The following is a 72,089-nucleotide window of genomic DNA, read 5'->3' as shown; positions in this document are numbered from 1 at the left end:
TCTATCCTGGAGAATGTTTCGTGCACACTTGAGAAGAAAGTGTAATCTGCTGTTTTTGGATGGAATGTCCTATAAATATCAATTAAATCTACCTGGTCTACTGTGTCATTTAAAGCTTGTGTTTCCTTATTAATTTTCTGCTTGGATGATCTGTCCATTGGTGTAAGTGTTATAAAGTCCCCCACTATTATTGTGTTACTGCCGATTTCCTCTTTTATAGCTGTTAGCTGTTTCCTTATATATTGAGGTTCTCCTATGTTTGGTGCATATATATTTATAATTGTTATATCTTCTTCTTGGATTGATCCTTTGATCATTATGTACTGTCCTTCCTTGTCTCTTGTAACATTCTTTATTTTAAAGTCTATTTTATCTGATATGAGTATTGCTACTCCAGCTTTCTTTTGATTTCCATTTGCATGGAAAATCTTTTTCCATTCCCTCACTTTCAGTCTGTATGTGTCCCTACGTCTGAAGTGGGTCTCTTTTAGACAGCATATATATGGGTCTTGTTTTCATATCCATTCAGCGAGGCTGTGTCTTTTGGTTCGAGCATTTAATCCATTCCCATTTAAGGTAATTATTGCTATGTAAGTTCCTATGACCATTTTCTTAATTGTTATGGGTTTGTTTTTGTAGGTCCTTTTCTTCTCTCGTGTTTCCCACTTAGAGAAGTTCCTTTAGCATTTGTTGTAGAGCTGGTTTGGTGGTGCTGAATTCTCTTGGCTTTTGCTTGTCTGCAAAGCTTTTGATTTCTCCATCGAATCTGAACTTATTCATTTTCAGTGGAAGTGGTGTTGGTGTTGGTGCTTTCCCATTATCCGTTGCACATTTGTCTCATGATCAATGTGCCAACAAACTAAACTAGATATCAGAAAATTGTTTGGTGATCATGGAATAAAGGCAAAGGCTGTGAATAACCTCAAAAGGCATTTTTCTAGGGAGTGTGAAAGTTGCTCCAGTACCAAGTACCACTCTGTTGTGATGAGAATACCATCTCTGCCAGATGGCATCTGTTGCACAATATACTGTTGTGTGTTCCATGCCCCACCTATTTTCCACTTTCGCCAGGTGCTTCCATGTACATCCACCTGCAAGCCCTAAGCTAGTCTCTCTGCCTAGGCTGTGAATCCTCGAGGGGAGAAGAGGCTTACTCATATTTGTACCTGGATGACACTAAGTCTCGTAATTTCTAGTGACCAGAGGGGCAGATGGAAGGATAGATGGACTGGGTGGATGCATGAATGAAAAGAAATTCCAGTTGCTCAGGCTCTGCCTGGGTTTCCAGAGTCTAAGCTCCTGACCCCATTTGGGAGATGTTAAGGGTCTCACTCTGAATCATTACTAATTTGTTCTTTAGCTTTTATTTAATTTCTTTGCATTCAAAACTGTGTGTGTCTGTTACCACTGATACTACTTTCCTCCTCTCAAATAATGATTATAAAGAAATATATACATTTGAAAAAGTAGTATATTATCTATTCTGTTAATTTAAAGTCAGTATTTATCAAGGGGGAGATGGTTGGGGGAGGGATGGAGTGGGAGGTTGGGGTTAGCAGATGTAAGCTATTACATACAGAATAGATAAACAACAAGGTCCTACTGTATAGCACAGGGAACTATATTCAATATCCTATGATAAACCATAATGGAAAAGAATATTAAAAAAAAGAATGTATAACTGAATCACTTTGCTGTACAGCAGAAATTAACACAATGTTGTAAATCAAATATAATTCAATTAAAAAAATTGGGAAAAAAATAAAATCTGTATTTATAATGTGTAGTCTATAAATCTCTTTTTAACTATGTAGGGGATCACCCTACAAAGTTCAATGGCTTCCCATATTACACAGAGTAAAAGCCAGAGTCTTTGCAAGACAAAGCCGTCTGCACTGCATTGCCATTTACCTCTGACTTCCTTTCCTACCATTCTCCCTTCCGTCCTTCAGCACCAGCTCTGGGTCACCCGCTGCTCCACCCACTCTCACACCTCTGGACTTTTGCCCTTGGAAGGTCCCTCACCCCATTCAACTATCATTTCCAGGAAGCCAGTCTTAATTACTCTATACACAAATGCACCGTCCCCAACACCAACCCTAAATCCAGGCCCCTTCATTTGTCTCCATAGCATGGATCATCCTCTGATATGCTCTCTTCACCTCTGGCCCCCTCCTCTGAATTTAATTTCCATGAGGGCAGAAACTTAGGGTTTTTTTTTTCTGTTTTTTTTTGGGGGGGGGGGCGGTGCTTACTGCTGTATCCCCAGTGCCTACAACAAGGTCTGGCACACACTTAAAGTATTTATAAATATTGTGAATAAGTGAATGAATGAATGAGTGAGTGAGTGAATGAATGAATGAATGAGTAGAACATCAAATATCCTACAAGACTCATACTAAACAATAGCAGTCCCTGGTCTCCCCACTCCTGAATCTTCCTCTCCAAAATCATTTAACTGTTTCTGGCATTAACCTGTACATTTCTAAAGAAAATGCTTGTACTGCTATTTCTTGATTATGCAACTTAAGATATTAAAGACCCAAATTCCTATTGTGGAAGATGATATAGGATTCTTATACAACCCGAGACCCCCAGTCCCCACTTCTTCACCTTCCTAGTAGAATTATATCACATTATCTTATAATTTACGTATATGGCTCTTGTCTATATCCCTCTAGATGCACTGATACAACTGGATGTATCAATACAATTGATTGATATAATACAATCCCTCTAGATACAATTCTAGCTAGAATGAAGCTCCATAAACAGAAATTTGTGTCTGTTTTGCTCGCTGAGGTATCCTTATGACTTAGAACAATGTCACACTCATAGTAGGCACTGAATAAATATTTGTGGAATAAATGAATTAATTCTCAGCTTTATAGTATGTGACTTGCCCACAAGTCACTCATTACTGCATTCTCAGGATGCACTGGCTGTCCCCCACGTCCCTTCGGGTTGCCTGGCTGGTTGGGCACTGCACTGGCATGTGGCCACCACCAGATAACATCTAATAACTAACTCCCTTTCACCCAGTTGTACTTGGGAATCTCTCCTCTATATCCTGAACTTTTCATTAACACTTACACTGACTGATTTACAATTACTGACATTAATCAGCTTCTCCAACTAGGCTACAGCCTCCTTGGCATCATGGAGTGTCTTATTCATCTCTGAGCCCCATAGTCTTTCACAGCATCAGACCTATTGTAATAGATTCTCAAGAAGTTCTGAATGAAGGACACACAGCCCTGCTTGCCACTTTCAAGCAAGAGAGAAACAATTTCCTGTCCCAGGGGAGCCCTTATGACAAGACACTCTCATTATTTACAGAAATAAAGTGAGGATCAACTGATTTTCCTCTCACTATACACTTCCCAGGGCTAACTAATGCCAGGTCATTTCATTCACTTCATTTTTCAACCATTTCGCTTCTTTCTATTCCTTTTTCTTGCTCAAGTCTCCATCAAAAATAAAAATAAAATTTGGGCTTCCCTGGTGGTGCAGTGGTTAAGAATCCACCTGCCAATGCAGGGGACACGGGTTCAAGCCCTGGTCCGGGAAGATCCCACATGTCACAGAGCAACTAAGTCTGTGCGCCGCAACTACTGAGCCTACACTCTAGAACCCGCGAGCCACAACTACTGAAGCCCGCATGCCTAGAGCCCATGCTCCACAACAAGAGAAACCACCACAATGAAAAGCTGGCACACTGCGACAAAGGGTAGCCCCTGCTCGCCACAACTAGAGAAAGCCCACACGCAGCAACAAGGACCCACCGCAGCCATAAAAAAATAAATAAATAAAAGTTAAAAAATAAAAATAAATTTCAACTAAGAGTTAAATCAGTCAGAGCATCATGGCTTCCTTCAAAGTTAGAAATGTTGCCTTTATGAAATGTCTGATTCAACATTAAGCTCTGTAGGCATGGCGGCGTTTGCGGATTTGGACCTGTGGGAGGGTTCCGACCTGAAGGCGCTGCACCGGCTCGTGGAGAATGCCACTCACCTGGGCTATTCAGTTGTCACCATCAATCATGTTGTTGAATTTAAGGAAAAGAAACAGGAAATTGAAAAACCAGTAGCTGTTTCTGAACTCTTTACAACTTTGCCAATTGTACAGGGAAAATCAAAACCAATTAAGATTTTAACTAGACTGACAATTATCGTTTCAGATCCATCTCACTGCAATGTTTTGAGAGCAACTTCTTCAAGAGTCCGGCTGTATGATATCGTTGCAGCTTTTTGAAGACAGAAAAACTTTTTCATATTGTTTGTAAACATTTAGATGTGGATTTAGTCTGCATAAGTGTAACAGAGAAGCTACCATTTTACTTCAAAAGACCCCCTATGAAAGTGGCAATTGAGTGAGGTGTGGGCTTTGAACTTGTCTATAGCCTCCCTGTCAAAGACTCCACAATGAGAAGGTACACAGTTTCCAACGCCCTCAATTTGATGAAGGTCTGCAAAGGAAAGAATGTAATTCTATCTAGTGCTGCTGAAAGGCCTTTAGAAATAAGAGGCCCATACGATGTGGCAAACTTACAGTTGCAATTTGGGCTGTTGGAAAGTGACACCAAGGCTGCAGTGTCCACCAACTGCCAAGCGGTGCTTCTGCATGGAGGGAGAAACTAGAAAAACTGCTTTTGGAATTATTTTCACGGTGAAGAAATCTTGGACATCAGAAGTAGATGATGATTCTCTTCCAGGCTGCAAGAAAGCCAAGTGTGAGGGCTGAAACGAGTCCCCCTTCTCGGTCAACACTCTCTTCTGCCATTTGAGAATCCATCAGCCACAACAGAATTGGAACCTCCTTATGATTCACTATTTTCACTTGGAGCTACATATCAGTAGTCTGTAAAAGCAGCCTTATAGGGCTTCCCTGGTGGCGCAGTGGTTGAGAGTCCGCCTGCCAATGCAGGGGACATGGGTTCGTGCCCCAATCCGGGAAGATCCCACATGCTGCGAAGCGGCTGGGCCCGTGAGCCATGGCCGCTGAGCCTGCGTGTCCGGAGCCTGTGCTCCGCAACGGGAGAGGCCACAAGAGTGAGAGGCCCGCGTACCGCAAAAAAAAAAAAAAAAAAAAAGCAGTCTTATATTCAAGCCATTAAAATAACAAAACCTGAGAGATTAAGATGGCGAAGTAGAAGGATGTGCTCTCACTCCATCTTGCGAGAACACCGGAATCACAACTAACTGCTGAGTAGTCATCCACAGGAAGACACTGGAACTCACCAAGGAGGATACCCCACATCCAGAGACAAAGGAGAAGCCACAGTGAGATGGTAGGAGGGGCACAATCACAGTAAAATCAAATCCCATAACTGCTGGGTGGGTGACTCACAAACTGGAGAACGCTTATACCACAGAAGTCCACCCACTGGAGTGAAGGCTCTGAGCTCCACATCAGGCTTCCCAACCCAGGGGTACAGCAGTGGGAGGAGGAATTCCTAGAGAATCAGACTTTGAAGGCTAGTGGGATTTGACTGCAGGACTTCAACAGGACTGGGGGAAACAGAGACTCCACTCTTGGAGGGCACACACAAAGTAGTGTGTGCGTCGGGACCCAGCGGAAGGAGCAATGACCCCATAGGACTGAACCAGGGCTACCTGCTGGTGTTGGAGGGTCTCCCGCAGAGGCGGGGTGTGGCTGTGTCTCACCAAGAGGACAAGGACACTGGCAGCAGAAGTTCTGGGAAGTACTCCTTGGCGTGAGCCCTCCCAGAGTCTGCCATTATCCCCACCAAAGAGCCCGGGTAGGCTCCAGTGTTGAGTCACCTTAGGTCAAACAACCAACAGGGAGGGAACCCAGCCCCACCCATCCGCAGACAGGGGGATAAAGTTTTACTGAGCTCTGCTAACCAGAGCAAAAGCCAGCTCTACCTACGACCACTCCCTCCCATCAGGAAACTTGCACAAGACTCTTAGATAGCCTCATCCACCAGAGGGCAGACAGCAGAAGCAAGAAGAACTACAATCCTGCAGCCTGTGGAACAAAAACCACATTGACAGAAAGACAGACAAGATGAAAAGGCAGAGGGCTATGTACCAGATGAAGGAACAAGATAAAACCCCCCAAAAACAACTAAAGTGGAGATAGGTAACCTTCCAGAAAAAGAACTCAGAATAATGATAGTGACGATGATCCAGGACCTTGGAAAAAGAATGGAGGCAAAGATAGAGAAGATGCAAGAAATGTTTAACAAAGACCTAGAAGAATTAAAGAACAAACAGAGATGAACAAAACAATAACTGAAATGAAAACTACACTAGAAGAATCAATAGCAGAATAATTGAGGCAGAAGAACGGATAAGCGACCTGGAGGACAGAATGGTGGAATTCACTGCTGTGGAACAGAATAAAGAAAAAAGAATGAAAAGAAATGAAGACAGCCTAAGAGACCTCTGGGACAACATTAAACACTACAACATTTGCACTATAGGGGTCCCAGAAGGAGAAGAGAGAGAGAAAGGACCCGAGAAAATATTTGAAGAGATTACAGTTGAAAACATCCCTATCATGGGAAAGGAAATAGCCACCCAAGTCCAGGAAGCACAGAGAGTCCCATACAGGATAAACCCAAGGAGAAACACGCCGAGACACATAGTAATCAAATTGGCAAAAATTAAAGACAAAAATTATTGAAAGCAACAAGGGGAAAATGACAAATAATATACAAGGGAACTCCCATAAGGTTAACAGCTGATTTCTCAGCAGAAACTCTACGAGCCAGAAGGGGGTGGCACAGTATATTTAAAGAGATGAAAGGGAAGAACCTACAGCCAAGATTACTCCACCCGGGAAGAATCTCATTCAGATTCGATGGAGAAATCAAAAGCTTTACAGAGAAGCAAAAGCTAAGAAAATTCAGCACCATCAAACCAGCTCTACAACAAATGCTAAAGGAACTTCTCTAAGTGGGAAACACAGGAGAAGAAAAGGACATATAAAAAAAAAACCCATAACAATTAAGAAAATGGTAATAGGAACATACATATCAATAATTACCTTAAATGGGAATGGATTAAATGCTCCAAACAAAAGACACAGGCTCACTGAATGGATACAAAAACAAGACCCATATATATGCTGTCTAAAAGAGACCCACTTCAGGGCTTCCCTGGTGGTGCAGTGGTTGAGAGTCCGCCTGCCGATGCAGGGGACACGGGTTCATGCCCCAATCCGGGAAGATCCCACATGCCGCAGAGCGGCTGGGCCCGTGAGCCGTGGCCGCTGAGCCTGCGCGTCCAGAGCCTGTGCTCCGCAACGGGAGAGGCCACAACAGTGAGAAGCCCGCGTACAGCCAAAAAAAAAAAACAAACCACAGCATAAAAGTCAGTAACTCAATATTCTCTTATTCAGTCACAGGATCTTAAAATGTTATTCAAAGCAAAAAAGAAAGGTGTCATCTACCAAGCAATCAGTAAATTGCACAGAGTGGAAGGTTTTTTTGTTTTTTGTTTTTTTGCTGCACCTGGCAGCTTGCAGGATCTTAGTTCCCCAACCAGGGATCGAACCTGGCCCCAGCAGTGAAAGCGCCAAGTCCTAACCACTGGACTGCCAGGGAATTCCAATGAAAGGTCCGTGTTTAAGAGAAAGAACTCCGGAGGAAAATCCTACAAACAAAGACCAGGAAACTAACCAATCTGACATGAGAAGATGAGCACATGTTTTACTTAATAAAAATCTAGAGATTTACAAATGCCATATAAGTAATAATCCTCATTTTGAATGTTCTCTAAACTCTACAAAAATGGAAGATGTAATTCTTTTGAACAGTCACCCAAGTTGTAGTCATATTCCTCTGTGCCTCAACTTATGTAATCATTTTGCCAACAAGCCCATTTTATACATTCCCACCTTCCTGTATTTTTACAGCTGTCAAAGGAAGTTACTTTCACTTCTAAACACTCTAAAATAGAGGCTTAATTATTTAGCTTAGCCTTCCCTCCCCCCACAAAAAGAAGCCACTGAAGAAGAGATATTTCTCTTTTCAACTTCTGAAGTTGCTCCCCATTCATAATTGGATTCAGAATAAATCTTGGTCAGAGCATACCAGTAAATTAGAGCAAAGTCACTTTCAAATGAAATGAATTTTAAGTGACACATTCAAATACATTAAGGATTAAGTTCTTTCAAGTGAAATAACTCTAAGTGTGGAAGAATGAAGTTTAGCCAAATACTAGGCTAAGACTCAGGATAAAAAATGAAGTAGACATAGCCCTTGTCTGAGAAGCTTACAGTCTAGGATAATATATATGTATAGAAACACAAAGGTATAATGTGTAAACATCATGTGTAGATATTGAACAAGATTATTTAAAATTTACATATAAGCATTAGAGTTGGAAAGTATACAGTTCAGCACTAAATTGATTCCAAGTTCAAAAATTCAAGTTAATCATATTCCCATATTATGTGATATCACGAAGTTACAATCCTGAATTTGGCACACTCCTTCTGACTCTGTAAGCAAGTAATAGTCTGTTTTCATTTCTAGGGCAACAAAGTGGATTCACTCTGTCTCAGGGGGTTGCTACTTGTGAGTGACTAATAATTTACAGCCATAATGTCAAGTTGCTGGGTGGGAAGTGCAAGTTTAACTAGTACTTCGTAAGATCTCTGGAGATGTGGTTACATGTCAAAAGGTATAACTAAAAACACATTTGCCTATAGGTTCCCAAGATTTCATTTGTGATGCCATTTCTGAGAAACCATGAAGAGTACATCACTGGGTCTCAGGCTGTACACTGAGAAATGAAATTCAAAGAGAAAGCTTTTTTGAAAAGGGAAGAGCTAAAACTTCTGGTTGATGTGCAGGGCAGAGACCCAGTGTCATGATTTGGGGGTCAGAGCAACCCTCTGTCCTTTTTGTTTTCACAGTAAGCAGCAGGGTTGTGTTGTCAATAGAAGGCACTGCAGACCCAGATCCTATCTTGGCCATCTCCTGGCTGTGTGGCCTTGAATAAGTCACTTAACATCCTCACCCTCAGATTGCTCTTCTGTAAAATGGGATAAAAAGATCCACTTTAAGAGGTTGCCACAAAGGTTAAAAATAATGTCTGTAGTTCAATTGCCCAAGGTCTAGAACATATTAAGTACACAATAACTACTAATGATTCAAACAAGGAGAAGAGCAGAAAAAAATGCTTGTAACGCTGGTAATAGTTTAAAGGAATCCTTGGTAAAAATCTCCCTATAATGCTGGGGCCCCTGGCATTTCCACTTAACAAGTTTCCATCCTCTCAAGAAATGGGACAAATGGATGGATTATGGCCCCTCTCTTCAAGCTGAGTCTGCATTGGATTGCTGCTTCCTTTCTATATCTATTGTGAATGAGAATATGTAAATTCTGCAAATTTCTTCCTTAAAAACCCCTTTATTTAGACATCCCACTTGCTTGCTCTTTGTGAAGTGTGTAAGTTAGGAGAAAATATGTCCCTTGGCATATCTCCCTTCTATAAAAAGGTAAAAGGAAGTTGTAGTTGGATTTCACTCTGAGTTCATCATTCCTGTTCCTAGGAAAGCGATTTAAAAAAAAAAAAGGGTCACAAGATCCTTCCATTTGCCAGAACTGATACTCTAGAGGTCTGACATGGGCTTCAAGTGGAACCTCTCTGCATTTGCCCCCAAATCACCAGTGGGCACAGCTGGCTCTAGCTGTTCACAGGACTATGCACAGAATTGAAGAACCTCACCTTCAGGGAGGCTGGAGTCAGAGCAGATAATATCTGGATATTTGGGGGTTAAGGGGTTGAGGATACGAGCACTGATACAATTTCAATAAACAAAAAGATCAATTGTTTTCTGATACACTAGCAAAGTTGGCGGTAGAGTAATGAACTATCAGACAAGGCTCCTGATTTCATGGAGTTTACTAGGAAGGTCAAACTTCATGTAAAGGAAGACCTGCTGGAAATACTATCATATTCTACTCAAAAATAGCATTTTTCAATATTTAAGAGGTCTTCTTTCTGAATCAGAAAAAGAGAAACCATGCAACAACCTAATGACAAGACTTTCAAATCTCTTAAAATTTAAATTCCAGTATCAATCTGGAAAATGCGTTTGTTCCCCACCTTCCACCAGTGCATTTCACAACAGTTTCTGAAATGATGTTCTGCTAGAAGATACACTACATCATGATCAGATGGTTTATATTGAGTTTTCTAAAGGAAACAGGTAGGAAATATGAGTGAACTTTAAGAAGCTTAAGATTTAGGAAGAAATATTCATTAGTTTATTCATTATTTTATCCATTCAGGAGTCACTCTTTGCTTTCCTACTGTGCATAAGACACTGGGCAGTGCTGAGAATACAAGCAATAGAATAATTTGGAGATGAAAAATGCCTTATGACAACTTATCTGTACTCCACCCAGATTTCTTCTTTCTATCACAAATATGTAATGGGAACAATTATTCAATTAGTTCTATACCAATGAATTGTCAATGTGCATAAACCATTTTCTTGTTGAGCTGGCCAAAAAAGGTTGGGGTGAGGGGAGACCTATTTTGAATGGAGTGAGTGAACTCTTCAACAGCAACACCCATTCAGTGACCTATAAAAGGTTAGCCTTCCTGTCTTGCTGACACTGCACCATCCCTGGCTGTGGGTCTCTTGAACAGCACCATGTCACTCTCCGTGCGCACCTCTGGGCTGCCCCAGTGGCTGTCCTCCCAAAGTGGGAGAGCCAAGGGCATTTCTGCCTCAAGCATCGGAAGCAGCTACGGGGGAAGTGCCTTTGGCTTTGGAGGCAGCTGTGGGGGAGGCTTTTCAGCTGCTTCCATGTTTGCTTCTAGTTCTGGCTTTGGTGGTGGCTCTGGAAGTTTCTTTGCAGGAGGACTGGGCGCTGGTTATGGAGGAGCCAGGGGAGGTGGCTTTGGGAGCCTGGGGATTGGATTTGGGGGAAGCCCAGGAGGGGGCTCTCTAGGGATTCTCTCTGGCAATGATGGAGGCCTTCTTTCTGGATCAGAAAAGGAAACTATGCAAAATCTTAATGACAGACTGGCTTCCTACCTGGATAAGGTTCGAACTCTAGAAGAGGCTAACGCTGACCTAGAAAACAAAATTCGAGAATGGTACGAAACACAAGGATCTGGGACTGGAGACCCCGGGTCACAGAATGATTATAGTAAATATCATCTGTTGATTGAAGACCTCAGGAATAAGGTAACAAAATGGCTTTTTAGAGGGGCTTTGGGAATTATTTTTTACTTTTCTTTTCTGCTATTTCAATATTTTACAGTCATAAATCACCTAAAGCTTAGATATCTTTCCATTCAACTGTATTTGGAATAATTTCTCATCTTAAGATATTTAGTTTCATTTTATCATTGACCATAGAGTGACTGTTTTTTACACTACCTTTTCTGGGGGAAATGTATGTTTCTTAATTTTTAAATAATATTCTCTATACATATTTTCTTTTAAAAGTTAACTGCCTTAAACCCTTAATAAAATAGCATTATAACATCACTTAAAATTTTCCTGTCAAAGATATACTTGCAAAACACTCTCTTTTACGACCTCACTTTGTGTGTCTTCCCCTATTTGGCCAGATCATTTCTGACGGCACTGCAAATGCCCAGCTGCTCTTGCAGATCGACAATGCAAGACTGGCTGCCGAGGACTTCAGAATGAAGTGAGTAGAATAAAAGAAAGACTAATGATGATTGACATGCCCCCGTATCTCTTCTTTTTCTCTATTTTCCTGCCTTCATTGATGGCAAATATTTCCAACCTTCTGCAGTTCACATGCTCCATACATTTGTTCTGGTAAATTCACATTGGGCATTCTATTAGGAAGTAACTAGATTCAAACACAATTCACATCACATGTCCTTAGTTATAAAGTATTTAAACCCAGGGCTATGGATTGCCATATTCGACATCTGTTATTGACTCATGTTGCGACATGATAATTCCACCAGTGTCCTAAACCTCAATCTTCCATGCATCAAAATGAATTACTAATGTTTTTGCCTGGGCGTTAAATGAAGTGACCTTTTTCCCGATGACACATACAACTAAAATATTAACCAGGCATTAATTTTTATATTGCCTCCTCCTTTCCCATACACCACCCTCAGACATAAGGAGAAAATACTAACATCATTTTTGCTCTGCAAAATTTCCTCACAGGATGTTGCAGTGGTGATGATCCTGAGCCTTAGTACGAGTTACTAAAGAAGTATCACTGTTTTAAATTAAACCATGAATAAAGGTTAAGCAAGATGACTAATTATTATCTAATTTTCAACCGCTTTTAGGATTCCATCAGAAACTCCACCTGGAGAGGGGCTGCTACTTACTGTTCATAGCCAAGGCAGCCAGCCAGAGGGGAAGAGGTAGCCTGGGATGCGGTGCTATTGCGGTTCATCGCTGGTAGAAAAGTATCACTTCCTAATTTTTTCACTTCTCTCCCACTGAGTAGCAACCTATCATTTAAAAAAAGGAAAAGAAAAAGTTAGAAAAGCAAAAACAGTCTCATGCATTACAGTGCTGCTAAATTTATATGTAAAACAGCCCTGAAGATCGCAGGGGGCTTATTCAAATGGGTGTGTTGATTCCCTGGACTGTTTTGCACTTGGTTTTCAGATACGAAAATGAGCTGGCCCTGTGCCAGAACGTGGAGGCCGACATCAACGGCCTGCGCAAGGTGCTGGACGAGATGACCCTGGCCAGAGCCGACCTGGAGATGCAGATCGAGATCCTGAATGAGGAGCTGGCCTACCGGAAGAAGAATCACGAGGAGGTGAGCCAGAAAGCACAGTTCTCTAAGCTGCTTTTTTCTACCAGACTCAAAAATTACAATTTCAAATTTATAAATCTGGAGTTAGAAGAGATATGCATGATACACTATCCCCCTGTTAAGATGACCAGTTGTTTTGAAGTTGTGGTGGTGGTTTCTGTTTAAGTTTAACACGTTAGAGGCACTTTTTGATTTTGTCATTTTTATCATTTGGTAAGGACAATCAGAATTTTAATTGTCCTGATTTAGTGATTTCTTAAAATATAGTATTTTTATTTATTAGCTAGGAAAAAAATGTTAAAAGGCTGACCTTGCACTATCTAGTCAAAAAAATTCTGGAAGGATTGAAGAATTAATCCTTTTTGTCATAGAAAATAAAAGGAGATTCTTATCAAGAAAAAGATATAGTATTTTTAGAGTTCAAAAATAAAAGTCTACCAATAATACATACTGTTATACATGTTAGAGAAACGAATTATAGCCAGTGTAATACACACACGGAACTCTGATATTCCGCAATGTATATAAGCGATCACACATGACCCTGGCACTAGGCTCCTTAAGAGCTTTCCACTGTAAAGCAATGACTATGGTACAAACAGTGGGCAAGCCCAGGGACCGTCTGCAGCCCTCCATTTGGCAGCTGTAGTTGAAAACCCCGGGTACCTTTCCACCAGGCCTTCCCTTCTTGTAAAGGTTGTGGAGCCCCAAGAAGCGGGGCCAACTCATCCATCAGGCATGGTAGGCACAGCACCCAGGACCCGCGGTGAGTTTAGGGGCCCGTGAAAGTGTCTTAAGTTCTTTCAAAATCAGAATAAAAATACGAATTTAAGGTTAAAAATGTTTGAATATATTGTATTGATAGGTTTGTCTTTACACCAAATATGTTTTGTGGAGGAAGAGGCCCACGAAAGTCACAATGGGCCCCTGCGCCCCTCTCTCTCACTCGCTGTCCCCAGGAGCTCCAAAGCTTCCGGGCCGGCGGCCCAGGCCAGGTCAGCGTAGAAATGGACGCTGCCCCCGGAGTGGACCTCACGAGCCTCCTTAACGACGTGCGGGGGCAGTACGAAGCCATAGCCCAGCAGAATCGGGAGGACGTGGAAGCCTGGTTCATTGAAAAGGTACCACTCACAAAGACAAAAGGCGTTGATACGCTTGCATTAAAGACCGGGGAGAGGGGCAGGGCTGGCTCACGTGCCCTCCCCCCTCTTTGCTGTGGCAGAGCGCCGAGCTCAGGAAGGAGATCAGCAGCAACACCGAGGAGCTTCAGTCCAGCAAGAGCGTGGTCACCGACCTGCGGCGCGCGCTTCAAACCCTGGAGATCGAGCTCCAGTCCCAGCTCGCCACGGTACGGCGCGCGCCAAAAGACGCGGCTTCCTTTCGCCTTGCAAAGGAAATGTGGCATCCAAATTAGTAAGGCCATTGGCTGCCTTCCGCATTTCGGTCCCCTCCATTGTTACGTCTGTGCCATTTCCCTCCCCCGTGCAGAAGAAATCCCTGGAGGACTCGCTGGCCGAAACCGAGGGCGACTACTACGGCCAGCTGTCCCAGGTGCGGCAGCTCATCGGCAGCCTGGAGGAGCAGCTGCTGCAAGTGCGCGCCGACGCCGAGCGCCAGAGCGCCGACTACCAGTTGCTGCTGAACATCAAGGCCCATCTGGAGCTGGAGATCGAGACCTACCGCCGCCTGCTGGACGGAGAAGCCCAAGGGTGAATAGATAACTGAGGCTGAAAATAACCTCAATGGCTGACGGACCGTGGACACTGATGTAGTTTGGGGGCAATAGAAGTGGGAAGGGTTCTTTAGTTGACAGAAAATAACACATCTAGTAAAGACATGCCTTAGATTTGTTAAATGCTCTACATGTTGCAAAGTGTTGTCACCCGTTATCTTCCCTGATAAAAGTTAATAAAATGCTGGGATGAACAATGGTATGACAGACAGAGACATACTGCAGGTGAGTATTAGAAAAATCAACCGCCCGAGTTCTGATGTCAATGCCCAATGCTGAGAATGACACCAAATCACAGCCACGCAATCACCTCAGACCTACTGTAGCCAACTTTCCAAAAGTAATAACAGCCTGGACTAGTGGGAAGAATTCAGGACTGTAAATCAGGAAACCAGATCTTCCATTAATTGCCAGTTTGCTTCACTTTAAGAGCCCATTTTAGGCAGGGTTTGAAAGCAGAGGTGCACTGCACCAGCTGATTACTCTCAGGGTGCATCATTCAATCATTCTTAATCAAGAAATGTATAATACTTTCTCCAGCTGGCCATTTTTTAAGCTCAGATAGCAAATTCCTTATTCCCTCTCATTCCAGAAAGCATCATGTGATATCAACTCCCTTGTTTTCTTTACAGTGACTGTTTGGATGAAAGTTCCCATGTGACAGCCTCCAACTCTCAAGCACCGTCAACTGATTCCTCCAAAGGTATGCAGATTCCCTAAGAAGCACTTAGAATAAGTCAGAATCACATCTATTAATGACTAAAACTGTAAGATCTCATTGAATATTGCAGTGTTATTACTAATTTAAATTTAAAGTATATTTGTATTCAGAGCAAAAGAAAAATATTTATGCATTCCTGCAGAAAAATGAGTAGTCTGTTCTGTGTTAAAACTTTTGGCAAGCTCAGGAAGGAAAAAAAATCTACAAAGTATTATGAGAATCATAAACACTTTTTAAATTTTAAAAAGAAAAATATTTTAATTTGTGCACAACACTGAATACATTTTATTAAATAAAATGCATTTCATTTAGAATGCAAAAGTCACTTTTGAAAGTTTAAATTTGATGGACTATATCAGTCAATACCTAATTTAGAAACTTAAGTTAAACAACCAATTTTAGATGAATATTTGAAACACTAACTTTTGCCCTCTTTGTTCCATTTTCATCTTTAGACCCTACCAGAGCCCGAAAAATCAAGACAATTGTGCAGGAAGTGGTGAATGGTGAGGTGGTCTCCTCCCAAGTTCAGGAAATTGAAGAACTAATATAAAATTTCACAAGATCTGCCCCATGATTGGGTCCTTAGGAACAAGAAATTTACAAGTAGAAATTATTCCTTTTAGAGTAAGATGATACATTAGCTCAATCTCGATTTCTGTTTGTTTCATTTTCTTTGGATTCCCTATTCACTTTGAGCCTTTTTTGGCCTTCTGAAACAAAATTTAATTACAAATAATTGTGGAAATGTTGGTCTTTATAACAAATCAAAATTGCCTTACATCTTTCTGGACCTAGAGTAGTCTTTTAATAAACTTTCTTCTAGCGACCTGGAACATATTTTTAATCACCGGACTTTGATCAAGTAGCATTGTTTTTAAAAAGTTAATCTTAATAAAAGATGAATGGTAATAATGTGAAGTGTGTACCTCCTTGACTCCAACAATAGTGTCAAGGGCGTAGAGACACGTGTGTGAAATACTAATTATTAGTAGTAGATAAACACTGAGATAAAGATGTTGAAGTGGGAGATTAAGTTAAGAAGATCCTTTTAGAAGTTCTTTCCTTTTTACATCAGCCCATCAAGGTTACAAAAAAAATTGTATCGTTCACTACAGGGGATAACATTTGTCCTGTTCTTTTTCTAACACTTTCTTTCATTCAATCAAGAAACACTTATGAACTTCCATAGTGTGCCCAACTCAAGCCTCGAAGGTGAATAAAGATATAGTCCTTGCCTGGAGGAGTTCCCAATTGAGGGCAGAGATAGACATCTACTGGGAACAGTGATACAGTGAGATAGGGCGGATAGAAGTTCAAAGCATGCTTGGAGGAAGAAAAATTTGTGAGGAGGCAACCAAATGCTTCATACAGAAACCAACCAGGCAGAGAAGGGAGAAAGGGAACACAGGAAGCACATAAGAAAGGACACAGGGGCGTAAACAAACACTGCTTTGATGGCCTTTCTCCTATTGGGCACCAGCAAGGCCCAGGGTGGGTTTTCTCTGGGGTGGAGCAGACCCACAAGTCAATAACAGATGTCATGTTCTGGGTTGAGGCAGAAGGTGGCCAAAGTCTAAGCCTGCATAGACTGTGGTTCAAACTGGGTTGCCAAATTCAAAACCCTAGAAGGAAAACGAGAGCAAGATGTAACAATTAAGAGCCTGATCTCTGAAGCCAGACTGGGCTCAAATTCTGACCCTAATACTTAATAGCAAGTAACTCCACCTCTTGCCTGCTTGTTTCCTGATCTTTAAAGTGGGGTGAATTTGTGAAGATTAAATGAGGTAACATACATAAAACAGGAGGAACAGTCCCTGGCACTTAGAAGTGCTCAATATTTGTGTCCTACTATTATTTACTGTGTGTAACCAAAATGTTATGGAGAAATGAGGGGAACTGATGAGCAAGGATCGTCAAAGGAGCAGAAAGGAGAGGAGAGAGTCAGGCAAGCCTGGAGGCACTCCAGCACTGGGTGCAAAAGCCCACAGAAGATTATTATGTCATTTTCAGCTGACTTGCTTCTGTATGCAGCTTTCTGAAGTCACACTTCTTTTTAAATTTGCTAGTGACCTCAGATGCTCCATTCATCTTACTTTATTATGCATGGCAATTCAGCTCTCTGTCTAGACCTCACCTTCCAGAACGAATGCTAGGAGAACCTTACCTTTCAGACCTAAAGAGATTATCAAGGTCTTTTCCTGCACAAGCTCCATAGCCCCCAAGTAATAAATGATGCCACTTCCTGGTACTCAAAAGTGGCTGCAAATAGTTACTGCTTTAAACAGCATCTGTTTTCCTTACAACTACATCTGAATTGTGTGAAACTCCAAGGAGAAAGGGATTTTGCACATGTATAAATTCGGTGGTCATTTCTTAGCTAGTATCCTAGTTTCTCAGCCTTCCCTTCTTTTGGGAATATTTTCTCTCCTGGGCTCCCAAAGGCATCACCTCACTGGAAGCTTTTTCTCAGACTCTTCTTTGTGACTTCTGAATGTTGACTTAATCCTATTGTCTCCTCTCTCTACACTCACTCCCTAGGCGGCCTCAACTAATCCCATGGCTTTAAAGTAACCATCTATGGATGGATGTTACCTAGACTCATTGTGGTGACCACTTCCCAATGTATACAAATATTAAATCATGGGCTCCCCTGGTGGCACAGTGGTTGAGAGTCCGTCTGCTGATGCAGGGGACACGGGTTCGTGCCCTGGTCCGGGAAGATCCCACATGCCGCGGAGCGGCTGGGCCCGTGAGCCATGGCCGCTGAGCCTGCGCATCCGGGGCCTGTGCCCCGCAACGGGAGAGGCCACTGCAGTGAGAGGCCCGCGTACCGCAAAAAAAAAAAAAAAAAAAAAAAATTAAATCATTATGTTGTATACCCAACACTATTAATATAATGTTATATGTCAATTAGACCTCAATGAAATAAATAGATAAAGTAACCACTCCTTGTGGTAACCTCCAGATGGTCCCAATGAGCCTCACCTCCTGGTACTCATGCCCCTGAGCATTGTTCCCTCCAACAATGAGTAAAGCAGACTTATTGAAGGAGTGACAGTGTGTGAGTTCCAAGGTTAGGTCACAAAAGCATTTCTGTCTGGCTTGGTCTCTTGGATTGCTCATTCTGGGGGAAATTGGCTGCCCTTAAGTTATACTGTGGGAGAAAAATCTATTTTTAAAAAATCAGTGATTTCACAAAATTTCCCACGGAAGAACCAATAGCTAGCATCTCCTAGAATAGCCAGCAAGTTAAAAATCACAATCCTATTCTGATAAAATCTTAGAATATTCTACAGTCTTCAGTTGGCAAAGGAAGCATTAGATTTCTTATTATTTAAGTTATCTTTACCCTACTCTCACTGCCAAGAAATGCAGTTAGCATAGAATCCTTATCATGAAAGTCTAGGCCTCATTCACTACACCGCAAGCCCTAATTCAACACAGATGTGAAAGGTCCTTTCAGACTCAGCAATGAATGAATTGCAGAAATGAGAGGTCTGTCTTAAAGAAAAATAACTCATAAGAAAAAACCCAGGTACAGGATCAGAAAACAAAGACAAGTATATGATTATGATTATTTTAAAATCTAAAATTTTATTAATTTATATTTTACTTTTATATGCATTTATTGTACGGGTAGGCTAGAGAAAGTTCTAGAAAATATTGTATATACTAAATTGTTAGAGTGGTTATCTCTTGGAAATTAATCAAGGTGTTTGAAGAATTTTTTTTATTAGTTTCTGCTTTATAACAAAGTAAATCAGTTATACATATACATCTGTTCCCATATCCCTTCCCTCTTGCATCTCCCTCCCTCCCACCCTCCCTATCCCACCCCTCCAGTGGGTCACAAAGCACTGAGCTGATCTCTCTGTGCTATGCGGCTGCTTTCCACTAGCTATCTACCTTACGTTTGGTAGTGTATATATGTCCATGCCTCTCTCTCGCTTTGTCACAGCTTACCCTTCCCCCTCCCCATATCCTCAAGTCCATTCTCAAGTAGGTCTGTAGAAGGGTAACTGAGGACATGGGAAGAGACATGATCCAAGAATCGGCTCACCTAGCAAGCTGGGTGCGTGAGAATGTTTCAGGACTGCAAGCAGTACTGATTGCTCTGGGCACTGACCCACGCATGTCCTCGGTATAATCAGGAACATAAGGAAATAAGGAGGTGCACTGAATAGATGTTCAAGGCCGACACAGCCTGTGCTAAATAGAACCCTTTGTATTAGATAAAGTTATAAGTAAAGTACATCCAGCTCCTGAAATGTGCTTTTAATTACAAAAAGTATAATAGAGGTAAGATAAAGCCTAAATAAATACGCCATAGTGGACTGAGGGCTTTGCTGTTTTGCCTGAGCGAGCAACAGCCCTCTACCACTGTGCTTTAACGCATACATCTCGTGTGTTGGACTCATTTTCGTCTCTGACTGAACTGCAACAAGGTCTGTGTCTTTATTTCTGTTTTACCCCTAGGTTCTTCATGACATTTTTTTTCTTAAGTTCCATATATATGTGTTAGCATACAGTATTTGTCTTTCTCTTTCTGACTTACTTCACTCTGTATGACAGACCCTAGGTCTATCCACCTCATTACAAAGAGCTCAATTTAGTTTCTTTTTATGGCTGAGTAATATTCCATTGTATATATGTGCCACATCTTCTTTATCCATTCATCCGATGATGGACACTTAGGTTGTTTCCATCTCCGGGCTATTGTAAATAGAGCTGCAATGAACATTTTGGTACATGACTCTTTTTGAATTATGGTTTTCTCAGGGTATATGCCCAGCAGTGGGATTGCTGGGTCATATGGTAGTTCTATTTGTAGTTTTTTAAGGAACCTCCATACTGTTCTCCATAGTGGCTGTACCAATTCACATTCCCACCAGCAGTGCAAGAGTGTTCCCTTTTCTCCACAGCCTCTCCAGCATTTATTGTTTCTAGATTTTTGATGATGGTCATTCTGACTGGTGTGAGATGATATCTCACTGTAGTTTTGATTTGCATTTCTCTAATGATTAATGGTGTTGAGCATTCTTTCATGTGTTTGTTGGCAGTCTGTATATCTTCTTTGGAGAAATGTCTATTTAGGTCTTCTGCCCATTTTTGGATTGGGTTGTTTGTTTTTTTGTTATTGAGCTGCATGAGCTGCTTATAAATTTTGGAGATTAATCCTTTGTCAGTTGCTTCATTTGAAAATATTTTCTCCCATTCTGAAGGTTGTCTTTTGGTCTTGTTTATGGTTTCCTTTGCTGTGCAAAAGCTTTGAAGTTTCATTAGCTCCCATTTGTTTATTTTTGTTTTTATTTCCATTTCTCTAGGAGGTGGGTCAAAAAGGATCTTGCTGTGATTTATGTCATAGAGTGTTCTCCCTATGTTTTCCTCTAAGAGTTTGATAGTTTCTGGCCTTACATTTAGGTATTTAATCCATTTTGAGCTTATTTTTGTGTATGGTGTTAGGGAGTGATCTAATCTCATACTTTTACATGTACCTGTCCAGTTTTCCCAGCCCCACTTATTTTTTCTTTTGTACATTTTTTAAATGCTTAACAAACAGTATATGCAACTCTGACAATTAGAGGGAAAATGAATTTTAGTTATCCAGAACAAATGGGTTTGCAAGTATACTGGTCACAGTAAAAAGGGAACCATCTAGAAAACAATCACGCATTGCCAAAGCAGTCAAATCTTCAGGCTTTGTAAGAGTGCCACCTACTGGAATCTCAGGATATGAACCTTAAAAAAAATTAATCCTGCTTTTTAAGCCACTTGAGATATGCTGGATACTACAAAATGGGTTTGGGATTTGTTTGTTTGTTTGTTTGTTTGTTTGTTTTAAGAAAGAGAGAAAGAAAAGAGAAGAAAAAAGCAAACCTGTTTAAAAGTATCAACTTAATAACTTAACACTTTCTTATTTAAATAAGTGGTATTAGTTTCCAGAAAGTCCACCAGTAAAGAGGCAAGTTCTATAAGGCATAAAGTAAAAAAGAAAGCTAGTAGTTATTTACAGTGTAGAGAACCAGACAGCCAGTCTGAACTACCTAGTCTTTTAAAAATATACTCAAACATCAAATGAAAAAAATGTATTCATATACCTAAGTAAATGGCTTTTTAATGGGGTAGTAAATGTTTCTTAAATCTTGGTACTGGATCTAAGATTAAAATGTCATTGTTTAATATTAGTATCATAAACTCAATATCAAACTAAAAACCATTAGTATCCTAATTAAATGTATCCTCTCCATCACTACAACTTTTTAATAAAAGCTATGGCTGCAACATTCAGCAACATATTTATAAAAGGACTTTTTATGACCAGAATTCACAGTTGAAAAATAATCACCTGGTGAATGGATAAATTATGGTACATCCATACGATAGAATACAACCTACCCATAAATAAGGATGTACACAAAAACAACATGGATGAATTTCAAGACCATTATGCTGAACAAAAGAAGCTAGACACAAAAGAATATATACTGTATGATTCCATTTATAGGAAACTCTGGGGGGGGGGAAATCTAATCCACAGTGACATAAAACAGATCAGTGGGGACTTCCCTGGTGGTCCAGTGGTTAAGAATCCGCCTTCTAATGAAGGGGACTGGGGTTCGATCCCTGGTGGGGGAGCTAAGAGCCCACATGCCAGGGGGCAACTAAGCCTGCGAGCTCTGGAGCCCCTGCGCCATAACTAGAGAGAAGCCCGCCCACGCACTCTGAAGCCAGTGCACCACAGCTAGAGAGGAGCCTGCAGGTCGCAATGAAAGATTCCGCATGCCACAGCGAAGTTCCGCGTGCCACAACTAAGACCTGACCAGCCAAATTAAAAAATAAATTAAAAAAATAAAAAACAGATCAGTGGTGGTGGTCCAGTGGTAAAGGCTCCACACTTCCAATGCAGGGGGGAAGGTTTTGATCCCTGGTCCGGGAACTAAGATCCTGCATGTCGCGTGGCCAAAAAAAAAAAAAAAAAACGAAAAAACAGATCAGTGGTTGCCTAGTCTGAAATGGTTGGTGAAGTGGGAGTTAACTGGTTAACTAGGAAGGGTCACAAGAAAATATTTAAGATGAATGGAAATGTTCTGTATCTTGATTATGGTGATGGTATATCCATTAGTCAAAATTCTTCAAACTGTACAATTAAAATGTGTACCTTTTATTGTATGTAAATCATAGTTCAAAGTTGATTTTTAAATAATAATAGTAATTTAATAGTCTGTCTTCATGACGATGCTGTGTTGAAAGCATGAAGAGGCCATGTAGGATAATCAATCATGTGCTAGGGCAGGCTTGCACCTGCTCTTAAGTGCTGATTGATAAATATTCAGGAATTTCCCAAGCTGGCTATTAAATCATTGGTAACTTGAAACTGGCCATGATGGGAATATCTACACTATGGGACTTGGGCTCTACTTACGTATTCCCCTAGAGAGCTGGTTTAAACCAGCACACGACGGAGCACAGTAGTTAAAAACACAGATGCAGAGGCTGATGCCTGGGTTTGGGTTCCAGCTCTGTCATTTTCCACTGGTTTTATTTACCCCTCTGTTCTTCAGTTCTTTGGTCTGTAAAAACCAAGGCAATAATAGTACCGTGATTTTTACGAGGATTCAGTGAGTTAATTCACATTTCACAGAATAAGCACTAACTAAATGGTAGCTGTTATTATTATAGAGAGAAAAAACAAAGTTTCTCTACAGCTAAAGAAATTAATTTGCAGATTTCCTCTCAGACCCCTAGACTTATTTATTCTTTTCCTTCTCTTCATGCAAACTCCCAAACAATTTCAATTTCAAAAAATAAATGTGCAATTTTCTTTTTCCCCTGAAATATATCTCCTTAGCTGACTGCTAAGAGGTCAAATTTTCTCACAGGACGTGTTGGTGTCATAATATTTATCCTCCCTACATCACAAGCTGTTGCGAGCTTCAAAAAGACCAGTTTCTGTGAAAGAGCTTTGTAAGCTGCAAATCATGTCAGAATTGTAAGATGCTAATGTTAACGTCACTGCTCAGATTGAAGGGGAGGGTTCTACAAGTAAACAGATGGCATAGAAAACAGGTTGAGGAAAATCTTAGGACTTCTGGGGATTATCATTCACAATTTTCAGGGTTTTTTTTTTTTTTTGCTTTAACATGCATGGTATAACTGTTAGCAAAATCCTGAGTAAGTGCAATGCTTTACACACATGCATTAGATTGCAAAATTCAGAGTAAATATTTAAACTCTATAGAATGCAAACACAGGGCCACCAGGCCTTTTAGAAACCACTCTTACACTCTGGTCTTCCTTCAGATTAAACTAACTGTGGATTTTTAGTTGCTAAAACATGCCATTGTTTATGTTTTACTATGCATATATTCTTAAAGAAATGCATTTTTTTTCAAAATCATAAAAGCAGACTTGTAAATAAAACAGTCCATGCAGAGGCAATGGGGTCTAACAGATAGAAACCAGATGGTATTTCAGGCTTCATTCAGTGAGTTATTATTTTACTCAAAACAAGTTACTCAACTTGAGATGATTTACCTTCACAAAAAGACAATAACAATATCACATATAATCACATTAGCCCAGCATTTTGTAATTCTCATGAAAAACACCATAAACACAGGGTATTATGAACTTGGCTGGTCAGAATATATTCATTTTAGTTATCAGCTTGGAACCCATTTCCTAAAATTATATATACATGAAGTTTCTGCTGAGGAAAGTGTATCCATTTTGAAATATTTATTTGAAAATATCCTGGGATTTTTAAAAATCACTTAAGCCTGCAGTTTCACACTTCAAATGAACATAGCTGCAAATACAACTTTTTTTAACCAGTTGAAGTATAATTTTAATTTTTTTAAACAACGCCCAGTTTGTATACTTATGGATACATGTGGGGCATCCCATATTCATTTATTTGTGTATTCATTAATTCAACAAATATTTACTTAGCACCATTTATAGATAAGTCTTTACATAGTCCAGTGAAAATGACCACAGTTTCTATGAATTAAGGTAATGCATAATAAGGTTTCATACATTATTTTTCTTTGTTGCATTGGTGCAAATGGAATAAAGTCATCATCATTTTTAATTGGCAAAAGTGATATTGCTCCACACATGGTATATGCTGATTATTTAACAGGTGCGAGAGGCTTAGTCAATTCCTTCTAGAAGATAGGACACTTCCTCATTCATTTTTATGGGTTTGATAAGGGTCTTTTTAAAGATTTTTTGATGTGGACCATTTTTTATTGAATTTGTTACAGTACTGCTTCTGTTTTATGCTTTGGTTTTTTGGCCCCAAGGCATGTGGGATCTTAGCTCCTCAACCAGAGATCAAACCCGCACCCCCTGCGTTGGAAGGCGAAGTCTTAACCACTGGACCTCCAGGGATGTCCCTGGGTTTGATAAGTTTTAAAAGGAGCAATCCATACTCTTAAACAAATACTTTGAGGGCATATTTTTAAAGTATGATCATCTTAAATATTTAATTACCTTTTATATTACATGTTTCATTAAGTAAAAGTAACTCCAAGGTACTTGAAGATGTTTTCACTAAACACTCATTTTAAACAGGCTTATGTGCTGGTTCTGGATGACAGAGCAATTTTGATGTCAAACTTCCCTCTCTTACCTTTTTTTTTTTTTTTTTTTTTTTTTGCGGTACGCGAACCTCTCACCGCTGTGGCCTCTCCCGTTGCGGAGCACAGGCTCCGGACGCGCAGGCTCAGCGGCCATGGCTCATGGGCCCAGCCGCTCCGCGGCGTGTGGGATCTTCCCGGCCCGGGGCACGAACCCGTGTCCCTTGCATCGGCAGGCGGACTCTCAACCATTGGGCCACCAGGGAAGCCCCCTCTCTTACCTAATAAGTGACTGAGTAGGCTGATAAAAAATAAGATAAATTTTCATCATTATTTAAAAAAAAACAAACACATACAATCAGCATCTAATCAAAAGATAATCCTGGAGCAAACACTGCAGAATTAGATCCAGAATTTTATGTAATACAGAATTCATTGGACAGTGGTGTTAGAGATCAAGCAAAACAATGACATTTAGTTTTCCTGTCTCAGGAGGCAGAGGCTGAGGGTAAGGAAAAGTCCTCCAAGGGGTGATGTGAAGGTGGGAGAGTTTGACTCAATTCCCCACTGAAGCCTTCAGTGGAATCTCTCCCTCTCCTACATGACTCTGGCAGATGTTTTTACAGCTTGTAGAGACGGAAAGTGCAAGGAGACCCGCATGTTAACCAGTGGGAAGATGAGAATCGCTCTAGGGGAAGGTAGGTCTCAGCAGGGAGGAGAACCCAGTGAACATTTCGTCATTATTGGCATTATCTATCATCTCCAGGATACACAGCAAACAGAAGAGGTGATTTCTGAGGAGTTAAAGGACAATATAATATTGTAATTCCCATGATACAAAGCTAAAGCAGCAGGTTACACAATGGTTTGTTGATTAGCTGCATTTTCCAACATATTGGCACCCTGAAAACTTAATCATATAAAACTACATCCCAGGGGGCTTCCCTGGTGGCACAGTGGTTGAGAGTCCGCCTGCTGATGCAGGGGACACGGGTTCGTGCCCTGGTCTAGGAAGATCCCACATGCCCCAGAGCGGCTGGGCCCGTGAGCCATGGCTGCTGAGCCTGCGCGTCCGGAGCCTGTGCTCTGCAGCGGGAGAGGCCACAGCAGTGAGAGGCCCGCGTACCGCAAAAAAAAAAAAAAAAAAAAAAAAAAAAAAAAAAACAAATAACTACATCCCAAAAATGTGTAATGTGCATTATAAAACACTTGCTATATACATATATATCCAGACATCTTATATCATCATGATAACTTATCTCCGTTTAGGATGTTTTGGGTCATTTAAGTTATCTTTGATTTGGTGAGAAAAATCATGAAATAAGAAAGCACTATTTCAACAAACCTATGTATCTCAAACTGAACTTTAGCTAAACAATCCAAGTAAAGTTATTCCACCATCAGTGTTGGTCTAAAAATCCTTCAATTGTAGCTTTTCAACTAGGTCAAGCTCCATGTCTCCTAAATCCATCCATTTATTTATTCATTCATTCAACAAGTAAATATAGGGCATAGAAAACAGGTTGAGGAAAGCCTCAGGGCTCTAGGGGATTATCATTCATAATCTTAGGGGTTTTTTTCCTTTGACAAGCATAGTATAACTTATAGCAAAATCCTGAGTAAATGCAATGCTTTACACACATGCAATAGATTGCAAAATTCAGAGTAAATATATAAAACTTACAAAATGCAAACACACGGCCATCAATGCACAGAGGCTAAGCAGTTGCCATCACATAGGAGACATTAAGAGGATGCTCTGACTATATTTAATTTGAATCTATTCATTTTGGTTATTTTTTCAAATGTATGAGTCACATGGAAATGAATCTCACTTACTGAATTCTCCTTAAATATTAATAAAGGAATTATGCTGTCAGGGACTAAAACACCATTAAGAAGTTGTTTGCATTTTACTGAGAAATTCATTGGATTCTATTAATATTTTCAGAAAACTTTTAAGATACTTGACACTCAACGGAGACAAGAATTTTTTCTCTAAAATATATAACTCCTTTTTTAAAATAAAATAAACCAGCCCACACAACTCTGTGAATGTACTAAAAACTATTGAATTGTACACTTTAAATGGGTGAGTTTTATGGTATGTGAATTATATCTCAATAAAGTTATTAAAGTTTAAAAAATATATATACAACTCCTGACTTGGCAATTTCACAAGACATACTGATACAAATCGTATTGCTCAGTACACTATTGCTGATGACTCAGTAGAAAGTGATCTTCAGTTTCAATAAGCAGTCATTTAATACATGACTTTTTCTTAAGCAAATTAAACTGAGGACTTTTTCCCATCCATCTAAAGAGTACTAGGAGCTGTTTTCACAAAATAGAGTAACTTGATTTCTGTCAAGTCTTTATAAGGAAAAAGATGTGTCCGTTAATGTTTATTTGTAGAAGCAACCTCAGAATCCTTGTATTCATCATTAGAGTGTGGTTTGTGCACAGGCAATCAACTAACTATGGATACAAAGCAGTTCTCTTGAACGAACTGATAGAAGATTAGCTTTCCATGAAAAAAAAAATTAAGTCTAAAATCTTAATACTCCTGGCAATCTAGACCAAAATAGAACTTGTTCCCCCTTATTTAACCAAGGTGTTCTATCTAAAATAGACTTTTCTTTCAATCAAACTAATATTTATTGGGCATTACGGAAGCAACAGTGAGCAAACATACACATATATGCAAATAAACTCACCTTGAGGTATAAAGAGACGTGCCTATGAGAGAAAGTGCAGATGAGGGACCAGAGAAGGTTGGAAAAGGGAGAGAATACACAGGGCTGGGGCATGAGGACAAGGGCCACTCTTTTGGTGGAAGAAGCATTTGAGCAGAGCCTAGATGAGTACATAAAATCTCCATGTGTGGTGCTAAGTGGAAGTGGGTAGGCAGAAACAGGAGCAAAGGGCAACTCCCCTGGGATGCTTTCCCACAAGACTAAGAGGTCTTCTTCTGAGAACCCTATGCTCTTTGACCATGGTGGTCTGAACTTTATTTTTAGATGAGTTGATGTGCCTGATTCCTCTTCAAAGTCTGGACCATGTATTTTTGGCCAACCAGGAATAAATTCCCAGCACTAATGCAGGGCCTGGCAGAATGTAGGTATGCCAAATACATGTTGGTTGAAGTGCTGCTTAGAAACATCACACTCAGTTTACACATTGTCAAAATGATTGAAGATAAAGGAGGCAGGAATGTACAGTGGAGAAAGGACAGTCTCTTCAATAAGTGGTGCTGGGAAAACTGGACAGGGACATGTAAAAGTATGAGATTAGATCACTCCCTAACACCATACACAAAAATTAGCTCAAAATGGATTAAAGACCTAAATGTAAGGCCAGACACTATCAAACTCCTAGAGGAAAACATAGGCAGAACACTCTATGACATAAATCACAGCAAGATCCTTTTTGACCCATCTCCTAGAGAAATGGAAATAAAGACAAAAATAAACACATGGGACCTAATGAAACTTCAAAGCTTTTGCACAGCAAAGGAAACCATAAACAAGACCAAAAGACAACCCTCAGAATGGGAGAAAATATTTGCAAATGAAGCAACTGACAAAGGATTAATCTCCAAAATTTATAAGCAGCTCATGCAGCTCAATAGCAAAAAAACAAACAACCCAATCCAAAAATGGGCAGAAGACCTAAATAGACATTTCTCCACAGAAGATATACAGACAGCCAACAAACACATGAAAGGATGCTCAACATCTTTACTCATTAGAGAAATGCAAATCAAAACTACAATGAGATATCATCTCACACCAGTCAGAATGGCCATCATCAAAAAATCTAGAAACAATAAATGCTGGAGAGGGTGTGGAAAAAAGGGAACACTCTTGCACTGCTGGTGGGAATGTGAATTGGTACAGCCACTATGGAGAACGGTATGGAGGTTCCTTAAAAAACTACAAATAGAACTACCATATGACCCAGCAATCCCACTGCTGGGCATATACCCTGAGAAAACCATAATTCAGAGAGAGACATGTACCAAAATGTTCATAGCAGCCCTATTTACAATAGCCCGGAGATGGAAACAACCTAAGTGTCCATCATCGGATGAATGGATAAAGAAGATGTGGCACATATATACAATGGAATATTACTCAGCCATAAAAAGAAATGAAATTGAGCTATTTGTAATGAGGTGGATGGACCTAGAGTCTGTCATACAGAGTGAAGTAAGTCAGAAAGAGAAAGACAAATACTGTATGCTGACACATATATATGGAATTTAAGAAAAAAATGTCATCAAGAACCTAGGGGTAAGACAGGAATAAAGACACAGACCTACTAGAGCATGGACTTGAGGATATGGGGAGGGGGAAGGGTAAGCTGTGACAAAGTGAAAGAGCGGCATGGACATATATACATTACCAAACGTAAGGTAGATAGCTAGTGGGAAGCAGCCGCATAGCACAGGGAGATCAGCTCGGTTCTTTGTGACCGCCTGGAGGGGTGGGAGACGCAAAAGGGAGGGGATATGGGAACATATGTATATGTATAACTGATTAAATTTGTAAAATAAAAAAAATAAAAAAATATAGTGAAAAAAAAAAAAAAGATTGAAAATTTCGTGGGAAAGTATTAGATAAAATCCAGTTAAAACAATTAATCAAGCCCATCATTTGGCACAGTTTAAAATAAAAGCATATGTTGATTCAATATTTCATTGGCACCAGTTATGCTGTCATATCAGTATGGTTCTAGTTCATGAGTCTCTTGAAATTCTCTAAGCTGGAAATAACAATATAGTGTATTTTAATCTCTATATAATAGCAAGTGAGGACACAGGAAAACAGAAAAGAGCAATACTGCCAAGTGCCCACTGATCGACCTTTATCAGGAGGAATGTTCTCCTCAGCACCTAACAATCCAGAAGAAAAAAGTATCTATTGTCAGGGAAAGTTGCTTAGAGGGAAATAAAGATCCAATGTGTATTATTCGATTTTGCAATAGCTCATGTTGTAATATAAAAATGTAATTTTAATTGAAGGAGGAAGATAATTATAGCTTAGGAACCAACCAGTTAAGCAACACCGCAATCAAAAATATCTGAGGGACAAGCCTTTGGTCCCACACCCAAGAAAAGAGGGTGAACCCAAAAAGTGAGTAAAACAAGTTTCTATTAAAATATGTTCAAGGCACCTGAGCCATTCTGAAAGCAAGCCCTGAAACCAAGAGGAGAATTGTGTTACTAATGATTAGTTATTAAGTTTAAATAATTTCTATAGATTTAATAGGAAAACAAGAAATTCTGTACTGCATTATATCTCCAGAAGTAATATTATGCTGGAGAGTGATGCAGTGGAATAAAACACAGTTAGCATGCATTGCTTAAATGAGTGTGTATATATATATATATATATATATATATATATATATATATATATATATATATATATATTCCTTGAACTAATACTAGAGACAGAAAAAAAAAAAGAGGCCAGATAAATCCTGCAAATTTGGAAGTGATCCAAGTTATGGCAACCTAGGTGATAACAGAAGTGTCATCTAAGGAACAACTGAATAAACTGGTGACCCTTTTGCTTAGAAAATAAAAGATTTAGAAGGACAAAGTATCCCTCTTCAAATATCTAAAAGACTCCAAAGCTAAGTTCCATGTGGCAAAATGCAAGCTATATTGTGTGTTGTAGTTGTTCAGTCAGGGACGAAAATGAGTCCAACACATGAGATGTATGCGTTAAAGCACAGTGGTAGAGGGCTGTTGCTCGCTCAGGCAAAACAGCAAAACCCTCAGTCCACTATGGCGTACTTATTTAGGCTTTATCTTACATCTATTACACTTTTTGTAATTAAAAGCACATTTCAGGAGCTGGATGTACTTTACTTATAACTTTATCTAATACCAAGGGTCCTATTTAGCGCAGGCTGTGTCGGCCTTGAACATCTAATCAATGCACCTCCTTATTTCCTTATGTTCCCGATTATACCAAGGACATGCGTGGGTCAGTGCCCAGAGCAATCAGTACTGCTTGCAGTCCTGAAACATTCTCACGCACCCAGCTCGTTAGGTGAGCCGATTCTTGGGTCACGTCTTTTCCCATGTCCTCAGTTACCCTGCTACACTGTGTGGCAGATTTCAGTTCAATATAAAGACAAACTTTTTAGTAATTAGAGCAGCTCAAAAACTCAAAAGATAAACCATCCTTTAGGTCCTTTCCAGCTGACTTCTGTAATTTTGATGGCCAGAATCCCTAACAACCCATCTAAACAAGACAGGGCAGAGTTTTACCTCACAAGGATCCAATCTCGGCCACCAGTTGTGACTTCCTGCATTAATGTCATTAGGAAAAGTCCTAGAGTCAGTCTAGGTTCAGCAGCACAGAGTGTCACTACCAGTTAGTAATGTCTGCCACGAACACAGGACAGTAGAGTGGTAGCAAGCATGCTTTGTGCTTGTCATCTCTAATCTACACATTTCCTAAAACTAGTTTTCATCATCAGTTCTTGAGCCTATACAAGCTCTATATTCTTTACCAACTAACTGTTGAAAGTAATGCTTACTGATAGTATTCCTAATGGAGGATATGGGAATACATGAGGCAGACAGAAGGCTGCCCACAAGACTGATTATCAAGAGGGTTTTTTAAAAACACAGGTTAGAATGACTTTGAAAAACTTTCTACAGCCTAGCATCGGTTCCTCTCAGCCTTTCATGTCCAGAAACTTGACTTTACCAGTATACCCAAAGGTGACTTGGCAGTTGATGACAGACTGACAATGATTGTATTCATACAATACTAATGTATAGATTAGAATTCCAGTTTATTAATTGACAATAAGGGACATTTCTTTCCAGATGTTCCAGATAAACATCAGAAAGATGTTCTTTCCTGATCACTCACTTTCCTGCTAAAGGCTTACTTTGTAGGATGAATTAGGGTTCATAAAGTTGCTGCATAAATACAGATTCAAGCAGAGGTTTGAGGAACACTTCCTCCAGATCTTACTGAGGCCAGGCGAAACATCTTTGCCCCACACTAGGCAATTCCTCTCTAGTGGCTGGATTGTCCATGTGCCCAAATTTAGCATCTCTCTGCCTAAGATGAAGCCAAAGCCACCTTCTCTGAATTCCCCTTTTGATATTCCCTGATGACCACACTCCTTACCCAGGCGTTGACTCCGGGAGATAGATTATATTTTGGTTTTATTAGTTCAGTTAGAAAGGCAACTATATTTTCCTTTTCTCCCAAGTTCATGGGGATACCTCAATGTCACTTCCATATTTATAGCTGTAACCACCTCTTTCAAGTAACAGAGGGCAGCCCCTGAGTTCATGGTACATGGAAATGAAGTCTATCATTCTAAAAGTACAAGGGAGAATGATACACACCTTCCAAGCTCAATGCCCATTCACCACAATGACTCTTCTAAAAAATACAGATTTTTTTTCAGTCATTTTTAAATGATACCACATATCTGTCCTTTATGAAAAGTCCCCTATGATAAAGGTTAAATTAGTCATCCAACAGGTGGTTTCCTACATCACTGAGGCTTCACTCTCTCTTGGATCACTATTATTTCTGATTACTCTTTCTTTCCAGGTATCTAACAGCTATCTCACTTCTTGGCTCCCTAAGTGTTCTCCTTTTGTTTGTTTGTTTGTTTGTTTGTTTGTTTCCCAGAAGCTCTAAGGAGCTCCAAAATTCTACTTGCTTCTGTTTCCAAGTGCATTCTACATCCAGCAATCTTGTATTCACTCCACCCTTGCTTCCCTCTTCACCATCCTTTTGTTTTTTACGCCCACGCAGGATGCTGTAGCAATACAAGACACAGATGGCGTCATTCTGTCACCATCCTCTCCTTCCCTAGTGACAGATGGTTTGGTTTCTGGGCCTAAACTGTCCAGAAAATTCTTGCTTTCAGATCTTCAAGGATCTTGTGGCCAATATCATGGACATTTTTCTAGACCTCATTCTCCTTGATCTCTCCACAGAATTTGAAACTCAAGACCTGGAAGAACTTCTAGGAGGTTCTGTAGACTCCACCAGGTGAGTCACCCATGCTTCAATCCGTGCTGTGATCCCCTAAGGCTTTTCCAGCCTTCCAGATGACTCCTATTCACTCCCTTTACCAAGTACTTGCTTTTCCTCTGTGCTAAGCCTAATTCTGAGGGTTTCCTCAACTTCCACTCTTAAACTTCTGCTCTTCTCTACATTAAAAATGCAGTTGTTTTCAAGACTTTGACTATCACCTCAATATTGATGATCCCTAAGCCTTAAGCTCTCTCCTAAATTCTTATATCCATTTCCTTTAAAGGAAATTAAAATTTTCCTTTAATCTGTGCAAGTTCATGTCATGTTATATAATTCACAAACTATAAACAATGAGAATCTGTGTGTATTTTAGTTGGTAGCTTTGAGATCACTCACTCTCCAGTACTTATAATGGTCTTTCCAGAAGCCGTAACAGCCATATGGAAAGCCCTCGTCCTACTTGACATCTCTGAACCATCGATATCTTTGACATGTTGACCACTCCATCTTCTTGAAATTCTCCTCTTCCTCTCCTTGGCTTTCTTGAAACTTCTGTCTCTTGGTTTTCTCTGTTTTTCTTTGTTACCTTTCAATCTCTTTTGTTTCTCCTTAAGTGTTACAGTTCCTCAAGGTTTTATTCTTGGTCCTCATCTCTATTCTCCCTGGGAAATCTCATCCCATTCCTCGGTTGCTCTTTGTCACTAAAACTTCCAAATCTAGCCACAGTTTCTGAATCCCAGAACTCACATTGCAAATACCTATGGAATATCTATACCTGGGTGTTGACAGGTGCTTCATCCCTAATCTTTGTTATCCTGGACACATTATCTTTCCTACAAAACCTGCTCCTCCTTTGCTTTCCCATATTAGTTAATGGCACTCCCCACAGTCCAAAACTGGAGACCTCTTGTCATTTAATGTTTCCTCCCTCTCCTTCATCAACCTGTAACTAGTCAATAGTCAAATGCCCCCATTTCTATCTTCTAACTTCCCCTTCTTACCACCCCACTGCAACTTTCTTGAAGTTGTCATTGTTTCTTACACTCCCCACAGACCCTTGCAAATTCTCCTTTCTCATATCCCTGCCTCCAGTTTTCCTCACGTCCATATAGTACACTGCCAATAATGTTATCTTTCTAAAAATTAAGAGCATGTTCATCCGCTGCTTCGCAACCTTCAATGGTCCACCCCCTGACTATGGGACCAAGTCCAAATTCCTTAGAATGACATTAAAGATCCTTCCCCATCTGCCTCCAACTTATTTTTCCAGGCTTATCTCTTGGCACTCACGCATACAAATTTTATGCCCTAGCCAAAGCAAACTTTTCACAGTTGTTCAAACATGTCATTCATGTTTACACCTCCTTTATATGTGCTGGTCCCTCTGCCTAGAAAAATTTTTTCCCCACTCATTTTTTTAAGACACCATTCAAATGAATTTCCCTAAGTCCTCCAGAGGCTGGTTTCTCTTTTTTGGGTGCTTCATATGTTTTATATAAATCTGTATTATTAAACTTTTCATCCTATTTTGCAATTATTTTTGTATTACCCCCTACCCTCTGCCCCCAAGATATGGCTTCCTTTAGAGCAAAGACCACATCTTACCTATCTTTGCATCTTCAGGAGCCATGTAAAATTTCTGGTATATAAAACATGGTCAATGCACAAAAGTGGGGAAATCGGAGCCAGGGCACTTCTTTCCAGGTGATGAAAAAAGACCTACAGACCAAAACAAACAAAAAACCTTGTTACCCTCTTTCCTAATTCAGCTGATCTAAGAGTCAAATTGTATTTATTGAAAGAATACAGAAAAGTCTTTTCTCCAAAATTTTCATCATCACACTGCCTGAACTTTCACTTAGATCAAAGGTACATTTTTAATGTAAATAGCTTTGGTGACTACTTCTCCACCCCTACCCACCTTTGTTGGTAAGTAACACCTTAGACTGAATTAGACTAACCAGGTAGTTATCTTCTTAACACCTGTTCCCACACAAGCTGAAAAGTTTCAGAAGGGAAGAAGTTAGGAAAATGGAACCTATCAAGGGAGGACTAACTCAACTGGGATGCAGCTCTAGGGTACTGGGGAGCAACTTCAGAGCACAGGGTTACTAAGGGCGGTGGGAGAGGAAGAGGGCAGCAAAACGAAGGTCCAGATTCAATGATGGAAACTTCAGTAGGTTCTGCTCCTTCTATTCCTCCCCAGAGATGGGGAAACATCCTCTCTCACACTCAGCAAAAGCAGCCCCACCGCTGCACGCATGCTTGGCTCTTCAGGGGAAGAACTCATCTGCCATTGTTACTTAACTCATCTGCCATTGTTCCTTAACTCCTGTTGACCCTTGTAACCTAACTATGGTTCTCACCTACTGCCTTCATTACCCTGCCTTTCATTTAGTGAAGAGGCCAGGAAGAGAGAGGTGAGCTGGTTTCTGTAGTCCCAAGACATAGGGTGTCATGGAGGATTAGATCTCCTCTTATTCTATTGCCTGATCACACCTGAGATCTTCTTTCTTCTTACCTTAACTGCAGCAGTGAGCAGGCTTTCTGAGAGGAAGATTGGAAGAAAGAAGCCCAGAAAGTTTCCATAGAGTGAATACAACATGTATCCAGAAACCTGTGTCAATACACCTTAAAGAAACCAAAGCCAAGGGCTGTTCATGAGGATGCCCCACTCATATGAAATGCGTGACTTTTGTTGTGGTTTCGGAAAACTAGCCATACAGAGCACCCAAGTTCTTCCAGACCCGTCCTCCTGGCTTCCTTTGATTCTAGAAGCCATTGATATTCTTCTAGTAAATTCCTTTGTTTAAGGCAAACAGTCTGTTATGACTGCCATGAGTAGCTACACTGTGAAGGCTACCTGGAGCATCCTGGAACAGTTGCTCAATTCCATCTCCACTCTCCCACCCATTATACATACGTCCACTTTTACCTCCACACTGGTAAGCACCTGCTTACACCTAGCACGATGCTAAGTATCAAGAAAGAAACATGAATAATATGGGGTCTCTACCTTCAAAGAGCTTACACCTTGATAAGTATTTATTAACCATGGCATTGCAATTATTCATTTTCCTATTAACTTCCTGGAGGACAAAAACTTTATACAAGTCCTACCATACTGCAGAGTCTGAGCAGGGAACAGCTTACACACTAGAATTAGGGGAAATCTAAAAGAGTTTAATAAAAGGACTATTTGCAAAAGTGTGGGCATGATGTAGGGAAAGCACTGGGAGGAGCTTATGACCCCTAAGTGCAGAGGGATGAAGGGAGGTGAGTTAGAAAGAGAAAGTTATATAAAGAGGGCCACCTTGAGAGGAGCTGTGCATTTTATGAAAGGCCACAGACAACATGTAGGAGATGCCAGGGGAATAAACACCCAAAACTCATCCTCTTACCTCCCTCCAGTTTCCTGATTAGGTCCCCTCTGGGCAAAGATAATGAAGGACAGAGAGCAGCTATCCTCCTGGAGCGGAGAGCAGGATGGAGAAAGTTGGAAAGTGGATCTGGAGGTCAAATGGCTTTGTAGGGTCAGCACTCAATACCCACTTGCTGAGATTGGTTCAAGATGGCAGAGTAGAAGGACGTGTACTCACTCCCTCTTGCAAGAGCGCCAGAATCACAACTAACTGCTGAATAACCCTTGACAGAAAGACACTGGAACTCACCAAAAAAGATATCCCACAACCAAAGACAAAGGAGAATCCAAAATGAGACGGTAGGAGGGGCACAATCACAATAAAATCAAATCCCATAACTGCTGGGTGGGTGACTCACAAACTGGAGAACAGATACCACAGAAGTTCACCCAGTAGAGTGAAGGTTCTGAGCCCCATGTCAGGTTTCCCAACCTGAGGGTTTAGCAACGGGAGGAAGAATTCCTAGAGAATCAGACATTGAAGGCTAGTGGGATTTGATTGCAGGACTTCGACAGGACTGGAGGAAACAGAGACTCCACTCTTGGAGGGCACACACAAGGCAGTGTGTGCATTGGGACCCAGGGGAAGGAGCAGTGACCCCATAGGATACTGAACCAGACCTACCTGCTGGTGTTGGAGGGTCTCCTGCAGAGGCGGCGGGGGCTGTGGCTCACCGTGGGGATGGAGACACTGGCAGTGGAAGTTCTAGGAAGTTCTCCTTGGAGTGAGCCCTGCTGAAGTCTGCCATTGGCCCCACCAAACAGCCAGGTAAGCTGCAGTGCTGGGTCGCCTCAGGCCAAACAACCAACAGGGAGGGAACCCAGTTCCACCCATCAGTAGACAAGCAGATTAGAGTTTTACTGAGCTCTACCTACTAGAGCAACACCCAGCTCTACCTACCACCAGTCCCTCCCATCAGGAAACTTGCACAAGCCTCTTAGATAGCCTCATCCACCAGAAGGCAGACAGCAGAAGCAAAAAGAACTATAATCCTGCAGCCTGTGGAAGGAAAACCACATTCACAGAAAGAGAGACAAAATGAACAGGCAGAGGACTATGTACCAGATGAAGGAACAAGATAAAACCCCAGAAAAACAACTAAATGAAGTGGAGATAGGCAAACTTCCTGAAAAAGAATTCAGAATAATGATAGTGAAGATGATCCAGGACCTCAGAAAAAGAATGGAGGCAAAGATCGAGATGGAAGAAATGTTTAACAAAGACCTAGAAGAATTAAACATCAAACACCTAGAAGGATTAAAGAACAAACAAACAGAGATGAACAAAACAATAACTGAAAAGAAAAATACACTAGAAGAATCAATAGCAGAATGACTGAGGCAGAAAAACGGATAAGTGACCTGGAAGACAGAATGGTGGAATTCACTGCTGTGGAGCAGAATAAGGAAAAAAGAATGAAAAGAAATGAAGACAGCCTAAGAGACCTCTGGGACAACATTAAATGCAACAACATTTGCATTAAAGGGGTTCCAGAGGGAGAAGAGAGAGAGAAAGGACCCGAGAAAATATTTGAAGAGATTATAGTCGAAAACTTCCCTAATATGGGAAAGGAAATAGCCACCCAAGTCCAGGAAGCACAGAGAGTCCCAGGCAGGATAAACCCAAGGAGAAACATGCCAAGACACATAGTCATCAAACTGACAAAAATTAAAGGCAAAGAAAAATTATTGAAAGCAAAAAGGGAAAAATGACAAATAACATACAAGGGAACTCCCATAAGGTTAACAGCTGATTTCTCAGCAGAAACTCTACAAGCCAGAAGGGAGTGGCATGACATATTTAAAGTGATGAAAGGGAAGAAATTACAACCAAGATTACTCTACCCGGCAAGGATCTTATTCAGATTTGATGGAGAAATCAAAAGCTTTACAGACAAGCAAAAGCTAAAAGAATTCAGCACCACCAAACCAGCTCTACAACAAATGCTAAAGGAACTTCTCTAAGTGGGAAACACAAGAGAAGAAAAGGGTGTACAAAAAAAACCCCTGTAACAATTAAGAAAATGGTAATAGGAACACACATATCGATAATTACCTTAAATGGGAATGGATTAAATGCTCCAAACAAAAGACATAGACTGGCTGAATGGATACAATAACAAGACCCATATATATGCTGTCTACAAGAGACCCACTTCAGATGTAGGGACACATACAGACTGAAAGTGAGGGGATGGAAAAAGATTTTCCATGCAAATGGAAATCAAAAGAAAGCTGGAGTAGCAATACTCATATCAGATAAAATAGACTTTAAAATAAAGATTGTTACAAGAGACAAGGAAGGACACTACATAATGATCAAGGGATCAATCCAAGAAGAAGATATAACAATTATAAATATATAGGCACCCAACATAGGAGCACCTCAATACATAAGGCAACTGCTAACAGCTATAAAAGAGGAAATCGACAGTAACACAACAATAGTGGGGGACTTTAACACCTCACTTACACCAATGGACAGATCATCCAGACAGAAAATTAATAAGGAAACACAAGCTTTAAATGACAGAATAGACCAGATAGATTTAATTGATATTTAAAGGACATTCCATCCAAAAACAGCAGATTACACTTTCTTCTCAAGTACACACAGAGCATTCTCCAGGATAGATCATATCTTGGGTCACAAACCAAGCCTCAGTAAATTTAAGAAAATTGAAATCATATTAAGCATGTTTTCCGACGACAACGCTATGAGATTAGAAATCAATTACAGGGAAAAAAGCGTAAAACACACAAACACATGGAGGCTAAACAATACGTTACTAAATAACCAAGAGAACACTGAAGAAATCAAAGAAGAAGTCAAAAAAACACCTAGGCCTCCTCCAGCCGCGCAGGTCCTGAGGGAGTGGGAGGGAGGGAAGGGGGAGCAAAAGTAAAGGCTGGACCTACAGAACCGGCACTCCTGAGGGGTGGCTGGGGGAGGTGGGGAGTTCCTACACCCAGCGGAACCCACCCACAGTTAGGGGTCCTGCGGGGACAGGGGAGACCCTGGGGGAGACCCTTGGCGGGGCGGGCACAGAGGAAAGGAACACAGCCAGTGCTTTCCCTGTCCACTTAGGCACTGTTGGGCTCCCAGGCCTAATTCTCTGCCCTCAGAGCCTCCCTCCTACCGTGCAGAGCCCAAGCCCCGCCCCTACATTCGGGGACCCCCTCGGAGACCCCCTCCAACCGCACTGGGCCTAAACCCCACCCACACCCCCCTCACCCAGGGCCTTACCTCCAAACTCCTATAAGAAATACATTTGTGGGCTTCCCTGGTGGCACAGTGGTTGAGAGTCCTCCTGCTGATGCAGGGGACAGAGGCTCATGCCCCGGTCTGGGAGTGATCTAATCTCATACTTTTACATGTACCTGTCCAGTTTTCCCAGCACCACTTATTGAAGAGGCTGTCCTTTCTCCACTGTACATTCCTGCCTCCTTTATCAAAGATAAGGTGACCATATGTGCGTGGGTTTATCTCTGGGCTTTCTATCCTATACCATTGATCTAGATTTCTGTTTTTGTGCCAGTACCATACTGTCTTGATTACTGTAGCTTTGCAGTATAGTTTGAAGTCACAGAGCTTGATTCCTCCAGCTCCGTTTTTCTTCCTTAAGATTGCTTTGGCTATTCGGGGTCTTTTGTATTTCCATACAAATTGTAAAATTTCTTGTTCTAGTTCTGTGAAAAATGTCACTGGTAATTTGATAGGGATTGCACTGAACCTGTAGATTGCTTTGGGTAGTATAGTCATTTTCACAATATTGATTCTTCCAATCCAGGAACATGGTATATCTCTCCATCTGTTTATGTTATCTTTGATTTCTTTCATCAGTGTTTTATAGTTTTCTGAGTACAGGTCTTTTGCCTCCTTAGATAGGTTTATTCCTAGTTTTTTTATTCTTTTTGTTGTGATGGTAAATGGGATTGTTTCCTTAATTTCTCTTTCTGATTTTTCATTGTTAGTGTATAGGAATAAAAGAGATTTCTGTGTATAAATTTTCTATCCTGCGACTTTACTGAATTCGTTGATTAGCTCTAGTAGTTTTCTGGTGGTAATCTTAGGATTTTCTGTGTATAGTATCATGTCATCTACAAACAGTGCCAGTTTTACTTCTTCTTTTCCAATTTGGATTGATTTTATTTCTTTTTCTTCTCTGACTGCCATGGCTGAAACTTCCAAAACTATGCTGAATGACAGTGGTGAGAGTGGGCACCCTTGTCTTGCTCCTGACCTTAGAGGAAATGCTTTCAGTTTTTCACCATTGAGCATGATGTTTGCTGTGGGTTTGTCATTTTTGGCTTTATTATGTTGAGGTAGGTTCCTCTTGCCCACTTTCTGGAGACTTTTTATCATAAATGGGTGTTGAATTTTGTTGAAAGCTTTTTCTGTATCTATTGAGATGACCATATGGTTTTTATTCTTCAATTTGTTAATATGGTGTATCACATTGATTGATTTGCATATGTTGAAGAATCTTCGCATTCCTGGGGTAAACCCCACTTGATCATGGTGTGTGATCCTTATAATGTGTTGTTGGATTCTGTTTGCTAGTATTTTGCTGAGGATTTTTGCATCTATGTTCATCAGTGATATGGCCTGTAATTTTCTTTTTTTGTGATATCTTTGTCTGGTTTTTGGTATCAGGGTGATAGTGCCCTTGTGGAATGAGTTTGGGAGTGTTCCTCCTTCTGCTATATTTTGGAAGAGTTTGAGAAGGATAGGTGTTAGCTGTTCTCTAAATGTTTGATAGAATTCACCTATGAAGCCATCTGGCCCTGGGCTTTTGTTTGTTGGAAGATTTTTAATCACAGTTTCAATTTCAGTGCTTGTGATGATTCTGTTCATGTTTTCTATTTGTTCCTGGTTCAGTCTTGGAAGGTTGTACTGTTCTAAGAATTTGTCCATTTCTTCCAGGTTGTCCATTCTATCGGCATATAGCTGATTGCAGGAGTCTCTTATGATCCTTTGTATTTCTGCAGTGTCAATTGTTAACTTTTCATTTCTCCTTTTCATTTCTAATTCTATTGATTTTAGTCTGCTTCCTTTTTTTCTTGATGAGTTTGGCTAATGCTTTATCAATTTTGTTTATCTTCTCAAAGAACCAGCTTTTAGTTTTATTGATCCTTGCTATTGTTTCCTTCATTTCTTTTTCATTTATTTCTGATCTGATCTTTATGATTTCTTTCCTTCTACTAACTTTGGGGTTTTTTTTTTTGTGGTTGTTGTTCTTCTTCTTCTTTCTCTAATTGCTTTAAGTGTAAGGTTAGGTTGTTTGAGATTTTTCTTGTTTCTTGAGGTAGGATTGTATTGCTATAAACTTCCCTCTTATAACTGCTTTTGCTGCATCCCATATGTTTTGGGTCACTGTGTTTTCATTGTCATTTGTTTCTAGGTACTCTTTGATTTCCTCTTTGATTTCTTCAGTGATCTCTTGGTTATTTAGTAGTATTTACGCAGATAATTTTTAAATCCTTTGCATATAAGATATTTTACAATTAAAAAACTTTTTTAAACAGTTGCCAAAAATGATGCCAAGATTTTAAGGAAACACGGCTAGAAGATAGCAATGCTGTTGGGAGAAGTAGCAAAGTGAAAGAGTATGTCAATAGAATGGAAGATGGTGAGATGAGTTTGGAACATGGGCACTGAGGTCAGGACAAGCGAATCATTTCCTAAAGGAAGAAAACGAACGGGAGCAGGAGGTGGGTTTCAGATTCCACAGGAGGGAGGTGATCACTGAGGCCCTGAATGCAGATGAGAATAAAGAATTCTCCAGAGAGTGAAGAGCAGAGGTCTGTGCTGAGCAGGGGAGAAGGATGCAGATAGTGTTGAATTAGGAAAATGGGTCAGAGGAAACCGGGAGGGTGCAGAGGTATCAAAGTCAGAAGAGAGTATCACGAGTTCCCAGAAATGCAGCCTCCTCCATCAATGAGAACAGAAAGACACTCCCTGCCAAATAGAAAATACTTTTTGATTTTACGCCACTTGGTGGTTTCCGTGCCACCCTTCCCATTCATTCAATAACAATAACCAAGAATTTTCTCAGCAGTAAAACTCTTGTTCAATAATAATACTACTTCATTTGGAAAGCATTCTTGAAATTTAATGATAATTATGTTGTAGAAAGAAGACCACATTCTGGGAACATGTTCAGAGCCTCCACTCTGGAAATACACTGGGGTCAGCATGCCAACACTGCTCCCTAATGAGGTATCTATCTTCCTTCTGTCACTGTTGCTGCCACCACCACCTCATTCTTAGGTCACTGGAGAGTTTACTCACAGCAGCTGTGAGAATTTTCAGGTGTTTACACAGATGTCTTACCAGATAAGGTCTTCCTTCAAGGGGAAACCAAATCTTATAAAATAGCATCTGTCCTTTCCTAGGCTTAAAGTTATATCCACATAGACCTACAGAGACAATAAAACTGCTCAGGGACTTCCCTGGTGGTGCAGTGGTTAAGAACCTGCCTGCCAGTGTAGGGGACACCGGTTTGAGCCCTGGTCCGGGAAGATCCCACATGCCATGGAGCAATTAAGCCTGTGTGCCACAACTACTGAGCCTGTGCGCTAGAGCCCATAGGCCACAACTACTGGGCCCACATGCCACAACTACTGAAGGCCACGCACCTAGAGGCCATGCTCTGCAACAAGAGAAGCCACCGCAATGAGAAGCCTGTGCACCGCAATGAAGAGTAGCTCCCACTCGCCACAACTAGAGAAAGCCCGCACGCAGCAACGAAAACCCAATGCAGCCAAAATAAATAAATAAATAATAAATTAAAAAAAAAAAAACTGCCCAAATGGTGGATTTATATTCAGTTATGGGAATAATCTAAGAGGAAGGAGGGTGACGATGTTGAAACTGACATGTTAATAGTCATTACCTCGGCAAACATCTCTGACTTGTTCTTTTAAAACGTATATCACCATGCTGTTTGGAGAGTGCTCACAAATATTAAGTGAGAATGTATAACTGGTGCTTTCATATTTTACTCAGTTCCATTTTTTTTCTGATCTTTGTAGAGGAATGTAGATAGGTCAGTATGAGCACAGGCAATCCTGGTGTCTGTTATTCATTGATGTGGCCAAAAAATGTACACATCAATTAAGTGCCCACTGCAATCCTAGGGACCAAGGATCTATGGGAATCCAGACAAATCCCACTCCTGCTTTCATAGAGCTTACACGCTAATGGAGTGACACAGAGCACAGGCAAGTGAACAAACAAGAGGACATCAGATGCTGCTAAGTGCCTTAAAGACAATAAACAGAATGGTAGCTTGTGGACTGTATTAAAAGTCTACCCAGGATTTAATGTAGCGGTGCACCTGAGTGACAATTCAGAGAGGCCAATACCATTGAAAGAAGATTTTTATTACTTATATCTCCAGAGAGGAGGGGGCACGTCACAAAACACAGGGCCACATAGGGAGCAACAGTGGGGGTCAAGAGAGCCACGTAGGAGAGCTTAGAGGTTATGGAGTCTATGGAGTCCCTCCCAAGTTTCCCCAGCAGGGCCTGAGGCCCCAAAGGATGAAGGGGTTGATTTAGCATCATCCCTGGTACTCAGAATGAGAGAGAGAATCTTATCAGTCCTTTTAAAGCTGAATAATAACTCTCCCTACTTTATGATAAGGCTCAGGCACTGAATTGAATAAATCAGCAAACTAAAACAGAAGCATTTAGGAGAAAAAAATGACCTAATTCCAATGAATGTGTTGACAAAATGGCAAGACTACAAAGAGAACAGAGAAAGCATAGCTCCTGATCCTACTGCCTGTGATGCTCACGCCTGCAGGAATGTGGTGCCCAGCAAGGCCAAGGTGTTCCTGCTCAGGTAGGAGATACCACCCGGCAAGGCGGTTAACACTCCTGACCTAGTGTCTAAGGCAGGAAGTGGCTGAAAGCTTTCCAGAAAGGGAAGAGGAACGCGGCTGCCATGGTCCATCAGGGCCTTTTACCTGCTTGATGTAAAAAGGGGTATATTTATAGACAGTACTGAGAGAACAATGGATTTTAATTTTTAAATTATCAAGATTACAATTTTCATTTTAAAACTTGCTTTACCACATCTGCCTGTCACATACACATACAAACACACATACAAAAAAGCTCTGTCTTTCGCAAAGAAATAAACTAATACAAAATATAAAATATCCAGTGATAATTTTTAAATTGCTCCAAAGGGGCAGAATTTAAGGAGAAAACACTGTGTAAGGAATCCTGAAAACTAGAAGATCCACGTTCTTCAGATAAACTTCATCTCTTCAGGTGTGACATCCTCAGCTAGGATCTCTTCCAGGTGAGTGGGTGGTCAGGGACACCCTCAGCGAGGGTGGTCACCTGGAGCAAAGTGTGTCAGCCCTGTGCTTACTTTGACGTAATGAAATGAGCTTTGGGCAGAGTCAAGAGACCCCAGGTTCTAATCCTGCTTCGTGTACCAACGAATTGTATTACATAAAGGAAAACATAACTTTCGGGCTTCAGTTTCCGTCTCTGTAAAATTTCCTGACCGCAGGCTTCCCTGGTGGTGCAGTGGTTGAGAATCTGCCTGCCAACGGAGGGGACACGGGTTCGAGCCCTGGTCTGGGAAGATCCCACAGGCCGCGGAGCAACTAGGCCTGTGAGCCACAACTACTGAGCCTGTGCGTCTGGAGCCTGTGCTCCGCAACAAGAGAGGCCACGATAGTGAGAGGCCTGCGCACCGCTATGAAGAGTGGCCCCCACTCGCTGCAACTAGAGAAAGCCCTCGCACAGAAACGAAGACCCAAGACAGCCAAAAATAAATAAATAAATAAATAAATAAATAAATTTCCTGACCGCCTCTCACATCACTCATAAGCATTTACTTACACTCTAATACGTAGGCTGAAGGGTTGAAAACCACAAAAGTGATGTAGAAATGCAAGCATGAATAGCAGAAGAGATTAGACAAGAAAATGATTTCTTATTTAAAGGGCAAAAAGTCTTGAATCTGATGAGTCATTAGAACTTGAAAAATGACACGATGCCAATTAGGGATAGTGGTGTAGGTGTAAGTATAGGTTTCCATGGTGATAAACACTCCTACAGTTAAGGCAGTGTCACGATGTAATGACTGGGATCTACAACAGCAGGCTTTTCCCAGGTGAAAAACATACCATTTGGAACCTCAGTTATCAGAATATAGGATAAACAAGCTGCTGATTCGAAAATCAAAATCAATAGAGATTTGGTCCAGCCAGAGATTACAGCAAATATTCAGTAATTGAAGAATTAATGAGTCAAGCAAGAAACCTATACTCCTCAACCTCTTTCCTACAGGTAATAGTTTTGTGGGATTTTTAAAATAAAACCTAATGCATCGCAGCATATACATAATCTTGCCTTCTATTTTTTAGGTAACTGTTGCTAGTGATCAAAATTTGGGAGCTATTTTTAAATGGGCAATGACATAGTGGTTATTGATTACCTCAACTTGTCATTAAAAACAAAAGCAGTCTTCTGTTCAAAAGGGGGTTGTATTCCAAGAGTTGTTTATAAACTTTTCTATGTAACAAACACATTTCACACTTACCATATGTCACGTATTATTCCTGGTCCTTTACGAATATAATTTGTTTAATCCTTATGACAACTCTATGAAGTAGGAACTAATGTCTTCATTTTACAGATGAAGAAACACAAAGGTACATAGATGTTAAGTAATTTTCTCAACATCACACAGCTGATAAATAGCCAGATAATAACTGGGGAGGTGGAAGTGCAAAAATGTGACTCCAGGATCCTTTAGGCTTCATGCCATGCTGGCCTTTGGGAACTTGAATATATTTTCTTAGAAACAATGTTATAAATAGTTATAAAATTTCACACTAGCTTATTTTAACCACATGTAGCTGACCTGAAATTCTGCAGATCTGTTGATGTACTATCCCTGGTTCCCAGCACATTATCAATCAGAGTAAGTGCTCGATAAATGCTTGTTGAATTTAATATAGAAAGGACATACCACTAAAGATATTGGCACTTTAGAATGACTTGGAGCGCCCAACAGCAGGAACATAGGTGTTCTCCTCTCCAGCATTGCCCACATTGGCCCTGACAGCTTTATGGTGGAAAGAAATTTGGACTAATGGGCCTTATGGAGGTGCCACAAGTCTTTGGCAGCAGGTGACAGATGGGGTCTTGGTTTTAGCAGCAGGGCAGCAGCTCAAAACTTCAGCAGCAACACTAGAGAGAAAATCTGGTTTCTACTGCTGGGTAGCAGGATATAATAGAAGTCTGTGACAGAAGGTGGTGTGAAGTACGTAGTAGGATGGGAAGGTGAGCTGAAAGGACCATGCTACACGGAAATTGGGTCTCTAACTAGGGCAGCTGTTTGTAAGCAAGGGAAGATGATAAATAAGCCATCAGCAACCAAGAGTCTACAACTATGAGTCTAGTTGTATCACTATGAGTCTACAACCAAGAGTCTAGTCAACTATGGAGACAGTAAATAATCTCTATTGTTTCTTAGTAAAAAAAAGAAAAAAGTGAATTATTTTTCTGACACTTTCTCAACATTGTGAAAGTTACATAAGAGAAGACTTGCTGTGATCATATAAAACACAACAAAAATTATTCACAAGTTCTTTGAGATTAGGGACTGTGACATGTCAGTTTTATTCCCAAGATCTAGCAGAGTATTTTTTGTAAGATGCTCAGTTAATAATTGATAAAAATTGACTTATTACTGGTGTATAAAATATAAACTAATAATAGAATGATAAATGATAAAATAAAATAATAAAATAAGATAAATAATAGAATTATAAATAGAAATTAGGTAATAGAATAAACAAACAGAATAATTGATAACTAAATATAACAAATTGAATAATAAATAATAGACTAATAAGCAAATACACTCATAAGTGAATAGAGTAATAGGTGAATGGTAAATGAATGAAGCAATAGCACAGACATATTATATTCTGAATATATATATTCAGAATACATATATTATATATATTCTGATTATATTAATCAGAAACAATGCAATGAATTTGAAACAATCATATTACCTTGTTATACAATATATAATGTGAGCAATTAAGAAAGCAGTTATTAAACTTATCCTTTCCCCAAAATAAATGATTCTGAAGCTATCAAAATTCCCAAATCTAATTTTGAAAATCTTATGGTGCAGCAGGAAGATATGACTCCAGTTTATTCAGACAGACATTTTGCTCCCATTTCCTTTTTGAACACAACACCAAAATCTACAAAGCAATGTGATGGGGAATATTCTTTATCTTATGAATAAATAAACAAATTAAAATGCAGATGCCTTGGAGCTTTATTTAAGCAATACCATTAACTACTTTTAAATCTTAAATCATCACTCTGGGTCTTAATTTTTAATTTTAAAAGAAATAAATTGGTCTAAATTATTATGCATTCTTCATCCCTTTCTAAGTGCTAGAGAATTATTCAAAACTTGCCTAAAGTCTTTGGACTAGATAGCAGAAAGTGTATATAATTTAATAGAAAACATTTTAGAAATATTCTTACCTGAACCACTTTCCCAAAGCATTGGTATGAAAATAAGCTTTATCTACAGAAAAGAATGGGGGTCAATTGCCCAGCTGATGTTTTGAAAACTTTGACGAGTGCTGATCTATAAATGAATATGAAAACCAAACTGAAGAAAGAGACATCACAAAATAGCACCATGCCTCAATGCCTTTCTACCTCACTTTCAAAACAATCATTTTCTTCTAGGTTCATTTTAATGAAAAGAATCAGAGAAAATAGAAGTATAGTTTTTTCTCTGTTTTAACTTAGTTTAAAAACCTTTTAAACCTTAATAGAATATGGTAAAAATCCATCCCAACGCAAAGGAGCATCCAAGCATCTAGCCAGTCAGGCAACTACAGATTTGGGCTGTGCAATTTACATCTTCTGCCATCTGCAGTTTGGCGCCACCTGCTGGCAGCTGTCTTCTATGTCTAAAACCAGGAGAAAATTCCGGGACCAGCTGACTTCCAAGAAAGCAGCAGTTCCAGGAATCCGCAGCCTGTTTAGCTGGCCGGACTCATGCTCAACTTCCCCATTCCTGAAACTCCCCTTCCCTAACCACTGCCCCCTAGCCCTGCCTGTCCACCAGCCATATCGCCCCTCCTCACCGCAGAAAATTACAAGCTTTAGCCCACCTTCTTGGGGGCTGGTTGCAGAATGAGCGCCAACAGCCAATCACTTTATGTCTAAATTTTTCATCAATGCCACATGGTACCAGGGGTTTTCACTGTACTTATATATGGCTGTTCAAGGACTGATGTCCCCAATATATAAATTCATGAACAGATCTATGGGTACGTGATACACATAAGTACTTCATAAAGTATGAATGGCCAACAAACATTAAAAAGTGCCCAGTGGGGGCTTCCCTGGTGGCGCTGTGGTTGAGAGTCCGCCTGCCGATGCAGGGGACGCGGGTTCGTGCCCCGGTCTGGGAAGATCCCACATGCCGCGGAGCGGCTGGGCCCGTGAGCCATGGCCGCTGAGCCTGTGCGTCCGGAGCCTGTGCTCCGCAACGGGAGAGGCCACAGCAGTGAGAGGCCCACATACCGCAAAAAAAAAAAAAAAAAAAAAAAAAAAAAAAAAAAAGTGCCCAATGCCCAACATCTCTAGTAATCAAAGAAAGGCATCAAAACAGGTCCAGTTTGTTTAATGATAATACTCATTTTTGCAAGGGTGTAGACAAAAGGCACTAATACATTGCTGGATGGAATGTATCAATAAATTAACAAAAACTTCATGAGAACAACTCAGCAACAGGTATCAAAAGCCTTTAAGAAAAGAATATACCAGCAACTCCATTTATAGGAATTTATTCTTAAATAATCAGTTATTTATTAAATGTCCATTCCTCCTAGCAGTGTTTATCATAGTGAAAAATTAAGCATAATAAAATATCCAACAATGAAGAATCAACAGACTGTTAGAAAACACCCATCGGAGTCCATCAGAGGAGTCTCAGGCAGCCATTAAGATTGTTCAGGTTCATGTATTGACCTGAAAAGATGTCAGTCATCAACTGAGAAATGAAAAGTAGAGTTTCAAGACAATAAATACAGTGTCATCTACTTGTACAAGAAAAATAATTGTATGCAAATTATATACATGCTTATTAAAAATTTGAAACAATATACATATAAATGTTAACAGTGTCTATTCATGGGTAATGGAAATATGGGTGATGTTTATTCCAGCTACATGTTTATATACATTTTCTAATTTTTCTGAAATAAATATGTACTACTGGTAAAATTTTTAAATCTTCAACGAAAAACCATCTGTATATTTAAAAGTTTTTACAATGTTCCTTTTTTTCATTTTTAAGAAAAAACTAAAAGAGTAGCCAAGTGGTAAGAAATGTGGTAGAAACTTTTAAGAACAATTAAGAAAGAAGAAGTGTGTGGGTAAGAGAAGCTGGTAAGTTAGGAATTTGTGGGTGGGGCAAGAAAAGCATTCTAGAAGAAGCAGGGTTTGAACTGTGGTAAAATGTGGATACATGGAAAGAAGAGAACAGGGCATGGTTTGGGTCCTTGGCTCCAGGACTAATCACGTCAAAGGGCTTCTAGAAATACCCAGTCACCTACCATGAAGAGGTGATGGGTTAGTACATAAACATCATCCATTTGCCCTTTTTAGAAATACTTGTGTCCACTCTGCACCCAGAACGGCAATGGTAGGCCCTGGACTTGCTGTTGAACGCCATTGGGGAAGGATGCTAGGCTTACCAGGTACCCTTCAACCAAGGATTCCCGGACACCTGGTTTCTCTGTCTCCCTCCAGGGCACAGGCATCGAAGGAGAACAACTGCTTGCTGGGACCTGTTTCTCACTCATCTAGTCATCAGAGCTGAATCTTGTCCCTTTTCTCCCTTCCTGAAAAGCTCTGGCTTCTGAGCCAGCATTCCCACGGGTTCCCTCCACAAAACAGTAACCATACAGGCTGGCCCCCTGGGTCCTAAGCCCACAGCCAACCCTCCCAAGCCTGGCCCAGATCTACAGCCTCTCTATTCAGACTTGTCCTGTGAGCCCTTCCCATCCGAGGCCACAGATCTGCAATGGTTTCTCAACAGCTCTGTTCTCCGGGGGTCAGCCTTGTGCCCCGGGGCCAGTGCAAGTAGACTGTCTACCTGAGCCTTACCCAGTTTCTGTGCCTGGGATGAGCCTTGGTGGGACGGGTCTGATGAGCACGGAGATCACTCATGGGCAAATAACAGTTTGGCTAAGTACTAGAAAGATCTCCAAAGTGTGTTCCATTAACTTGTACATGGCATTCTTTTATAATTATTTTAACCTTTCCTCTACCCATAGTTATGTCTCCTTTCCCATTTCTAATCTTTCTAATTGTTTCTTCTAATCGTATACATTTTGAATCTCTCTCTCTTTTCCTTAACCAGGGTCACAAAGAGGTCATCTATTTTAATGGTCTCTTTAAAGAACCAGTTTTTGAGCGTCTGTATGTATTTGTTACTTTCTATCTCAGTGATGTCAGCTCTTATTTTTATTAATTTATTTTTCATCCATTTGATCTTGTTGTTCTTTAAAAAATTTGTAGTAAGTTTCTTCATTATTTGTCTCTCTTTAATAATGCAGCCATGTGAGGCATAAATTTTCCTCTATAATTTCAGCTACAACCCAAAAGTCCAGGTACAAAGTTTTCTTCTTTTCATTACTTTCAAGTTGGTTTGTAACATCAGCTTTGATTTCCTTTGGTCCAAGAGTTATTTAGGAGAATGTATCTGCATTTACAAATTAAGGTTGTTCTGGTTGTCTTTTTATTATTGAATTCTTATTGTGTCAAATAAAAACAAATAAGGAGGACTTTCGTTAGAAAGACTCTTGCAACAGGGAGATTGCTGTGATCTCAGAAATCTGCAAGTGTGTCAAAATCACACAGAAAAAGGGTTTTCTTTTATAGAGTAAAAGAGGAGGCAGGCAGAGAAAAGCAGAATCTTTGGAGAAGAAGCAAGGCAACCAAGGAGGAATGACCGCTGAGGTCTGACAGGAAAAGGGTCTCTCTGTGGCCAGATGATTCCCAGGAGAAGTTGATAAGGGGGCATGTTCCGCCTTTTGTGTGTGTGTGCACTTGCTCAAGCTTGAGGGCAAGCAGATCAAGGGCCTGCACAAAAGAGAGAAGCCGGACCAAACAAGGTCAAGACAAAGCAGAGGGTAAGAAACAGGCTACGGTGAGTGCTTAGTCAATTGTAACTCAGATTGGAAGGTTGCCTTGGAAGAATTCCTAGGCAAGCCCCCCTTCCTCAGTCAGCTATCTTTATCAGGTTTCCTCTCGGAATGGACATGTACAGGCCAGTTAAGGAGGACCTCTAACTTCTAACCTCTAATTTGGCACGATTTCTACCAAATAAGCATTACTCTATCCAGTTCTTAGGTACAAGTGCTGAACTTTTGCAGCTTACGGGCTAGTAAAGGAAATACTTCCTAACTGTAATATAAAACACTTCTTAAATCTGACCAGAAAGTGATGCACTTAGTAACCAAATTGCTACACATTAGAGCTCGAAGGGAACCTGAAAATTATAGAGTCCAATATAATAGTTTTCCAGATCAGGAGACTGTGACCTCATCTAGAGACACCTAAGATGTTGGAATTTGAGAACAATATTTATAAAGTGTCATAGTCCTGATGGCTGAGGACAGAGGACATGAACAGGTGAAGGTTTCCCCTGAGCCTATGAGATAAAATATCATCCCATTCCTTTCTATAAAACTATTCTTTTACCACTGGGACTCCTTGACCAAAAATTTGTAGCCTCTCTGTGATCAGAAGGTCAGAGGAGACTGAGGGGTCAACCTCAGAGAGACAGAGGGGAGAATGCCCAGAGGATTGACTTAGCAATGGCAGGAGCCACGGGAGGCTGGGCCTTGCCGCTCACATTACCGTCTGGGTTATAGATGTCTGTGGGTTCTCTGAATAGAAGCTATTGTCTACCTGGTATGAAGAAAGGTCCAAAAGGACCTCTCAAGCAAAAAAAAGTCCCTGTGCTTACTTCAATCTGTCTTAACTCTCCAACCCTACAAAGTCACTTGCCCATTCTCTTAACTCTCCATAAACTGGCTAAATGATCTTCAGAAAAATTTAAAAACTGAGCTGCATAAAGGGATTCTAGAGCATTCAAGCACGACGAGCACAAAGCTAAGTCATTTTCTCTTAGAACAAAATTTGGCAAAATGGTGCCAAACAGATGCAGGTGGGGAAGAGGAAGTCTTCAAACAGACACACTTAATGGAAGCTATTAAGGGAAGATTGGAAAAGGTGACAGGGAACGAATTCAGGAAAGGAGAGGAAGGCATGAAGGAAGAGAAACAGTCACAGCATGGGTGGATTTCTGCTCTATTTTTGTAGGTGTCTGTAACTTCTTTGGTGTCTGACAAGAACACTGGGTTGAAATCGATTTAGGGATGGTGCCAGATCCAGCTGGAGTGTCCTTTCAGGATACTTGTTGTCGCAGTTTTTTTTTCTTCTAAGTAGTTGAGCCTGGGGAGGCTCACAGTGGCCACCACCAGGACACTGACCTAAACAACGATTCCCTACAGGGGAGGCCCTGGCTCATTCTGGCATGTCCTTCCCTGCCCTTTCCCCAAACAACACCTCCCCACACCAACACACACACACACACACACACACACACACACACCCCAAATTACAAACCCAGAAGGTGGAGAAATAAAGACTTAGAAGGCAGAACACACAGTAAAGGACAAAAGTGATCCAAGTGTTCATGAAGCCAGTCAAGCCGTGCTGTTTTTCATCCTTTCATTCAATGAATATTTATTATCTCTCCACAATATGTGGCATATTACAGAGAGGCTGTGCACACATCAGATGGGAGCTTTTCCCTTTTCCGTACTGTCTGCCACAAAAATTTCTGCCTACACTCCACAAATACTCTGTGCCCAGCTCCTTCCCTTAGCTATTCTGATCTTGTGCTTTTATTTGGAAGACTCATAACAGAATATTCTCTGGAGTGAACAGAAGGCAGAAGCCCTGAGTTCATTCTATTCTTAACTTGAGAGACTCATCAGGGGCAACATGCCATACCTTTCATTATTTGGTTTTCCTCCTAATCTAAAAACATGCAGTTTATTCCTCTGTAATCTTTTAAAATACAAATCTATCTCACCAAAAAAAAAAAAATGCTGCTGGTTACTATTTGCAAATCATTCTGCACTTATAAAAATCATGTTCTATAGTGAAGTGTAGTTTATATGATTCTTTACAGGTAAAAATAAATGAATAAATAAACCGCTAATCACAAAGTATTCAAACCTACATGTAACTGAAGGCAGAGCATTGAAGTGGGAGCCTGGACATCTGGGGTTCAGTCCATTGCTTCTAAACGATTAGGTATTAAACAACCACTGGATGCCAGGCACTGAAGCCAGCATTTCTGAACATTCTGTTTCACTGGAGCCTCACCAGATTCTTGAAGCTTTCATTTTACAGATGAAAGAAATGCCAAGAACTCATTTGTGATCTTTGGCAAATCATTATTTCAAATAGAGTGCGTATTAAATTCGGGGATGTCTCAGAACAATGGAGACTAATGTTTATACAAGAATTCTAACACTTCAGGCAAGAAGAAAACTTTATTTACATATGTGATTAAAATTCTTTAATCCACAAAATGCCAACATTCTAGACAGTTTGCAAATCACAAAATCAAGATTAGTCTGTTGGATTGATTCACCATTTAAAAGAAAAGGCCCATAGATATAGAAAGCATAAAAATGCATTTAAGGAAATACAAACAGAAGGAACTCCTATGGATTTATGTCTACATTTATTTACACACTGCCTCATTAGGCAAAGAATTTGAGTCAGTAATGGCTATTTTATTCATTAAATACCCTTCCCAGTGGTCACCTCCAAAGTGTAGACTAAAAGCATAATGTCAGAGAAGTATCTCAGAATAACTTAATTTTTAAGCGAATTTTAAATACCAAAAAGACATAGATACCAGCATTAAAAATTGTATTAAGAAGAAAGCTAAAAAACAGGAAACAAGACAGAATACCTGACATCACAAGCTTCCTCAGTCGTGACCCAAACGTCCAAATATCCCAAAACATAAGGTATATAAAGCTTCCAAACTGAAACTGCCATAACTCAGAAGACAACTAAAGAAAAATTCCACAAACCTCAGGCAAAACTCAGAGGCCAAAGATACTGCTGAATTTTGTCTTTTCTCATCTGTCCACCTAAAGCTCTTTCCACCCAGGATCTGAAATTTCTAAGTTTCATCAAGTTTTTCACTTAGTTATTCCTTTCTTTAAACCTTTTAGCCAAATGCCAGCCTTTATGAAAGTGGAAAGATTCCATTTCATTATTTTAAGAGGGAGGAAAAGAAAGATGTTTTTCCTCCCATCTCTAATATTTGCACATAATTTAGCCATTAGTGTTTAGACTTCTTTGGTTTCATAGCTTTGGGGAGGGGTGAGGTAAGATGACCAACATCCTGTAATGTGTGGTGCATTTTTTAACCTACCTTAGAAGGGTATAATGAGAATTACTCCCAGCTTAACGATTTCAAGCTTAGGAAACACCTTGTACCCCTCGAAGCAGTGGCACGCTAAGTATAAGAACAGTCACACACCACTACTGCAAAAACAATGTGGTAGAACCTAAAAGTTAAGAACTTAAAGAGTTACACAGTAAAAGGAATGATCACTATTTCATAAGGTGTCCCCATCAAAAGCAGTCCAAGGAAAATTAAAAGAAGGCAGAACACTGGATAACAAATGATTGAATATAAAGATTCAAGCAAGCACATAGTTTAACAAGCCTGCCAAGATAAGCAAGAAAGTTGTAAATAAACAAAAGTCAGTGACTTGAGCCTAAAGCTCAGAAGGCCAAGAAATATTTTTGGAAGCATCTATACTTTAAAACAAAACAAAACAAAACAAACACTTTTTTAAAATTGTGGTTAAATGCACATAACATAAAATTTACCATCCTGGGACTTCCCTGGTGGTGCAATGGTTAAGAATCCGCCTGCCAATGCAGGAGACATGGGTTCAAGCCCTGGACCAGGAAGATCTCACATGCCGTGGAGCAACTAAGCCCGTGTGCCACAACTACTGAGCTTGCGCTCTAGAGCCTGCGAGCCACAACTACTGAAGCCTGCACACCTAGAGCCCGTGCTCCACAACAACAGAAGCCACCGCAATGAGAAGCCCGTGCACTGCAACGAAGAGTAGCCCCCACTCGCCGCAACTCAAGAAAGACTGTGCACAGCAATGAAGACCCAGTGCGGCCAAAACCAAATTAATTAATTAATTAATTTAAAAAAATTTACCATCCTAATTATTTTTCAGTGTACAGTTCAGGAGTGTTAGGTACATTGACTTTGTTACGTGACCAATCTCCAGAACTACTTGCATCTTGCAAAACTAAAACTCTGTACCCACCGAACAACTCATTTCCCCTCCCCCGAGCCCATGGCAACCACCATTCTATTTTTTGTCTCTGAATTTGACTACAGCAGGTACCTCATATAAATAGAATCATACAGTATTTGTCTTAAAAAAAAGAAGAAAGAAAACACTTTCAAAACAGAGAAACTACTAGCAGAGGCAAATGGAAATAATCTAAAGAACAAAGAGACAGAAAAACAGGAAGCAGAAAGTGAAAGACCCGGGAGGATTCTAGATTTCAGTATCTATAAAATATGACCCCAATCATAACATTAGTTATCGGAAGTGGATCCAGATCCTCTTTTCTAAATACCTTTAAAACAAAAACAGAAAAAAACCTGAACAGAGAGTAGACGGGAAACTCCAGATTTTGGTATCCGCAAAATCACTCCAAGCCTAACACTGGGTCTCAGAAGTGACTCACATAGGGTCTTAGTTGCTCCGCAGCATGTGGGATCTTCATGGACCAGGGATCTTCGCGGACCAGTGATCGAACCCACGTCCCCTACGTTGGCAGGCAGATTCTTAACCACTGCGCTACCAGGGAAGTCTCCTTTATCAGGTTTTTATATTAATGTTATACTAGCTACATGAAACGAGTTGGGGAGTTTATCCTTTTTTAAAAAATTTGGGATACTTTAAATCACATTAGAATCATCTCTCAAAGATGGTGCTGTGGGAAGACATGGAGTTTGAGTCTCCCCACAACTAGGGCACCTGCCGGACACTGGTGGGGGACCCCGATGCCCAAGGAGATGGGAAGAACCCCCAAGATAACTGGTAGGACGTAGGGGGACTGAAGGGGGAGGAGAAGTGGAGGCTGGACAGGACCGGTGTCCCTGAAGGGTGGCTGAGAGGGGGCAGGGGTTCCCACGCCTGGAGGGACCCTCAGGGGCTCGGATCAGGAGGGAGCGTGCGCAGCGTTTCCCCTGCCCAATCGGCAGGGGAAATCTACCCGGCTCTCCGGCTGGGTCCTACACCCTCAGAGGTCCCCTCTGGGCTGGGTTGGTCCTGGGGGCATAGGAGGGAGGCTGGGGAGATCAGGAGAGGCGGATGGGAGGGGCCCTACAGGACCAGAGGAGCAGGAGAGGAACAAGGGCGTTTCCCCCTGCCCACTTGAGCCCAGGAAGCCTGCTGGGCTCCAAGGTGAGTCTCCCACCCTCTGAAACTACAGGTGGGAGGCACGCCTGGGCCCCTTCTGTTCTGTTGTGCCTAAGCCCCAACTCCCACACCCCACAGGGCCTTTTCCAGCCCTGTGGGTCCTAAGCATAGGCCCCGCCCACCGCCCGAACCTCACCCCTGCTTAGGCCCCGCCCTCCACAGCCAAGGCCTTTTCTGCCTTTTTTTTTCTTTTCTCTTCTTTTTTACTGTTGTGGTTTTGTTTTACCTTCTGGTTGTTGTCTCATCTATATATATTTTTTTCTAACATATCTGTTAGTTTCCTAGTCTAATTTTATTTTTTACTTTGTTATTGTTCTTTTTTCCTTTTTTTTTTTTGCTGCCCCGGGAAGCTTGCGGGATCTTGGTCACGAGCTGGGGATCAGGCCAAAGCTCCTGTGGTGGGAGCTCTGAGTCTGAACCACTGGACTAACAGAGAACCTCAGACCCCAGGTAATATTTATTGGAGTGAGCGTTCCTGGAGGTCCTCATCTCAGCACAAGACCCAGTTCTACACAACAGCCTAAAAACTCCAGTGTTGGAAGCCTCAGGCCAAACAACCATTAAGACAGGAACACAATCCCACTCATAAAAAAAGGGAAAAAAAATGAGATGGCAAAAAGATATGTCACAGATGAAGGAGAAAGGTAGAAACCTATGAGACCAAATAAATGAAGAGGAAATAGGCAATCTACCCGAAAAAGAATTCAGAGTGGGCTTCCCTGGTGTGCAGTGGTTGAGAATCTGCTTGCTAATGCAGGGGACACGGGTTCGAGCCCTGGTCTGGGAAGATCCCACATGCCGCGGAGCAACTGGGCCCGTGAGCCACAACTCCTGAGCCTGCGCGTCTGAAGCCTGTGCTCTGCAACAAGAGAGGCCGCGATAGTGAGAGGCCCACGCACCACGATGAAGAGTGGCCCCCGCTTGCCACAACTAGAGAAAAGCCCTCGCACAGAAACGAAGACCCAACACAGCAAAAATAAATTAATTAATAAAAGTTCTTTCCTTTAAAAAAAAAGAATTCAGAGTAATGATAGTAAAAGGGACCCAAATCGGGCTTCCCTGGTGGCACAGTGGTTGAGAGTCCACCTGCCAATGCAGGGGACACGGGTTCATGCCCCAATCCGGGAAGATCCCACATGCCGTGGAGCAGCTGGGCCCGTGAGCCATGGCCACTGAGCCTGCGAGTCCGGAGCCTGTGCTCCACAATGGGAGAGGCCACAGCAGTGAGAGGCCCACGTACTGCAAAAAAAAAAAAAAAAAAAAAAAATGACCCAAATCTTGGAAATAGAATAGAGGCACAGATTGAGAAAATACAAGAAATGTTTAACAAAGATCTAGAAGAACTAAAGAACAAACAAACTGACATGAACAACACAATAACTGAAATGAAAAATACACTAGAAGGAATCAGTAGCACAATAACTGAGGCAGAAGAACGAATAAGTGAGCTGGAAGACAAAATGGTGGAAATAACTGCCAAGGAGCAGAATAAAGAAAAAAGACTGATAAGAATTGAAGACAATCTCAGAGACCTCCAGGACAACACTAAATGCACCAACATTCAAACTATAGGGGGTCCCAGAAGAAGAGAAAAAGAAAGGGTCTGAGAAAGTATTTGAAGAGATTATAGTGGAAAAGTTCCCTAACATGGGAAAGGAAATAGTCTCCCAAGTCCAGGAAGCACAGAGAGTCCCATACAGGATAAACCCTAGGAGAAACACACCAAGACACATATTAATCAAAATAACAAAAATTGGGCTTCCCTGGTGGCGCAGTGGTTGAGAGTCCGCCTGCCGATGCAGGGGACACGGGTTCGTGCCCCGGTCCGGGAAGATCCCACATGCCGTGGAGCAACTGGGCCCGTGAGTCATGGCCACTGAGCCTGCGCATCCAGAGCCTGTGCTCCGAAACGGGAGAGGCCGCAACAGTAAGAGGCCCGCGTACCGCAAAATAAATAAATAAATAAATAAATAAAAATCCTAAAAAAAAAAAAATAAATAACAAAAATTAAATTCAATGAAACAATATTAAAAGCAGCAAGGGAAAAACAGAAAATAACATACAAAGAATCCCCATAAGGTTATCAGCTGATTTTTTAGCAGAAACTCTGCAGGCCAGAAGGGAGTGGTAGGATATACTTAAAGGGATGAAAGAGAAAAACCTACAACCAAGATTACTCTATGCAGCAAGGATCTCATTCAGATTCGATGGAGAAGTCAAAAGCTTTTCAGACAAGCAAAAGCTAAGAGAAGTCAGCATGACCAAACCAGCTTTACAACAAATGCTAAAGAAACTTCTCTAGGTGGGAGACACAAGAGAAGAAGATCCACAAAAACAAACCCAAACAAAGTGAGAGAGTGGCATGGACATATATACATTACCAAATGTAAAATAGATAGCTAGTGAGAAGCAGCCACATAGCACAGGGAGATCAGCTCGGTGCTTTGTGTCCACCTACAGGGGTGGGATAGGGAGGGTGGGAGGGAGACACAAGAGGGAGGAGATATGGGGATGTACGTATATGTATAGCTGATTCATTTCATTATACGGCAGAAACTAACACACCATTGTAAAGCAATTATACTCCAGTAAAGATGTTACAAAAGAAAACCCAAAACAATTAAGAAAATGGTAATAGGAACATACATATCAATAATAACCTTGAATGTAAATGGATTAAATGCCCCAACCAAAAGACGCAGACTGGCTGAATGGATACAAAAGCAAGACCCATATATATGCTGTCACCAAGAGACCCACTTCAGACCTAGGGAGACATACAGACTGAAAGTGAAGGGATGGAAAAAGATATTCCATGCAAATGGAAATCAAAAGGAAGCTGGAGTAGCAATACTCCTATCAGATAAAATAGACTTTAAAATAATGACATTACAAGAGATAAGGCAGGACACTACATAATGATCAAGGGATCAATCCAAGAAGAAGATATAACAATTATAAATGTTTATGGACCCAACACAGGAGCACCTCAACACATAAGGCAAATGCTAACAACCATAAAGGGGAAATCGACAGTAACACAATAATAGTAGAGGACTTTAACACCCCACTTACACCAATGGACAGATCATCCAAACAGAAAATAAATAAGGAAACACAAGCTTTAGATGACATAATAGACCAGATAGATTTAACTGATATTTATAGAACATTCCACCCAAAAGTGGCAGAATACACTTTCTTCTCAAGAGCAAACAGAACGTCCTCCAAGATAGATCACATCTTGGGTCACAAATCAAGCCTCAGAAAATTTAATAAAATTGAAATCATATCAAACATCTTTTCTGACCACAACACTATGAGACTGGAAATCAATTACAGGAAAAAAACTGTAAAAACCACAAATACATGGAGGCTAAAAAGTGCACTACTAAATAACAAAGAGATCACTGAAGAAATCAAAGAGGAAATTTAAAAATACATAAAAACAAATGACAGTGAAAACACAGTGACCCAAAAGCAGTTCTAAGAGGGAAGTTTATAGCAATTCAATCTCACCTCAAGAAACAAGAAAAATCTCAGATACACAATCTAACCCTACACCTAAAGCAACTAGAGAAAGAAGAAAAAGAAAACCCAAAGTCAGTACAAAGAAAGAAATCATAAAGATCAGAGAAGAAATAAATGAAATACAAACAAAGAAAACAATAGCAAAGATCAATAAAACTAAAAGCTGGTTCTTTGAGAAGATAAACAAAATTGATAAACCCATAGCCAGACTCATCAAGAAAAAAAGGGAGAGGATGCAAATCAATAAAATTAGAAATGAAAAAGGAGAAATCATAACTGACTCTGCAGAAATACAAAGCATTATAAAAGACTACTACAAACAACTATATCCCAATAAAATGGACAACCATGAAGAAATGGACAGATTCTTGGAAAGGTACAGTTTTCCAAGACTGAATCAGGAAGAATTAGAAAATATAAACAGACCTATCACAAGTAATGAAATTGAAACTGTAATTTAAAATCTTTCAAAAAACAAAAGCCCAGGACCAGATGGCTTCACAGGTGAATTCTATCCAACATTTAGAGAAGAGATAACACCTATCCTTCTCAAACTCTTCCAAAAAATTGCAGAGGAAGGAACACTCCCAAATTCATTCTATGAGGCCACCATCACCCTGACACCAAAACCAGACAAAAATATCACAAAAAAAGAAAATTATAGACCAATATCACTGATGAACATAGATGCAAAAGCCCTGAACAAAATACTAGCAAACAGAATCCAACAACATATTAAAAGGACCATACACCATGATCAAGTGGGATTTATTCCAGGGATGCAAGGATTCTTCAATATACGCAAAACAACCAGTGTGATACACCAAATTAACAAATTAAGGAATAAAAACCAAATGATCACCTCAGTAGATGCAGAAAAAGCTTTTGACAAAATTCAACACCATTTATGATAAAAAAAAAAAACCTCTCCAGAAAATGGGCATAGAGGGAAACTACCTCAACATAATAAAAGGACACATATGACAAACCCACAGCAAACATCATACTCAATGGTGAAAAACTGAAAGCATTTCCACTAAGATCAGGAACAAGACAAGGATATCCACTCTTGCCACTCTTATTCAACATAGTTTTGGAAGTCCTAGTCATGTCAATCAGAGAAGAAAAAGAAACAAAAGGGATACAGATTGGAAAAGAAGTAAAACTGTCACTGTTTTCAGATGACATGATACTATACATAGAAAATCCTAAAGATGCCACCAGAAAACTACTAGAGCTAATCAATGAATTTGGTAAGGTTGCAGGATACAAAATTAATTCCCAGAAATCTCTGGCATTCCTATACACTAACAATGAAAAATCAGAAAGAGAAATTAAGGAAACAAACCCATTTACCATCGCAACAAAAAGAATAAAATACCTAGGAATAAACCTACCTAAGGAGGCAAAAGACCTGTACTCAGAAAACTATAAAACACTGATGAAAGAAATCAAAAATGACATAAACAGATGGAGAAATATACCATGTTCTTGGATTGGAAGAATCAATATTGTGAAAATGAGTATACTACCCAAAGCAATCTACAGATTCAATGCAATCTCTATCAAACTGTCAATGACATTCTTCACAGGATTCAAACAAAAAATTTTAAATTCATATAGAAACATAACAGAGCCTGAATAGCCAAAGCAATCTTGAGAAAGAAAAACAGAGCTGGAGGAATCAGGCTCCCTGACTTCAAACTTTATTACAAAGCTACAGTAGTCAAGACAGTACGATACTGGCACAAAAACAGAAATCTAGATCAATGAATGGTACAGAATAGAAAGCCCAGAGATAAACCCATGCACATATGGTCACCTAATTTATGACAAAGGAAGCAAGAACATACAATGGAGAAAAGACAGCCTCTTCAGTAAGTGGTGCTGGGAAAACTGGACAGCTACATGTAAAAGAATGAAATTAGAACACTCCCTAACACCATACACAAAAATAAACTCCAAATGGATTAAAGACCTAAATGTAAGACCTGAAACTATAAAACTCTTAGAGGAAAACATAGGAAAAACACTCTGACATAATCCACAACAAGATCCTTTTTGACCCACCTCCTAGAGTAATGGAAATAAAAACAAAAATAAACAAATGTGATCTAATGAAACTTAAAATCTTTTGCACAGCAAAGGAAACCTTAAGCAAAATGAAAAGACAACCCTCAGAATGGGAGAAAATAGTTGCAAGCGAAGCAACTGACAAAGGATTAATCTCCAAAATATACAAACAGCTCACGCAGCTCAGTATCAAAGAAACAAACAATTCAATTAAAAAATGGGTGGAAGACCTAAATAGACATGTCACCAAAGAAGACATACAGATGGCCAAGAGACAGATGAAAAGATGCTCAACGTCACTAATTATTAGAGAAATGCAAATCAAAATTACAATGAGGTATCACCTCACACCTGTCAGAACGGCCATTATCAAAAAGTCTAGAAAAAATAAAGGCTGGAAAGGGTGTGGTGAAAAGGGAACGCTCCTTGCACTGTTGGTGAGAATATAAATTGATACAACCACTATGGAGAACAGTATGAAGTTTCCTTAAAATACTAAAAATAGAATTACCATATGACCCAGTGATCCCACTACTGGGCATATACCCTGAGAAAACCATAATTCAAAAACAGACATGTATCACAATGTTCACTGCAGCACTGTTTACAGTAGCCAGGACATGGAACCAACCTAAATGCCCGTCAACAGATGAATGGATAAAGAAGATGTGGCACATATATACAATGGAATATTACTCAGCCATAGAAAGAAACGAAATTGAGTTATTTGTAGTGAGGTGGTTGGATGTAAAGTCTGTCATACAGAGTGAAGTAAGTCAGAAAGAGAAAAACAAATACCATATGCTAACACATATATATGGAATCTAAAAAGAAAAAAAAGGTACTGATGAACCTAGGGGCAGGGCAGGAATAAAGACATAGACATAAGAGAATGGACTTGAGGACACGGGGTCGGGGAGGGGGAAGCTGGGGCAAAGTGAGAGTAGCATCGACATATGTACACTGCTGAATGTAAAATAGATAGCTAGTGGGAAGCAGCAGCATGGCACAGGGAGATCAGCTCGATGCTTTGCGATGACCTAGAGCGGTGGGATAGGGAGGGTGGGAGGGAGGCTCAAGAGGGAGGGGGATATGGGGATATATATATGCATATGGCTGATTCGCTTTGTTGTACAACAAACAAACTAACGCAGTATTGTGCAGCAGTTATACTCCAATAAAGATCTATTTTTAAAAAGTGATTCATATAAAATTTTTTTAAATAAAATAAAAAATAAAATAAATTTAGGGCATTCCCTGGCTGTCCAGTGGTTAGGACCCTGTGCTTCCACTGCTGGGGGCACGGGTTCAATCCCTGGTCAGGGAACTAAGATCCCATATGCCCTGTGGTACAGCCAAAAAAAATAATAATAAATAAAATTTAAAAGAAGTGACTCAGATCCCCTTCTCCAGTTATCAAAGAAATCAACATTATCTTTTCGTTTCTTAGGATTTGATTCTAAAGAAGGAAGTTGGTATCATTATATCAGAGTCAAATTCAATCAGTAAGAAAAGCATCTTTGTAGCACAGTCATCTAAAATCACAAACTTCAACAACCTTAGAAATATGCTGATTGAACTACTCACAGAGAAGGACAATTAAGTAAATCTGAAACATGCTGATGCTAAAGCTCATTTCAACTTTAAGAGAACAATATGAACAAAAAGTCACAAGTTTGATGGGAAATTTCCATTCTGGTCCTATTAAGTATTTTAATTACATCTGTTAATCTGGAGATGTGCTCTGCAACTGGGAAATCATGAAGCAAATTTAACAGAATTGCTCTCAGAAAAGAATTACCACTCATCAAAACCTCTGAAAGATTAAAACTATAATTCTGAAAAATAGGTTTTTTTGCTTTGCTCCACCTTTTTTTTCTTTTTTTCTTGATATAGTAAATGCCCCGAGGCTCTGACCCAGCTTCAGAAAAAAAGTCAGTAGAGTGGATTAGGGAGGAAAAAAATATGTATCCAATTGAGGATGAGCAAAAGGGTAACAGGAATTAAGAACTGACACGGAAAAGGAACACCCTAAAAGTATGTATATAAGGGCCAAAAAGGCAGCCTGCAAATAGGCTGTTCCCGATCAACTCTCCTCCTCACCCGGACAAACCAACCCTTTTCAGGAACACCATGTCTTGCTCATCTTGCGTGTCCTCCTCCAGGGCTGGTGGTAGCAGCTTCAGCAGTGGAAGCAGATGCAGTCTGGGGGGAGGCTCTGCCCGGGGATTCTGAGGAGGGGCCGGCAGCTGTGGCCTGAGTGGGGGCTCCAGCATGGGCTTTGGAGGCAGCTTTGGAGGGGGTTTTGGTAGCTGCTCAATAGGGGGCGGTTTGGGAGGAGCTTCAGGCTCTGGGATTGGCTTTGGTGGAGGGGCTGGATTCGGGGGGGCTGGATTCCGCAGGGGGTGCTAGTGGAGGCTTCTACAGCTATGGTGGTGGTATGGGTGGTGGTGTTGGCCATAGGGGGCTTTTCTGTGGAGGTGAAAAGCAAACCATGCAGAACCTCAGTGACTAGCTGGCCAATTACCTAGACAAAGTCAGAGCCCTGGAGGAGGCTAACGCTGATCTGGAGAACAAAATCAAGGAGCGGTATGACAAATTTGGGCCTGGGTCTGGAGACGGTGGAGCTGGAAGAGATTACAGCAAATACCATCCAATCATTGAAGACCTTAGGAATCAGGTGAGACACTAGCCAGGTCTGAATTTCTATTACTTCTGTAGCTTTCCCATTTATTCAGATCATGGACCATGATGGTGAATTTAAATCAAGGAATTATTTAAAAACATATCTGTTTTGTTGTATATGTAAAATGGGACTTGGTGTGCTTTAACTATGACAGTATTGTATACACGACATCCAACCACATTAATTTTGTTTGCATCTTACATTTGAGTATTTCTACATAAGAGTAAAATTTATACAATGCCAGGTAGCTAATTAACGTAAGAGTGATGGCTATGAGTTGACACAAGCTTCATCTAATTATTTTGTGATTAATTCTGGCAGGTTGACGTATTTTAGTGTCTTGCTAGATTTAAATAGTCTTACAACTATTTTTCTTCCTAGAAAGTCTGGTGCAAATATTGTATGAGAATGTGGTGGAATCTAAAATGTTTAACCACGGTGTATGGGAAGTATATTTTTAAAGACTTTTTTGGAAGTGGAATTCATGTTTCACACTGTTTCTGAAAGAGCCCATAGAACTGATCTTCCAAAGCATCAGAAATATTCAGAGGATTGTGTTCTGTAAAACAATGTTCCATGCCCATTCCAATAAATGTGCAAGCTGTTAATTTTTGCAGAAAGATGTCTAAATACATTAGGATTATCAATGCAGGTGTCATTACTAAGCAGATTTTCAAAGTAATTCACCTTTAAAAGCTAACTCAGGAGACATCTACTCTCACAGGTGGGCATGTAGACGCAGGTAAAAAGCACCCATGATTTATTCACTATTATTGTCTTTTCTAGATCCTTACTGCCACTACTGAAAATGCTGGGGGCTTCCCTGGTGGCGCAGTGGTTGAGAGTCCGCCTGCCGATGCAGGGAATACAGGTTCGTGCCGCGGTCCGGGAAGATCCCACATGCCGCGGAGTGGCTGGGCCCGTGAGCTATGGCCACTGAGCCTGCGCGTCCGGAGACTGTGCTCCGCAACGGGAGAGGCCACAACACTGAGAGGCCCGCTTACGGCAAAAAAAGAAAAGAAAAGAAAAGAAAATGCTGGGATTGTTCTGCAAATTGACAATGCCAGACTGACTGCTGATGACTTCAGACTGAAGTAAGAAAAATGAAGACTTGAAAACAAACGTCCTAGGGGAAATAAAATTCAATCCCTTGGCTTAGTTTACTCTAAATTTTAAAGAAACCTTTTAGGGGATCAAGACCTGAATTCACAAACATCCCAAGGGTATATTTTCAAAACCATCATTCCACCAACAAGAAAAGAAAGGCAAATTCAGGATGAAATTTTTGTTATCAAAAATATTGGCCATCAATAGAATTAACGTAAGGCTCAGATTTTTCTTTACAAGGGAAAAACCCCTAAGAGAAAACTTAGCCTCCAATGATCAAATTGCTCAGGGGAGAAAATATTTTCTTGAATATGTAAGAATGGACTGTACTCTTTGAACTGGGCTGTCTGTACCCTTCCAGCTACAAGAACGAGCTGCATCTCCGGCAGACCATGGAGGCTGACATCAATGTCCTGCAAAAAGTCCTGGATGACCTGACCATGACTCGCTCTGACTTGGAGATGCAGACTGAGAGCCTCACAGAGGAGCTGGCCTACCTGAAGAAGAACCACCAGGAGGTAGAAACAGGATCCACGATTAAATGACTCTGGCCTACAGAGTTTCCCCCACATCCATTCTATGACAGTAAATTCCATCTGGATGGATTTCCAACTTCTATAACTGGGGGAGAAAAGTAGTGATGAGAAAATTATATGTGAATTTGTTGCGTTCTTTTTTCCCTTCAGTGTCCTAGTTTTAACTTTTTGTTGGCTTAAGCACATTTTAGGAAGTCATTACTTTTCAGTTTTCATCACTCTGGTCTATTTTCCCTTCATGCTAGAAATGAAGAGTATGCGACGAAGCTCCGGAGGGGGTGTGACAGTAGAACTGAACCCAGGGACGGACCTAAGTTACTGAATGACATGAGGGCACAGCATGAGGAGCTGGCTGAGCAGAACCGCCGCAAGGCTGAAGAGCAGTTCAACGAGCAGGTAGATCATCACCCTGAGCCTCCGAGCCCTGCCCGCGGACACACACATGCCACTTCCGCTCATCTCATCAGCCTCATCTCATCAGCCCCATCTCATCAGCCTCAACTCATCATCAGCCTGCAATGGGATTGCATTTTATTTGTATTTAGAGCGCATCTCTGCAGGCACAGATCTCTACTGATGCTGATGCCAGGTCAGCCAGTTCCACCAGGAATGAGATCACAGAACTGAAACGCACTCTGCAAGCCCTGGAAATTGAGCTGCAGTCCCAACTGGCCATGGTTTGTGCAAAGAGCTTTTCAAAAATCTCCAATGGAGCAATTCGGTTTTCTTTGCCAAGATGTTCCACTTGGCACATAATAAAAGCTGGATTAGGGAGGACTGTATTGTGGTTGTTGAAAGCATGAGACGTTCCAGTTAAAAGTAATATATTTATTTCTAAAAAAGATTTCATTTTAAAAAAGTAATGGCAACAAAAATTAAGAAAGCAATGATAGAGCAATAGAGGTTGTAACTCATGGAAAGTGCATTTCTCCCAGTATCCTATAAAATGTATTCTTTTAATCATCCAATGATTTATTTTCATCATGAAATTTTTATTTGCTTTTTCCCTTAGAAAAGCTCCCTGGAAGGGACCTTGGCTGACACAGAGGCTGGCTACATGGCACAGCTGTCACAAATTCAGATGCAGATCAGCGGCCTGGAGGAGCAGATCTGCCAGATCCGGGGTGAGACTGAATGCCAGAACACAGAGTATGAGCAGCTGTTGGGCATCAAGACCCGCCTGGAGATGGAGATTGATACCTACCACTGCCTGCTTGATGGAGAAGGAGGGTAAATGAAAGTCAGGAACATGCTAAACGCAGACCTTGGTGTATTTACATTATGAAACCAAAAAGGGGCTTGGGGAGCAGACTTGTATTTATAAAGTAAAAGAGTCCAATAAAATGACAGCTGCCTTCATGGGAAAGAGCCCTCTGCATGGAGGGTTTCTCCTGCCTTTGCAAACTGCAAAGGAAAACAATTCTTTTTTTCTCCAGTGGTTCTGGTTTTGGAGGATCTGATTTTAGAAACTCGGGATCAGAAACACGGGGTCCAGAAACACCAGATCCAGGGATTCATCCATGTCTAGTGATTCAAGATCTGGAAGCTGTTCTGTCCAAGGAAGAGGTAGATATTTTTTTCATGTTCCTGATAATTTTATAATTGAAACGTAAAGGCACACATTGCTTGTCATATAAAAAGTGTATACTAGCGTTCACGTCATCTTACCCAGACAGAACATACTCAGTGAATGCATTTGGATTTCTCTTGATCTATGTTTCTGTGACAGTTTCCAGACTGACATTGTGATTCTTTGATTTTCAGATCCAAGCAAGACTAGAGTGACTAAGACCATCGCAGAGGAGGTGGTGGATGGCAAAGTTGTCTCATCTCAAGTCAGCAATGTTTCTGAGGTGAAACTTAAATAGGCAATTTCCAGATCAACAACAGTGTCCTTCAGAGAAAAAAATCTAAACAACACGAATGAAGAAGCTGCATCAATTTAGCCATCTTTCCGGCTAACTTCGGGAAAAAGTTTCCATACAGAAATAGATGACTAACCAATTTTTCTGCATCTTTTTCTTTTCTTATTAGAATTCTCTTGAAAAAGTTGAAACGACAGCTTTGCTCTAATTGTTTCTATGCTTCAATAAATTTACTTTTGCAAGTCAACTAAATTATTTCTGAACTTTTTAAAAGAAATTCAATATTTTACCCAGAAATGAAGCTTTAGATTATGATCTAGCTGCATTATTGTTACAAATAATAATGTACACATTATTCATTATTTACATAGTGTCTTCTTCATGAGAATGAAAATTCTAGCCATTTTGTATGTGGGAAATTTTAACATCACATTAAAACTCAGTGATAGCTGAAATTAGACCTCAGTGTCCCTAAAACTACAGCCAACAGCTTAGCCCACAAAAAAGGATGAGATTGAATAATCAGTCTATAATTAATTAATGTCTAGTTTCTTTATGTCCATCACTGAACTATTTCATGAGATAAAAAGAAACATAGGGACTTCCCTGGTGGTCCAGTGGGTAAGACTCTGCTCTCCCAGTGCAGGGAGCCCGGGTTCAATCCCTGGTCAGGAAACTAGATCCCACATGCCGCAACTGAGACCCGGTGCAGCCAAAATTAATTAATTAATTAGTTAATTAAAAAAAAAAGAAACATAAGATATGCCTCCTATTTCAAGAAGCTTACATTTTAGATGGAGAGGAAAGCTAAAAACACAAAGAAGATAGCAGACAATACAGGATGTTAACAGTGAAGGGCTTGATTCCACAGTATCCACCAGAAGTGCCGCAGGAATCTGACAGTGCATGTTTGCAGAACATTTAGGAGACTGGTCAAAATAAGTCTTGGGAAAGAAGATAGGATATGTGATATGGTGCCAGATTTCCGAAAACCTTGTAAGTCCCAAAGGGAATAGATGCTCAGATATTTGCTCCCTTGTCAAATCTAGCCACACCTCTAACCAAAAATTGTCACTTAGCCAAGCTGGTGTTTCCTATTCCCACTCTCCATTGCTGAAGTCTTTTACCTCATGGGTGGTCCACAGAGCTCTGTCTTGTCTTGCTTGGGAAGCCTGTTAAAGTAGGGTAGGGGATGGTATGGGTCAGTCTCAGGAAGAAATAGGCAAAGGACAAAGCCAGGCTGGGTAAGGACTTTCCCACTGAAGGAATTTAATATGACCAGACCACAAATTAGATCATCAATCCCACAAGCCAGTCCTTAAGAAAGGGACATGGGACTTGGCATAAAAACCCAAATTAAAAATTACAAAAGAGTAAACCTGAATGTGATTCATGTAAATTGTACCTTCAAATATAAAATCAATAAGAGCTGCATGAGAGTGTCAAACCTTAGTAATAAAAACAACCAAATAATGTAGTTTGTTTTCCTCTAGGCACATTGAATAAAACATAAAAAATGAATCTGTAGGCACTCTGTAACCACAGAATGAAGTTGATAGCTAAGCATCAACCACTATTCAGAGAAAAAGAGCAACACTGTCTTAAGTCAAACATATGTTTCCCATCAAAGCATTACAGCATATTAAACCTTGGATGTTTCTCCTCTACTGAAAAGTTAAGAAATATGAACTCGCTGATTCAGCCTGGGTTAAAGACGGAAGGACAGACATGGAAACCAGCTGTATGTGGCCTCCCATCACAGTCACATCGGGAAAGCCTCTCTCCATGAGTCTTCCCACGTCCAGTCTTCTAGTCCTGTACCACCTGGGACCTATGTTTATGGCTAGTATTAGCCTCATGTCAGGGCAAAAGTATATGGCTACTCTGAAAATTATCTTGAGGTGAAACCCTCATTCTGGGTTTCCTTGGCATGTGTTGAGATGCTGTATTTGTACTAAATGATTGTTTACAGATATGGAAAGGGCCAGATCACAGGTGCCAACATACTGAGATGCAGTAGAATGTGCAGTAAAATGAGCTCATTCGATTTTAAAAACTGAAATTATTGAACCATTTTGGATTCTGAAATTTATATAGAGTGCTGAATAAAATGTTAAGGACAGAGTGTTCACACTTTATTATCTGCCCTAAAATTATTTTAAAACCACACAACAGGCATAGGCTTTATTTTGAAACTCTAAAGTTCAGCTCTCCAGTTGACTTTTAAGTAAGAGGAATGTGTTTCTTTTTTCTGAGAGTTGGACTTATGGATAAGAAGGAAGAGCCAATGCCAACCTGCATATAGACATTCATTGTTGACCTTTGATCCAGAGATTCATAAGGTTCTTCTTGTCTTTCTGGCCTCAAAGGACAATGGACAAGAACAGTGAGGATGCTGGAGGTGGCATCCATCCTCACAGAGATTAGAAACAAGAGACAAGGGACTTCCCTGGTAGCTCAGTGGTTAAGAATCTGCCTGCCAATGCGGGGGACACGGGTTCGATCCCCAGTCCGGGAAGATCCCACATGCCGCTGAGCAGCTAAGCCCGTGTGCCACAACTACTGAGCCTGCACTCTAGAGCCCATGAGCCACAACTACTGAGCCCACATGCCACAGCTACTGAAGCCCGCGCGCCTAGAGCCCGTGCTCTGCAACAAGAGAAGCCACCTCAATGAGAAGCCTGCGCACCGCAATGAAGAGTAGCCCCCAATCACCACAACTAGAGAAAGCCCGCATGCAGCAACAAAGAACCAATGCAGCTAAAAACAAATAAATAAATAAATGTATAAATTTATTTAAAAAAAAAGAAACAAGGGACAAGGTTTATAGTGGGAAGAGAAGAGGAAACATCCAAAGGATTTGAGACTCTGTAGAAAGTAGCCTAAACTTGCTTCATGAAGTCACAGAATTAGACAGTGTTCAGAAGACCTACAAGAGGAGACAGAGTGATGAATATAAATCACCCAGAACATAGCTCAAGTAATAGCCTCCAAACAATCTTCTCAAGTAATAAAATACTGCAAGTAATAAATCACTTAAAAAAATTATCAGTAGCTCAAATATGACACCTGAAGAACAGGAAACACTGGTCAAGCTCTTTTAAAAACATTTACTCATTTGTAATATCAATGTCAATATAAAATGATCCAGTGGAAAGAAGCAAACATTGAGATAACACTTTTTTCTTACTATAAAAGTAATTTATATTTATTGAAGACAGTTTGGAAAATGCAAATTAAAGGAAGAAAATTAAAATCCCTCATAACCCCACTATTTAACATAATCACTGTTGATATCGTGGCATGTATTGGTCACACTTTTTCTTCTTTTTATCCTCCAGCTTTATTGAGACATAATTGACATACAACCTTGTGTAAGTTTAAGGTGTACA

At 40.5% G+C, this 72,089-nt stretch overlaps 2 protein-coding genes and 1 pseudogene across 2 annotated transcripts; all 3 read left to right on the top strand.

Moving 5' to 3' along the window:
• Positions 1–3,933: 3,933 nt before the first annotated feature.
• LOC132478874 (ribonuclease P protein subunit p30-like) lies at positions 3,934–4,743 on the top strand (annotated as a pseudogene).
• Positions 4,744–10,623: 5,880 nt separating this feature from the next.
• On the top strand, positions 10,624–15,766 carry LOC132479010 (keratin, type I cytoskeletal 12-like). The gene is made up of 8 exons (XM_060082528.1): positions 10,624–11,178; positions 11,568–11,650; positions 12,607–12,763; positions 13,720–13,881; positions 13,983–14,108; positions 14,249–14,469; positions 15,125–15,195; positions 15,669–15,766. The coding sequence occupies exons 1-8, from the start codon at positions 10,639–10,641 to the stop codon at positions 15,764–15,766; spliced, it is 1,458 nt and encodes a 485-aa protein (XP_059938511.1). The 5' UTR covers positions 10,624–10,638.
• Positions 15,767–25,401: 9,635 nt separating this feature from the next.
• On the top strand, positions 25,402–68,700 carry KRT24 (keratin 24). Its single transcript, XM_060081694.1, is given in 14 exon segments — positions 25,402–25,498; positions 32,794–32,848; positions 64,669–64,868; positions 64,906–65,183; positions 65,976–65,999; positions 66,210–66,283; positions 66,658–66,813; positions 67,076–67,140; positions 67,143–67,228; positions 67,378–67,509; positions 67,845–68,062; positions 68,269–68,317; positions 68,320–68,398; positions 68,597–68,700. Coding segments are annotated over 14 exon segments (1,617 nt in total).
• Positions 68,701–72,089: the final 3,389 nt, after the last annotated feature.

This window comes from Mesoplodon densirostris, chromosome 18 (genome assembly GCF_025265405.1).
Source record: "Mesoplodon densirostris isolate mMesDen1 chromosome 18, mMesDen1 primary haplotype, whole genome shotgun sequence".
Classification (NCBI taxonomy): Eukaryota; Metazoa; Chordata; class Mammalia; order Artiodactyla; family Ziphiidae; genus Mesoplodon; species Mesoplodon densirostris.
This window is presented reverse-complemented; position numbering and strand designations above follow the sequence as displayed.

Bases quoted from the DNA above. Each gene is read 5' to 3' on its own strand.
- LOC132479010 (XM_060082528.1), top strand. From the start codon at position 10,639: ATGTCACTCTCCGTGCGCACCTCTGGGCTGCCCCAGTGGCTGTCCTCC. The intron at 11,651-12,606 runs GTGAGTAGAATA...CTTGGTTTTCAG, and splicing joins GCCGAGGACTTCAGAATGAA to ATACGAAAATGAGCTGGCCC. The intron at 15,196-15,668 runs GTATGCAGATTC...TTTCATCTTTAG, and splicing joins GTCAACTGATTCCTCCAAAG to ACCCTACCAGAGCCCGAAAA.